Source organism: Leptodactylus fuscus, chromosome 5, assembly GCF_031893055.1.
Source record: "Leptodactylus fuscus isolate aLepFus1 chromosome 5, aLepFus1.hap2, whole genome shotgun sequence".
Lineage (NCBI taxonomy): Eukaryota > Metazoa > Chordata > Amphibia > Anura > Leptodactylidae > Leptodactylus > Leptodactylus fuscus.
In genome coordinates, this window is record NC_134269.1 from 109,125,086 (window position 1) to 109,186,033 (window position 60,948).

Consider the following 60,948-nt stretch of genomic DNA (forward strand, 5'->3'; position numbering starts at 1 on the left):
TGAAACTTTTGGGGTTCATCAACCATGAAGCACTATTTTACTCCTCAGACCCAAGTGTATAATGAAGGGAGGCCCCTTACACCTCTCCTGGGCATCTATAGAGATCCCTATTATCCTATTGAGGGCTTTTCTGGACTCTGTCTGATGTCACACACCCCAGGGTCACGTCTGAGGCCTCTGAATGTGCGGTAAGCTGAGCCTCATTACTTCCTCTGGTCCTGTACAAGTTTAGCTGCTACCTATTGGATTATTCCAACAGGTAGCGGCTGATATTTTACTTACGGATCTGGCTCCTGTCACATCTGGCCTTCACTTCTGTCTCCAGGGCACACACACTGAAAAAATGTTGTAGTGTCCTATGTAGGAAAAAAAGGGGTCCAGACTGGACAGGAGCAGGGATCGGTGAGCAAAATATCAGCAGCTACCTGTTGGAATAATCCAGTAGGTTAAGGCTGATTAAAAGAAAAAATGCCACCCCTCAATTTGTGTCAGGAGAAGCCACCTGTGGCTGTCACCTCAGGTCGCCTCATGGCAGGTGCAACCCTGAGGAGGCTTATGTATGTTAGAAGTAACATGAAGGTAAGCATGAAAGCCACAAACGTGAAAATTCTGACTATGTTGAAATCTTGTGGGTGGTGTTAGGAATGTAACTACTGATAAAATACTTTGCAATATAGTGCAAACCAATGCCTTTTCTTTCTTATTTTAGATGTTTTTTCATATGCTTGATCAGCACTCCGGGATTATTTTGTGGTCCTATCTTCTTTATTTTATTGGATTTAAAAATCAAAAAAACTCAAAATAATTCAGGGGCACAGTGAGAATTAAATGAGGCATGTTATTTAGTGTTTGATACTTACTGACAGTTCTTGGTGAGATATATGAATGCACAGAATAATAGAAATGCGGAGTTGCTTACCAGGGACTAAAAGACGCCCAAACTATTCAAGGGTGTTGTCTAAGTGCCCCCTCTGGTCTGTACAGGTATCTGTAGGTATCTTGGAGTGGTCCCGCAGTTAGTGACAGCTGACTAGACAGGTTAGGGATTACCGTGAAATGTATCAAAGTGACAGACAGAAGCAAAGTCTCCAAGCAGGCCAAGTTTACAGGAAAGGTCAAGTCAGCAATGTGTAAGCAGAATGGCATTATAGTTCAGTAGACAGGTATTGGGACACGGTAAATCAAGCAGTAGAAAACAGGTATATAAATGTAGAACTCCAGAGAACTACGAATCTTCAGGCATGGTGTAACAGGTGAAGTGCATTAATTTCCTCCTTGTGTATATGAATAACTTCTTAGCAACTGGACATGTGTGTCCTAACTAACCATGAATAGTTCTAGATAGATTAAGGTAGTATTGTATAAGGTGCTTGTGGAATGTCTGATTTCCCTTCCTAAATGGCCCCATAAGGCTTCTTTGAACTCAATATTACTTGATAAGGTAAATTGTGTTTCAACATATATATTTGCTTGATATTATAATTAATCTATGTCTCAGTATTGACATATTTAGCAATTTGGTCAGTGGCCTTATATATTTAACAATTCAGCTTTGAGCATTTTCTGTTTAATTATTTTTTTTTTGTTTATTTCCTAATAAATATAATGGAGCAGATATATTTTCTATGGCCAGTTTCTAGCATAAAAAGTCGCAAACCTCGGGTTTATGACTTAAAATGCAAGTTACAACAACAAAAAATGTTGCAACTAGTGCAGATGAGCTGCCACATACTTCAGGGCAGGGGCACGGAGATTGACCTCTTCATAAATCAGGGGTTGACATAAAGATCATTGTATTTCTAGTCTTCATAAATCTCCCCTATTTCTTCTTCATTTATTATTATCATGTTTCCTTGGACTTCTAACACTCAGCAGTTCTTGATTATTGGAATATTATTATTATTATTATTTTTTTTTTTAATTGTTACTGCTTCTTGCATATAGGGAGCTGCTATTATTCAGTTGTCTATCTAACCTTATTGATTTATTTTTTGGTGTGCACAGTAATGGAATCTTATTGGGATATTTATTAATGTCACCAAGTACAACTGACATCATGTTATAGACACCCCTTATCTAATAATGGTAAATAAAAGACAAAGTCAAAAAGACTCCATGAAATGTCACAAGTATAGTGACATATAAAGAGCAGCTATTACAAAATGTCACAGTACCATAGTCTTTGTGCAATGCATTTATCATATAGAAATGTGTCTCTAGACAGACAACAATTTTAACATATTTAGCTTGTTTTGCTCTCTTGTTAATCCCTCACAGCCTGTGAAGTCGTCTCATACAATACATTCTTTTGTCCTGAGCAGATCTGCCCAACCTAAGAATTCAGTAAAACAAGCAAATACATTTTTTGATCAGGTTCACTGTGGTTATTTACTTGTAACACTGGTTCAAAGAATGTATTGACTCTACTACTATATTGGCTAGTCAAAAACGTGACTTAATTAAACGGAAATTCTAGGAACACTAACCCTTTAGGACGCGGGCTATTTTTGCCTTCATGACACAGCCCAGTTTTTTCAGATCAATGTCATATTACATGGTAAAAACTTAACTAAAATGCTTGTACTTGACTGAGATTTTTTTTTGTGCCACATTGGGGTACATTCATTACGACAGGGATTTTCCCATGAAAGCATGTTGTCCACTATCCATTTAAAAAAGGGATGACATGCAATTTGGTGGATGTCTGACAGCTATGTAGCCTCACAACTAGGGCTGAGCGATCGGGATCTTTTCCGGTGGGATCAAGGTCGGAGGTTATTTCCCACAATGCTTGGCTACTGGCCAATCATTGTGGGAAAAGCTATAGTATCAGATGAGCGAGCACGCACCCATAGGAATGAATGTAAGCGGCCGGCACACAGGGGGTTAAGCGACTGGACGCCGGCAAAGTCTGTGTCCATTCATTCCTATGGATTTACCACAGCCTGCCACTCTTCTGCTTCGTCCCTGTTTTACCGTATACTCAACTCTGCTACATCTGAGATGTAGCAGAGCTGAGTATACAGTAAATCAGGGACGAAGCAGAAGAGTAGATAGTATCTATCTACTCGTGAACTTCGCTCAACTTACCTGCACAGAAGTCACTGTCGCTGCCGGTTCCGTTCTTCATTAACTCTTCTGTTAGACATGCTGGGAGAAGGCAGGGCTTGTGGCTTAGGAGAGTGTGGGCGGGTACTGGGAGGGGAGACGTGAGTGATGCACTCACATTTCCCCGCCCACACTCCTAAGCCACAACAAGCCCTGCCTACTCCCATCATCTCTAACAGTAGCTTAGGGAGGTGGGGGCGCACACGGCGCTCTGAAGGCATGTCAATGAGAGAGGACCGGACCGGGAAGAATAGGGAGCGGCAGCGATCTGTGCAGGTAAGTTTTAAAATCCAATCTTCCATTATTAAAAAAAATCCCATTGATTTGCATTGGGATCGGAATTGGGGTTCGAATGGAAAATGATCGGAAATCGGATTTTAAAAACGATCCTGAAATTTCAAGATTGGCTCACCCCTACTCACAACTAATACATGCTCACTGGTGGATAGACCTTGAGTTAAGTAAAGCTGCAGGTGCTGGAACATGTCTGCCGTATTTTGTTGTACCCTTCCCTGTTTTGACTTTTGTCTCCTCGCCCTGCTCTTTTTATTCCATGTAATGTTGTAATTGTTGTTGTTACCTTTTTATTTGAAAGGCGTAAACAAATCCTTAAAAAAAATTTCTTTCTGCATTTTTCTAAGCAGGTTTGGGAAGCAAAGCCTATAGTGAGCGCTAGTATGAACAGAGCCTTAGTCTTTCTATGTGATTGCATTGGACTTTATTGTATCTCATTCTGATTTATTTAAATACTGCTCTCAGTGACGTGACATGTATTGTACTTGTATATCACTGTTTTGGTAACATGAGAATTATCATATAATTTTTATATGTTTATATGTCTCTGACAACAGCTTTGATAAATGCTGTTATAGACCAAAACATCAAACAATTCAGTCACTATTATAGAAACTTATACAGTTATTTAATTATTCAATAAACTACTGTCTTTAAGAGCTGTTTCCACCATCCGAGTTCTGTGGTATTTCTCAACAATAAGAAAATGCTCTGAGCAGAAATTGGAACTTTTTAATGTACTTGGTTTTTAATCCTAACGTGAAGTCTGCTTGGAAATACATGAAGAATTTTGCTGTACACAGGAATGGATTTAGTGCAGGCAATTATCCTAAAAACTAACAAGCCTCTTCCCGATCTTTGCATAAATAGCCGAGTTGACAGGTTTGTAGGCAGCTTTAAGAGTGTTAATACGTTTATCTAAAAGTCCCTTTAGATTTTACAAATGTCCCCTTAGGATCAAAACCAACAAGTGGCGACATTATAGGTTTGGTTGGAATAGAAAACCCCAATGTAACAGGCCGTTCTTGAGCGGCAGGAAAATCAAATTTGCTAAAGCCATTTCCGGAAGAGAAGAGATACAGATATTTTTCGGCCATAAAGGAATCGCCAGAATAAATTTTGTTTTGTGATGATGGATTTTCTAAAGAATTTTTGGGATCAGTAGAAGGGATAGAAAAGCATATGTTAACTCCATATCCCAAATTTGGGAGAAAGCATCTATTTCTAAAAGATAATCTAAGGAATTCAGGGAGAAAAATGATCTTTTTGATTTTGCTGTTTGTGAGAACAGATCTGTAAGAGGAGTGATCCACTGATGAACTAAGACAGGGGTAGGCAACCTTTTTTGTTGAGGTCCTCGGAGTGCTGCGCAATAATTGTAAGGCTGACAAACCCTATACTTCTTATAGCACAAATCATAACATAGGAGTGCTGTCATTCTTTGCTCCCAGCCACATACCCTTCCACTATTTGCCTTGATACACCTGTACCTTTCCATTAGAAGCGATAGAAATACATGTGTAACCCACAAATAGTGGTAAATGTATGTGATTGGAAGCAGAGCGAGGTAACACCTGTAGAGCAGTGACACTCTATGTACCTGGATGCTGCATCCAGTCCCCGGCCGTCGGTAACTTCACTTTTCTGTAAGTAAAACGCAGATTAATTTCACCCACTTTTAATTCCTGACTGTGCGGTAACAGTAAAACCATAGCCAGGGATTAATGCGTGCCACACTTACCCCAAAGTGACAGCACTGGTGCACGGGGACTGGATTTCGCTATGGTTGCACAGTTGGGCATAGTTATAGTTGGGTACACAGTATGTCACCACCCAAAAAGAATCACCCTAAGGCGTTGCAAAAATGCAGCATTTTTTTGTCGTTGCAGATTTTGCTACATTTTTTTTTTTCAGTCAAAGCCAAGAGTTACTACTAAAGGAATGGGAAATATATAGGAATCTCTTGTACTTCTATTCTCTGCTCAATTCACTCCTGTCTAAGGCTTGGTTCACACATGCTTATGTGATCAGTCTGTTTGAATTCAGTTTGAGACTAAAAACGGACTGATGCTAGGTTCACACTAGTGTTCAGCAGTCCGTTCTGTGGTTTCCATCTTCTGCATGCAAGAAGTCGGAAACCACAGACCGGGTCCTGTGTTGAGCATTTTATGCTCTCCGCCACGAAACTATTTTTTTTTTAAAACCGGACACAGAGTACTGCATGTCTGACTCTGTGTCCGGATTTTAAAAAAACGGTTTCGCGGCGGAGAGCATAAAACGCTCACCGCCGCTCATGGCCGGAAAGCTTTCAAACCCATTCAAATGAATGGGTATGAAAGAGTCCTGCAGGTTTCAGTCTCCTGCCTCTGTTTTGTGCAGGAAACGGAAACCTGCAGAACGGAGACAGGGTGCAGATGTGAACGAGCCCTGACGCACATACTGATTGCAAACTGACACCTTTTTATGCTGATAGCAAATACTGTCCGTTTAAAATGTGTCAATTTACTTCAGATATTTTTTTCTTTTAATCTAGGAGAGGACTTGACTAGAGGACAGATAAGGGGATTAAAAGTAGAAAATTGTAAACAGAGTAGAGATAAGAACTAGAGATGAGCGAACAGCATTCGATTGACTAGGTATTCGATCGAATATCAGGCTATTCGAGATATTCGATTCCAATCGAATACCACACGGCAAACGCAGTAAAAATTTGTATCCCCTCCCACCTTCCTTGGTGCTTTTTTGCACCAATAACTATGCAGGGGAGGTGGGACAGGAACTACGACAACGTAGGCATTGAAAAAGAATAGGAAAAAGCCATTGGCTGCCAAAATCAGGTGACCTCGGATTTATAAGAATAGTTTCAGCCATGTTCGTGTCATTTGTGGCTTGGAGAGATAGGGAGAGACATCTGCTGAGGGTCAGATAGAAGTGTAGGCAGGCAGTGTAGTTAGGCAGGAAATCTGAAGAACAACAATAGCTCTTTTCAGAGCTACACTGCAGGAAGAGGAGATATAAAGCTCGGTGTATCCCCCATAGAAACCGAAGTTGTATACAGCAAATCTGTGTATAGTATACATACGCTGAATCCAGCTTTCCTGGTTGTATTCCACTCCCAAACAAGTGGTATACAGAAAAATAGATGCTCAATCCAACTTTCCTGGTTGTATTCCACTCCCAAATAAAAGTGGTATACAGCTAAATATACGCTGAATCCAGCTGTTTATGGGCTGTAGCTGAATGATGGGCCTGACACTGTATACGCTGCTGGGGCAAGTGACAACTCCAAAAGAGGGGTGAAAGAATTAATCCTGGGGTGGCACAGCTGAATTGGCACTAATGGGCACAAAATAACATCTCTGTTTATGGGCTGAAGCAAAAGAATGGAGCATAAACTTAAAATTCAGGGGCCCCAATCTATCTCTAACTCAAGAGAGCATAGACACGCAGATTCTATCATGCAGTTACAAGTAGAAGGGTGGCTCTGCAAGTGACAGTTGGGGTTCATTGTGTACACTCTATGCCACCAAAAAGGCTAACTGCGGGGCGTACTTTCACCCCCTCGCCAAACTCATCCAAACCTCAGCTGGGGAAAGCCTCCACTCACCCCAAGGGCCACAGGTCCAACTTCTACACCCAATACGTGTAAGGCGCAGAGGAATCGGAGAGGACAGGGCTGTGGTTGGCCAGGTACTCACACAACATGTGCCTATACTTTTCCCTCCTGATGACACTAGTCCCCTCAGTGGCGGTAGTTTGGCCGGGGGGGCATTAACGTGTCCCAGACCTTGGAGAGTGTTCCCCTGGTGGTTGTGGACCGGATGGCAGTTGTTAGCCTCTTAGAGGAAATCTCCTCTCTGCCGCCAGCGAGGGTTTACGGAAACATTTCTATCATATTCTGCACCAGTTGCTTGGGGCAATCATTTATGCGATTTTTCCTCTCCCCTACCAGAACGAAGGACGAGATTTTTCTCTTATATCGGGAGTCGAGGATTGCAAAAATCCAGTATTATTTGCTCTCCATGATATGAACTATGCCTTTGTCTCTTGAAAAGCAACCCAACATGAAGTCAGCCATATGTGCCAGAATGTTACTTGGCATGACTTTGCTGCCCCCAACTGTAAGGGTCACTCTCCATTTCCTCCATTTTCCACTCCCCTTCACACCATCCGTGATGAAGCAATGGGATGCACTGAACTTCCCCTCAAGCCTCGTGTGGGACAGTGGTGACATCAAATGCCACTTCATCCCCCTCGTCTTCCTCCGTCAGCCAACGGTTTGAAGATGACAGGAGTGTGCTCTGAATGTTTTCAGCCTAGCAAAGGCTACTTCTCACGAAAATGGCTGCACTTTCACCAGTATATCAGGCACAATGGTGTAGGTTTCAAAGAGCCTTTGCACCAAGTGGGCCATGTGTGGACTGTGTTTGAGTCTGGCAAGCTCCAGATCTGCTACCAGGTTCTGGCCATTAATCACATACGCAAACATGCCTGGGGCCCAGGTGCAGCGGGAAAAACCACATTGCCGTCGCATCGAGGATGGCATCCCTAACCTCGGGGGGAAGTGTATTTTCTGTCAACCAAGCTGATGAGCTTCAGCACGACCTGCTAAAGTCTCCACACCCCAGTGCTGAAGCACTTACAGGTCGCAGGTGTGGTCGAGGTTGCTTCGGAGGAGTAGGCTTTCAGAGAGGCCCTGCCAGGAATTTTGGGCTGGGAGAGGAGATAGGCCACCCCCAGTTTGCATCCCGAGCCCATTCTCAACTACATTCACCCGGCCTGTCATTACAGAGAAGCAGTGTCCCTGACCGCAGGCGCTTGCATTGGTGGTGAAGTGGACCTTACAGCAAAGAGCGGAACTCATGGCCCAACTCATGTTAGGGGACACGTGCTAGCGCAAGGCGGGGACGGCACAACAACAGGGGTAGTGATGGCTAAGAGCATCATAGCGAGGTGCTGCAGCTGCCATCAGGTCACGGAAGGCCTGTGTCTCCACTAGCAGGAAAGTCAACATCTCCAGGGCCAGCAGTTTTGAGATGAGGCCGTTGAAGGATTGGGCATGTGGGTGGGTTGCGCTGTACTTCTTCCTGCAATTAAACGCCTGGGAGATGGGGAGTGGCTGGGAAGAGGCGCATGATGGTGCAGGCGAGAGGAGCAGAGACCGGAGAAGGTGCAGATGAGGGTGAATTCCCCAAAGTGTCAGAGGCAGATGTTGAGGTGTCCAGTCTGGTGGTCTGGACTGTAGCTCCAGCACTGGAAACTGTGGAAGAGTCAGTGTTGGCAACGTCAGCCAACGATTGTCCTGCGTTTGCTCTCTCCTACTGAGCCCAGGACTTGCCTTACAAATGACGGCACATGCTAGAGGTGGTAAGGTTGCTCTTTTCAGAGCCCCTACTCAGTTTAGACTTGCAAAGTGTGCAAACCGCACTAAATTTGTCCTCTGCGTATACATTGAAAAATCTCCATACCATCGAGGAACGTGGCCTCGATGGGAGAATTTCTCCTTGGGTGGCTAGAAGAGGTAACATCTTGGGCCTTGCTCCCTCTGGCCTGGCTTTTGTAAAGCAGCTGTCCTGTGCCTCTTCCTCTAGCCACCTTTTTTGCTGCTGCGCTTGCCTCCACATCTACACTGCGTTCCCCCCCTAGACATCACCCCTGTCCATGCCTCTGCCTCTATCCACCTTTTTTCCTGCTTAGCTTGCCTTGGGCCAGATACACAGCCACAAAAAGAATGGCTGTATATATGGAAATATTGAAACGTATAGGTCTGTACTTTTAACCACAGTTGTGGATGAAAAGTACGGTCATGTGCATTATAGTTTATCAACTCCATGTGCCTCATAGTAATAGCAGTTAACCCCATCATGTCCCTCACATTAACCCATGTGCTTTACATAAGGGTTACCGATAAGTGAGACATATGGAGGTAATAATTAAAGTAAATATGTTCATTATATAAGTCCTTTATTAGTAATCCCATATCTCTCACATGTTATTAACATTTATGTGAAGCACACAGGGGTTAATGTGAGGGACATGATGGGGTTAATTCCTATTAATGTGAGGCACATGGAGTTACTGAAATTAAATTAATAGCCCCAAATGCCTGACATTAATAGCCATAGTAACTCCAGCAGGTACCTGGTGGTGTTTCACTTTCACTTTGCTCAACGGAGCTCCTTTTCTTTGAAGGGATGAATATGGCAGGAGCTCCTCACGTGTAACAGCAGGGTCCAGGCAGCATCCTTGTGCTGTACAGTGAGAGCTCCGCCTCCTAGTCTTTCCTCACCCCTCTCATTGGTGGGCAGCCAGAGAAGGGGGAGTGTCCTTTACCTCAGCTCTAGAAGAGAGCTGAATGGACGCTCCATCTTCATTTAATACACGAAGGTACAGTGCAGGCTGCCGTGCCAGCAAAATATGCCACGCGTGCCAGGGGTTGCCGACCCCTGAACTAAGAAATGGAAGATTTCTTGATTTAGTCACCTCTTGTTTGGGTCTTTCCATTCCTGCTTGTGCAGTCTACAATCCCATTCTCTGACCCTTTTAGGTGAACAGCAGTTAGGACAGATTTTTTTTCTGCCCAAAGGAAGAATGTATGTGAAAGAGACCGCAGTTTCTGAGACCGTGTCTGTGGTTATGTTGTCCAATAATATTTTACATTATGTGGGAATTAACTCTTTAGTAGTTGGCAGAGTCCCTAATGTAGTCAGAGTCAATAATAGAGAAATTAATATTGAAGGTTTTGCCCACTTGTTTATTTTTTAAAACAAAAATATCCAGCCTTTATACTCAGGCATAAAAAAAAAAAAAAGTATACACAAAATAACCCTTGTCTGACTGATCACAAACACAAAATTTTTCTAACTAGAAAAGTGATATACTACTAACTACTCATGCCAATAAACATGAGTTATCTCACGCCTGCAGTGCACACCTTTATATAGCCCAGTACTGAGGTGAGTTCCAACACCTGGACGAGGGGCCTAACTTGCAAATTCTAGACCCCACAGCAAACTTTTTACTTGCGCCCCCTACCCCACTCCCACTGCATAGAACCCCCCTTTCCTGGCCCCCACACAGTATAACACGGTGTATATATATATATATATATATATATATATATATATATATATATATATATATATATATATATATATATACACATACATATACCCACACACTATAATGTCCCATAGTGGACTCCAGGAAATATAATATCCCATAGCTGCCCCTCCACACAGTTTAACCCCTTAATGTCGCAGGGTAGTTTGGGCCTTATTGCTCAGACCCTGGTTTTCAAATAGGACATCTTTTACTTTATGTGAGAATAGGTTCAGAATGCATTTACACAGGTGATGTCAAGATTTGTTTTTTTTTTTGTTTTTTTTTACATATTGGATTTTATGTTGGTAGTAAATTCTGGTCCTTATACTTTTGTGTTTGTTTAAAAAAAAAAACAACAAAAAAAAACAATTACTGAAAACTGAATAAAGATATCAATTTAGAAACGGTTATGGAAAAGACAGTCATATCACACAATTTTTAGCAATTAACATTTACCATATGTCTACTTCATATTGGCATTATTTCTTCAATGTGCTTTTACCTTTCTATGAGGTTAGAAGGTTTATAAATTTAGTAGCAAATTTTTAGATGTTCAAGATTCTGTTTTCTAGGGACCTAGTCAGTTCTGAAGTGACTTTGGATGTTTTCTATCATACAGACTCCTCATAGGGCCCCTTCACATTGAGTGAAGCTCACTGATTCTGAACGTGTAAACGTTCCGAATCAGCAGCGTTTAAAACAGATCCCATTGCTTTCTATGGGAGCCGGCTTAAGTGTGCTCCCCATAGAAATCAATGGGCTGCTTTTTTCCATTCATTTCTAATGGGGAGCGCACATATGCCGGTTCCCATAGAAAGCAATGGGATTTGTTTTAAACGCTGCTGATTTGGAACGTTTACACATTCAGAATCAGCGAGTGTATACTCCGTGTGAAGGGGCCCATAAATGCCCCCATTTTAGAAACTGTACTCCTCAAGTGATATAAAACAGTATATAAGAACTTTGTTAATCCTTTATGTGTTCCACAGGAATTCTAAATGGAGGTGAAATTTCCAAAGGTCATTTTTTTATGCATATTTTTCATTTCAAACCAGATTTTCCTGTAATAAAGATATGTTTAAAAGCAAAACCTACCATAATATTTATTACTCTGATTCTGCATTTTGTAGAAATATCCCCCATATGTGGGGATTTTGGTGCAGTGATTTCTAGTGTTGAGTGAGTAGTATTCGATCGAATACCTCGCCAGCATAGAAATCCGTGTAATCGGCCAAACACCAAGGGGTTAAACGCATCAAATATTCAAAGTGTTTAAACCCTTGGTGTTTGGTCGATTACACGCATTCTTATGCCGGCGAGGTATTCGATCGAATACTACTTGCTCAACACTAGTGATTTCATTAGGATAGTTATTAGACACCATGATGCATTTGCAGAGCCCTAGAGATACCACAAAAGTTCAATGAGGAGCGCAAGCATACATGTATCCTAAAGTAGACCTGCCCATATGCAGTGCATCCAAACCATATTTTTGGCTATCAGTTATACCAACTTACTTTTCCGCAAAATTAGGAGTTGAGATGTTTGCCAGGAAAAAAACCAAAAAAAAAACCAATTCCTGCTCAGACGCAGCCACATCCTTGCCAGTCTTCTTCACTAATACCTTGACTGTTTTCTCAGCTTAACCAGTGGTGAGGCAGTCCACCAGTCTTTAACGGAATAGGCATTTCACAACATTTTATGTGGGTTGAGAGATACCCATTGGTCAAAAATAGCAGGGGACCAAGGGACAACAATCACTATATAAAATATTAGTTTAACTTTCTAAACAAGAAGCAGATGGCTCCAATACTCTCCTATTCATTTGAGTAGCGTTATATTGTGTTGTCTGCTTCTAGCTCTGTACACCATATGATAAGCAGTTGATTGATGCTGGGTGTGGGCGTTGAACCAATCTAAGATTACTGACCTATCCAAAGGATAAGTCTTGGACAACCCCTTGAAATCCCCTACTGTGTCACTAAGAATTCCTGCATTGATAAATGAGCAACTTATTTTTAGGTGAGCATTGTACACATTAAATGGATTAAAATGAGGAAAAACAAACATTGGAATGTAAGAGAGTTAGAATTTTATCAGTAGCCCAGTATGTTCCTAAAATTACTGCATGTAAATTTGGTAGGAATCTTATGTAGCAATTTAAGATCTTGGGTTACTCTCACAAGTACAGTTTTATCAATCTGCTTTGCAAATATTAACAATGTGGTATTACAGCAGCCAGATGTAACAGATGGTCCTATATAGAAGCATCAAAACAGACAACTATAAAAAATGGTGCTTTTAGCCACTATTGTTAAATACCTGTAAGCACAAATAGTAACAAAAATTATGTGACCATACGTCTATGACTTACAACTAGAGATGAGCGAACACTGTTCGGATCACCTGTTCCGAACAGCACGCTCCCATAGAAATGAATGGAAGCAGCTGGCACGTACACTTTGCCGGCGGCTGGTCGCTTAACCCCCCGCGTGCCGGCTACGTCCATTCATTGCTATGGGAGCGTGCTGTTCGGAACGGTTGTGCCGAACAGTGTTCGCTCATCTCTACTTACAACCCAAAACACACCAATAGGGTTTGTCCACAATATTTTACATACAAAGGAATGGTTAAAAAAAAAAAAAACCTGAGATTAGCAGCAGTGGTTATATGTGTAGACATGTGATCAGCTGCATGGAAGTGTTCTATACAAACCTGTGTTATATATGATGTGACAGGACCAGGGGCAAAGTGGTAAAAGGAGTATACATTTCTCCCAGGTTCCTGTCATACACAATCTAGGTGCAGCTGAGCATAGCTGTGCTCCTGGCTGGTGGGTCTTACCAAAACCCTGGAAAAGGTCTGGCTGCTGGAGTAAGAGTATTGGGTGTATCTATACTACACTCAGCCACTCCAGGTTTTGAGATGTGTGGGGTTAATTCCTGTGTTCCTAAAGGTTGTGTATAAAGAGACAAAAAGCCCACAGGTAGATGGCTCTGTGTACTCCTGGGGAAAATACTTGTGAGTACTACTGCTGTTTTTGTGTTTAGGGAGCTGTGCAGAAGGCCCAGCTCTCATAGTTAGGATACCTGCTGTTGAAGGTAGAAGCCAGACGGCTAGGATTTTATTTTGAATTGTTTCTGTTTTGTTTTGCCTGGAAAAATCCTAATAATGCTGGTTGCAGCCAGTTGCACCATACTTGGCTGGATTGGACTTTCATTTTGTGCCAAAAAGTGCTCAAGACAACGATCCCTGAGCTAATCCCGTTACAATGTTTACTGTGCATATTTGATCTGCATTTATATTCGATTTCTAGTAATAATAATCTTTCATGGTAAAGACAAAGTCTATATATATTGTCATATTTCATAGTGACCTGTTCAACAGTCAAAGCACTCCCACCAGCTTACTGAAGAATACAGGAAGGGAGAAGAATATACAGCAGGCAAAGCTGCTGAAAGAGGAAGATGAGAAAACCTATTTAAATATCTTTAAATGCCATTTGAATATTGTAAAAAATATAAAAACAATTGTAAAAGTTGATGACAATTCCAATTTACAATTCTTTATTGCAGTGCTGGCAAAGTTCTCTTAAGCTGGTGAAGATCGTGCAGCATTTCTGTTGGAAATGATACAACTTTACAAATTATTTTCCAATGTGATTTTCCAACATGCAGAATTACCCATAAGAGGTAAAACAAGAAATGAAAAGCAAAAAAAAGTAACAGAAGGAGCATAAATGTGCTTTTTCACCAATTATATTTACAAGTTAAACTAAAACGTGCCAATGAATAAAAGGTTAAAGAAAGCAACTTTTTTGTTTTCCAAAGGAAACAAACGTGTTCCACTCCCACACTGTATTTAAAGCAACCTGGCATAACCATTTGCTTCACGCTTCCACTTCCTTTTTTAATGCGTTGTGTGGCATATGAAGCCAGCAGACTGTTAGGAATTTCTTGCAACTATTGTGCTCTTCCCAGTTTCAGTGGGAGACATTGCTACTTCCTCAATACAACAGTAGGCATTGCTGCTTTTTCACAGCTTAATTTCACCAAAAGAAAATTAATAAATTGAGCAAGTGCCCATTAATTCATAGTACCCTAACCACAAAAAAACCTGGAAAACAAAAAAAATGTAGTTTTCTTTTTCTTTTTTTAAAGAGATTTAGCTCTTTTCCACTTCTAACAATCACCACAACATGGCGTGCATCTTAGTTCATAGTCTTCATTGTATCTCTCTATTGGTGTTTCATCAGCTGCCGATTAAAGTTCTTTGCCTGCTCTGCTCCAGAGACGACTTCTTGTTGATACTGTCCTATTTGCAAATCTTGGAAATAATTTGCAATTCATTAAAACAAATCTTTCTACAATAACTGAGGTGCTTGCTAAGTAATCCAGGTCACTCTTTCCCTGCAGTGTAAGGCCACTGTGATGTCTTATCAGCAAATAGTGCTCACTCTGCGTTTCGATTAAGTCTAGGCTGGAAGCTTCTTCTGATCAGATGAAAGCAGAAGTGGGTCTTCCTGCTTCTCCTTATAGCCAGCTCTGTTCCAGGTTTCTCTCCTGAACACTCACTCTTCTGAACATGCTGCGATGTGCTGCTGATCTGACGCAATATCTGTAGGACTCCACTAGCCATGTTGTCAGATGTAGGGCCCAAAAGAACAAACACTGGATCAACGTCTCCTGTTTAATGTAATGAAATGAACAGAATATATATTTTATGGTAAGCTAGAATCAAAAATATTGTTAACTTTACATACAAATACATTTTTTGTTAAATAAGTTTAAAAAAGTACCCACCAAAGGTTAATTTACTATATTAATCCTAGTTCAGTATATTTTTAGAGACTTTGAGACTACTAAATCACTTATATACTGTTTTGGAGCTGTTCGCTGCATAGGAAAATGTTGGATTTTTGTACTTTTTTTTTTTTTTTTTTTTTTTAGGTACATCATACCTTGGGTATATGCCCGGCCACTAGAAGTCTGACAATAGGTATACAAAAAAAGTCATATTATGGCAACTAAAAAAGTCCAATTTTCTTGTTAATAACCTTAGGGACATAACACCAAGTAATCCAGAGGGGGGCAAGAATCTGCAATAGCAGGAACAATTGAAGAACCTTACAACCCAAACTAGCCACTGAAAAAAGCATAGCAGTGAATGGGCACGCTGAGGTCCAAACAGCAGCAATATCACATGCGAGGGTGTGACAGGGCACAGTACAAGAGAACTGGCAAGAATAGGTCAGGGGCAACAAGAAGGGCAGCTCAGGGGATACCATGCCTTTATATTTACTTGAAGAGATGGGTGTCTCTGTAAAGGAAGAAGAGGGAGTCTCAAACAATAGAAGAGGGTGGGGAAACCACGTTATGACTAAGGAGGATTAGGAGGGCCTTGCCCAACAAAGGAGAAGACCATAGGTTTTGTGAGCTGAGACAAGTTCCAAGTCCTGCACAAATTTTTAGAACAGGCACAGTGGCCCAACCATAGGGCCTCCCCAAACAGGGATACTAAACTGCATTAGATTTTCTTAAGTCAGTAAGAGGCAATGATCTTCCTTCGGGTGGCATTGCTCCTTGCCGGATGATAAGCATGGAGATGGCTGGCTAGAATCACTTTCACAATGGAGGTCCTTAGTTAGTTATTTAGGCCATACCTTGCAAAAAATACTGTGTACAAGGACATACAATGTCTATAAAAAAAATTCAAAAAAATGTGTGGTTCATGGTGCCACTCACCCCAAATGCTCTCCTCAATAAGCTCCATGTGATCTTCAATCAGCCAAGCTAGTACCAAGTTGTTCTGTAGGCCTTCACAAGTGGAACAGTTTACTGCATGTGGCAGAGGCAGAGAACATGCTCGATAGGGCAGACACAGAGAAGCTATATTCACCATACATCATACGCTAGAAGAAGGAATGATCGTGACGTGTTAATAGTCCTCCTGATTAGCGATGAAGTCAACAGACTGAAAGAGTCTTAGAAGCAGCCAGGCCCTTGTGAGATGCCTCAGAGAGAATGAACAAGGTGTCCCAACGATATAAGGGACAGCAAAAAGAGAGAGATACTGAGACGATCCTCGTGTATTACCACTGGGTAGCTATCTGGAAGTAATGGAAGGACGAGTGCCTGCTCACCTGGATGAGTTGTGATGGGGTCACAATATTCCAATATAGCCTTAAGCACAAGTCGATCCTGGATAGGGCAAGGCTAAGTACAGGGCAGCAGCTGGAGGGGCGCTTCAGGAACGTAATGAAGAACAACAGATATTGGGACCGGCCTGATGCAGGAATAGGCCAAAGGACAGCGCTCACCCGGATAATTCCAAAAAAAAAGCTTCTTTAATAGAGATGAGCGAGTACTGTTCGGATCAGCCAATCCGAACAGCACGCTCCATAGAAATGAATGGATGCACCTGGTACTTCCGCTTTGATGGTGGCCGGCCGCTTAACCCCCCGCGTGCCGGCTACGTCCATTCATTTCTATGCGAGCGTGCTGTTTGGATCGGCTGATCCGAACAGTACTCGCTCATCTCTATTCTTTAATGATAATGAACACAGCACAACACGTTTCGAACCCCTGATGGTCCTTTCTCAAGTGCACAATCACTGGCCTGAATGGCTCCAAACAAGTTCTTGAACGATATAAGGGGTCAGTGAGAGACAAATGGACACAGATCAACCGGACCACATCCAGGCAGTGAAGAGGATGGTAAAACAATGTCCTCGATGTGGAAGGAAGAAACCACCCTATGTAAGGAAGGTGGCAGATGAAAGACAACCTTGTCTTTGCGCAGAACAAGAATAGAAGGCTTCCGGGACAGAGCAGCCAGTTCAGAGACCCTGTGGATGGAATGACCACCAGGAAGGCCGAAGACAGGGCTGGAACATAACGCTCCATCTGTAGAAGAGAGTGAGGGAGCTTCTTGCATGGCCACACAGCCCCCCTGATGGTTCAAATAGGTGGTGACCACAGTGAAGTTGTCGGTCTCAGTTCGAATAGACTGATCTGGAGGGAGGTCTTGGCTTCGGACCACAGGCCCTGAACAGACAAGGCACCGAAGAGTGCTTCCCAGCTGGAAATACTGGCATTGGTGGGTGGAGATCACCTGCCAATGAAGGGGAAGAAAGGACTCCTACCCCAAACCCCCTGTCCAATCGGCGGGGAGGACACGCCGAATAGATTCCGGGAGGGTCTTAAGTTGGCTTAAGCAGAAGACAAAGAGAAAAGGGGGGAGGTATAGTCAGGAGCTCCAGAAGGCCCAACGGAGGCCTGAAAATGGTCCCAGAGGCATGGAAAGAGGGTCCCCCAAACAAAGGAGGAGAAACCGGTTGTCCATCCAATGGAGGCCACTTAGTAAATTAGTAACAAGGAGAGGTCAGAATCCCCAAAGAAAAGGGGGCTCCATATCTAAAATTGTGGCCCAGCAAAAAAAAAAAACCGACCCAAAGAGGAGGGAGTTTAGGGAAGTCCATGCGTACTTATCTTATCCTTCATCTTCAGGTGCTGCAAGGTCACCCCTTCAGTGAACCTCACACATGGGAATGGGGTCACCAGCATTTCAGCCACCGATGCGGCAAGTGGGGACTGGGTGACCGTTGAGGTGCCTATTTTTATTTTTTTTTACAGAGCGCTGCGCCCGAAGGTGGTTATGACTAGAGTGTTGTACACTCTGAAGACACCCTGCACCTAAAAAAAAAAAATAAAAACTACGCAAGACAGAAAGACCTTAGTCAGGTCGCATCTGCCTCCTACGGACACTAGGCTAAATCTGGCTAGCATAGCGTTTGTGAAAAGGGTCAGAGGTGGAGGCATCTTTTGTGTGTCAGCCTTCTAGTGGCCAGGTCTATACCACGTTACTGCTCCCACAATGAAATATGCAAGAAATAAAGATTTTATTTTTTTTTATTTTAGTTGCCCAGCACTACCTTCCATTGCTTCTAAAAAAAAAAAAAAAAAAAAAAAAAATTGCTGTAATTTGAAAACGTCAAGTCAATCAACAAAAAAAAATGTTTTCTCCCAATCAGCACATACAGCTAATAATAATGTCATTTATGGAAAGGCATAAGACATTGCTGTGCCCTTCTACGTTTGCTGAAAAGAAGCTTTTATTCTGTATGCAAATGAGTTAAAATGGTGCCAGAGTCACCAGTTTTTTTTTTAACAGTTTTGCTGAGAAAGAAAATATCTCTTCTGATGTGCCAAATAGACATAGCAGGAGCCAAGAATGGGGTTGTTTAGTTGAGCATAAGCCCCTGTTTATTCTCCATAGAGGTTATAGTTATTCAGAAACCTTTGGCATGGTTATGAGATTACAGGCCATGAAAACAGTCAACACAAAGACAAGGAACACTGAAGTGAAGTAGAAGTCAAAGAAAATCTCTAGTTTTTTCCAGAAGGCAGTGACAATATTCAATTAACTGATCTCTATAACCTATCTTCCGACTTGTTGATGGAGTTTCAATCTACCGACCAAAGAAAATTTGGACCTGCAATCTTTTCTCCATTCAGTAAATGGAAAATGATATTCTGATTAAAAAGAACACTTTTAAAACTCAGGCTCACCTGCCACCCGTCTTGAAGATGAGATCCGCATTTGGTGCCCCTTTAGGATGCTGGTACCGAGGTCGGCGGTCCCTGTTCGTATTTGCTGGAGCTGGACGTTGAGCCAGAGATTGAAGCATTTCTGCAAATGAACCAGGGCAGAACCACTCAGTTCCTGTAAACTTCCTTAATTTACACACACGCAGTCAAATTATATATATATAGCCTCTGTAAAAAAAACATGTCTGGAACTAAAAATAATCAGCTGTTTATACAGAATCAAGATATTATCTTTATTTGGCATAAGTTCTATGCTTGCTGATAAAATACCCTCCAGATAGGACTGGACGATTAGGATCTACATCAAAATAATGAATAACGGAACATTTTACCTCAATTGTAATTAATGACAATTTTTTTTTAGGACATTCCACTTTTTACGTTCCATATTCCCTATACATATGTCCTTATATGCTTCAAACAACAGCAATCCAGATTTGATCTAGTACAATTAGTGACATACCCTTTAGTCACTGGCAGTGTAAGGGCTCGTTCACATCTGCGCCTGGCACTCCGTTATGCAGGTTTCCATTTCCTGCATAAAACAGAGCAGGTGACGGAAACCTGCAGGAGTTTCTCACCCATTCATTTGAATGGGTGAGAAAGCTGTCTGGCCGTGAGCGGCGGTGAGCATTTTACGCTCTCCGCCGCAAAACCGGGTTTTTTAATCCGGACAGTCGGACATGCAGTACTCTGTGTCCGGATTTTTTAAAAAAACTGATTTCGCGGCGGAGAGCATAAAACGCTAACCGCCGCACACAGCTGGACCCGGTCTGTGCTTTCCATCTTCTTGCATACAGAAGACGGAAAGCACAGAACGGAGACCAGAACGCAGGTGTGAACCTAGCGTAAGACAAGATGGTCTGGATTTAAAATAACTTAAGTTTTCTACACAGAGCAAATGAAGACTTAAAAGTTTAAAGCACGGATAAATCTTGTGAAAAGAGTTTGATTTTTAAGAAAGAAAGAAGCATTACACATTGCCCTGGTACACAGGAAAGAAGAGAATCTTCTCTTTCATATGACACAAAACGTAAGTTTGTTTTAGAATATCCAAGATATAACTGTTTGAAGTGACCGTCCCCTACCCCCATTTTCTCTACATCTTACACAGCTCATTCTCCATACACAGTAACGTTCAATGAGAGCCAAAAACAGCTCTCAGCACAGAAGCAAGGGAAAGTCAAAAATTAATTTCCCAGCAAAACAAATTATTTGGCACAAGTCTGACGTTACTTATCCTTGTTTTCCCTTATCACAGCAGTCATGAAGGAACAGATGGGAAGCCCCCATACAAATACATGACAGGGGTTCTGCTATACTACCATGACCAGTTATGTATATCTGTACCTTGATAATCCTCCTGCTCTTGACGCTCATTGATGTCTAATGTGAGTTTCTTCATCCTCATTCTCTCTTCTTGTTCTGCTTGCTGCTGATTCCAATGATTTGCAGCTAGTTGTGAAGACATGGGCACATTCAGAATCTTAAACTGTGGAGAAAAATACAAGAGAAACTCAGATTGTTGTATGCAAGTCATGTACCCAGATGAAAATGTCAGAATGCTGCAAAACGCATGCAGTCATGTCTCAGACAGCTATATAAAACAATTACAGGCATAGTCTCAGACTCTGTGTAAACGTGTTTCCTCCACTGTCCTGTCCCTCAGGTAGCATACCTTTTAGTGAGAGATTGCTACCTGCTAGACATGCCTCTACAACACACACTAAGACATTTTTTTCTCAGTTGGTAGGCTTTGAGAGAGACTTTCATTGAACAAAGAAGCAGACTTACCATTTTAAAAAACTGTCCTCCATCTATGCCTTTGTGACCTAACTTTTAGGAGGTGTTGGAAGCAATGTTTACATAAGGGCGCACACACATGGCGAATAGGTTCCGGTTGGACCAGATAGACCAGTAGAATGTTCCGCTGATACACGGGACCCACCAGTGTCTTCTTGTCTTCCACCCAGACACAGGAGACACCTTCCTTAACACCCCTGTCTTTGCCCAAACCATTTCCAGATGTTTAGCAGTAGGAAATTTGATACCACAATCTAATTCATGTTCTACCATTATAAAAAAAACAAAAAACTTGATAGTCTTCAGTAGTTGATTCCTTTTTAATGGCTAACTAATAATGATGACAGGTTACAACGTTTCGGAAATCTTGGCTCCTTTCTCAAGTAAATTTAAAAACCATTTCTGAAGGCTGCATATTTATGTACAAAAGGACACATAGGGATAGAATTCTAGGAGGAAGGGGGTGGGGAAGAGGGTGATTAGTTATTGGTAGAAACAATGTAAACAATTCCAGGTTCTCAGGTTCTTATCAGTTCACAGGGTCTCAGATCAGTGATTTCTGTAGGATGCCATAAATCCATGTGACAGATTTAACCCCTTCTCCAGTGTTTGAAGCAGGGTCATAAGTTTATACTCATAAATCCGTCACTCTATCCTTGATTTAAAATTCCCTCTTAAAACCAAAATTTTCATGTCATTGATGATATTATGATCCTTGTTACAGAAATGTTTTGACACTGGAAGGTCCATTCTTCGTTCTCTAATTGTATGGCAATGTGACAGAAGAGGTGCAAAACATGCCCCCACATACTGACCACCGACAAGATAGAGATACCAAACTCTAACAGGTAATATCAAATCTGAGGTATGTTCACCAGTAACACACCTAATGTAGTGTATTTAATAATGTGCACCAAATGTCCCACTGAAAATCTGTATGTTGGCGAGACTGGACAGCAGCTTAGAATGAGTATGAATTCACATTGCCATATAATTAGAGAACGAAGAATGGACCTTCCCGTGTCAAAACATTTCTGTTTGAGGATCATAATATCACCAATGACATGAAAATTTTAGTTTTAAGAGGGAATTTTAAATCAAGGAAAGAGCGACAGATTTAAGCGTATAAACTTATGACCCTGCTTCAAACACTGGAGAAGGGGTTAAATCTGTCACATGGATTTATGGCATCCTACAGAAATCACTGACCTGAGACCCTGTGAACTGATAAAAACCTGAGAACCTGGAATTGTTTACATTGTTTCTACCAATAACCCTCTTCCCCACCCCCTTCCTCCTAGAATTCTATCCCTATGTGTCCTTTTGTACATAAATATGCAGCCTTCAGAAATGGTTTTTAAATTTACTTGAGAAAGGAGCCGAGAGTTCTGAAACGTCGTAATCTGTCATCATTATTAGTTAGCCATTAAAAGGGTATCAACTACTGAAGACTATCAAGTTTTTTTGTTTTTTTTTTATATTTCCTACCCACTGGCTAACACGGTACGAGAACAAACATTTTGCTTATATGTTCTACCATTGACAGCCAGACACTATCCCCTTCCTCTGAAGGTGTTGCGGACAAGAAACTTGGATTGCTACTGACTGGAACGGTGCTATCTGAAACAACAAATCCAGGTTGTGTTTGGGATCAAACGATGGTTTGGTTGGAGCATGGCTGCCTTATGTTGAGCTTTTCAATCTGTTTTTCTATTGTTGAAGGCATTCTTACTTTGCAGCATTCCCCCTCCCCCCCGGTCTAAAACATTTGCACTATAAAGTTTAATAAGATTTCAACAACTTTTTGGTGCATTATTTTTTTTTGTGCCAATGAGTGCATATAAAAGACCATAAATGCAACTATTGCCTTTGATGCGACAGCCCATGTAACATCCTTTATCCTAGAGGGTTACAACAACCAATCAATCAACAGACAGAAAGGGGATTCATTCTACTTCTTACATCACTGTTCAGCCCAAGTAAGAAGAACTAATACAAGAGTTAGCTTGCAAATCACATTTTAATCATATAATTCTAAAGCATTGTGATTTTCCAGGTATAATCCCTTCCATTGACTTTGCTATTCGAGTTATATGAAGGAGTTTCCTTTTTCCAAAGTATATTAGCCAGTGCTAGGAATTTAGTGACTGGGTATACGGCTCATGATCCTTATACACCACTGTGCAGGATTCATATACTTGGTTACATATATATGTGTTCTTGAGTTTGGAACATCTAGTGAGGTCCCCTGAAGATTGGTGACAACACATCGTGAAATGCGTAGGGACCAATAGGGACATCTTTTGTTTAAGGTCAAAGCAAACTTGGGGACACAGGGATAGAGTCTGAGGGTGATCTAGGGACTACTCTGTGTCCAGCTCCAGCATACTGTGAGAATCTTGCAACTGTGATTGTGGATGAGATCTATCCAGTTATTCTTTAATCTATGTGGTTACTATGGTTGTGCATTGTGATATCCCAAGTGTAAACCATGTGGATCCTATATATGGTGGTCCACTATTGTATGCCTTGTGGACATTGATATGTGCTGTACACCTTGATTTTGGTATGTGTTGATTGGTATTTTAATTGGTCCCAAGACAATTTCTTTGGACTTTTTAGGGGTTTAGAATAAACGTTATGTTTATAATTTGTGCATCACTGCTGAATATACGGTGATAATTTTCTGATGTAGTAAGAAGTGTGTTCTATGCTACAATAGAGCTATTCTTGGAGAGCCTGTGCTGTTTTGTGGAGTTTCCTTTTTAGTAAATAATACTTGATGGAAGAGATAATCCTTCATGTGCAGAGCCTTTATTTGCCAGGACTGAAGATACAGAGAAAGCAACAGCAATCCAGTAACACCATACTGTGAAATTCTTTCCAGCACTGTATCACAAGTAAGGAAATTAAGCTCTCTCTCTAGACTTCATTCTGATTTTCTGAACAACGTAAGTTCAGTAATTGAATCGCAAATGAACTCAAGTTTACAAGTCGTTTTGGACAAAATGATGGCTTCAGTATTATTTCCATTAAATTTTAGCAAGTTACACAGCCTATAAAAAGGAGCTGTATAGATGAAACAATAAAATTTCCAAGTTGTGTATAGCAATGAAATGACCATTTGCTTTACAGTAATCACTAGTATGTGTGACCACTGGAGGAAACAGGAGACTGGACAAGTTAAAAATCCAATATGTTGTACCCTTGTTTATATTAATAGCAAAAAAATTTTTTGGCAATCAAAATGGCTATGGACAGCTTCAGTCTAGCCAACTTATTATATACTTCCACCAAGGCCAAATTTACATGTGACAAGCTTCTTTCCTTATGGATTTTACCATAAATCCAGTTCAAAACCTGCACGTGTTAAAGACTGCGGCATGATCATAGTTACGTGCAGGGCCTTATTGCTAAGGGTGAATGGGTTTATAAATTTCCATTGTTTAGGTTAACCATTATGACACTGGATTTAACACTTACCTGCTGCTTGTTGCCTCTTCTTGTCAACATTACAAATGGCATTGTATCTCCACACTCTGTCTCTCCTTCCCCAATTCCCAATGTTGGTCCTTTCTTTAGCTGACTTTTCAGATGTAGGGGTATTGCAACGTCTAATTGATGAACTTTCACAGACTCTCCACTACGCTGCTGAAATTAAACAGACCAAAAACAAACCATATTTTAAACCCAGAACAGGGCTATCCATTTCAATTAGTTAAAGGAGTTTGTCCGCTAATGCAACTTATCCCAACCCACAACATAGCTGCAGATACGGTGGGCCTAAATACTGAGACCCCCATTGTCCACAAGAGCAGGTATACTTTGCACATGAGTCTGAATGCCCCAGTGGCAGGGCAGACATGCTGGCACTCTACTCATTTTTACAGTACTGCCAGAGAAGGCATAGTGCTGCACTTTCTCCATGTGAGGTGCAACATACAACTATTCTGATCATTGGTGGGGTCCCAGCAGCCTGACCCCACCTGATCTGCAACTTAGTCCTCTATCCAATTTGCATTGGTGGGCAATTATATTTAGTCATTTTATGTTTTTGGATTTCATTGTTAAATACAGGAGATACATTCCTTTTAAAGATACAATTAGTCAAACTATATTTCCTTTACAGTTTCTCGACACCTATTAGTGGGAAAGATCTGCCATGTTATAAAGGATTTGTGATCGAAAGTCCAGAAAACGGTCTTCCCGATGATAAACTACCTTATTTGATATACCATTTCTACTGAAAACCTACAAAAGCTTTCATACTGTATAATGTATAACTGACAGAAACCGCTCTTAAGCTAACCTTATATGAGCAAAAGGAATTTATAGGACAGACAATGGTCATGGACAAGAGTGGCAAGATTTCTTGGTTTAAAGAATAAATTTAAAAAAAAATGAAAAAGTCACTCATTTCTCTCTTACAAAGACAAAATAGTTCAATCTAAAAACTCAATGACTCAAGAACGATCACCATAAAAAAAATGATATTCACCTATGCAAACATTCCTCTAATATTTTTGAAACATCAAAGCCAACAGATAAAATGTTTGGTTTCATAAAATGGCCCAAGATGCTGAAAATATCTGGCACACAGCCACATACCTGAAGATTTTCCAGCATCATTTTATCAAGAGCCTGAATAAAGTCTTCATCCTCTGCACAAGGTACATGTTTGATCCCACCTCCTTTAATCATCACCTCCTGTAAAATGAAGCAAATCTCAATAACCAAAGAAAGATTGGAATTTACAGGAAACATTTTGAGCTGAGACAGAATTTCAGCTGGGAAAAATCCAATGTATCTGCCCAACATCTCTAGCATCAAAATCTGCACCAAATTGGACATAATTGCTGTGGATTTGCAACAGGTTTAACCCTATGCATTGCACAGTGTAAAATGCAAAGTGAAATTTTACAGCATACATTGGCTGCTGTGAACAAAATCTGCAATGCAGGTCAATTTTTACTCTAGAAATATGACTGAACCAAGCCTGCATGTGTATGGAAGGATTGTCAGGAATAGCGGTCAGCTGGAAAAAAAAACTTTGGTTGACATTACTGCCAGAGGGGAGAATTCTAGACTCAAAATTTGGCATGATTTTAAATAACATAAGTATTTCCTGAACAATAGGCACAGCAGGGATAGCATGGTTACATACATTGTTTTCTTCATCAGTCTCATTTTCCTTGTTAGAGTCAGTCATATAATCTGTATTTTCCTCCTCTTCTTCCTCCCTTTCTTCTTCCTCATTTTCTGAAGCATCCTAAAATGTAGATTATAAATGTTACTTGTGTTTTGAACTTGAATAAATAATTACATTACAAAATAACACATTACAGAATGACCCATTATGGTGGTCCCAGATCCATTGTAAACTTTAACCTGGAAATATTACATATGTCAACTTTGATTTCAGCTCTTTGCTAAAAGAAATGTTGAGACCAGCTGTAAAAAGTAGGAGGGCATGCATAGCTTTATTGTAATGCTGGACAATAGCTGTATACTCCATAAACAAACACTCTGATCTTCCAAATCTCTGTGTTTATTCTATTAGATTGCAATAAGATTAATTCTACTTCATAATGTTACCATTTAATATTGCATATTATGCACTAAGAAGCTGAAGTTAGAATAAAATATGCTACTGCAGCATTTTCTTGCAGATTTTCAATTCTACAATGTTCACTGTGCGATGATAAAAAAACAAAAAACAAACAAAACAAAAAAACTTTACAGAAACTCCAGAGAGCCCACCACTCAGCTGAGAGAAGATGAGCAGAGGACTGAAATGTATCCTGAGCCTGGGGAAGGGGACCAGGGAATAGTCAAAAATAAAGTTAGGTGTATAAGCTCACCGGATCCACGATCTAGTTTTCCTGGACTTAAGGAAAAGGGAAATTCCGTAGACACTTGTAAAGAGGTGAGATCCGCAGCTCTTGCTCGTGGTAAAAATTAACTTTTATTTTTTCATGTTAAAAATGGTAAAGACACCATAACATACAGGTGAAAATAAGAAAAACATGAAAGTGAAATAAAAAGCGCAGTGACTACATATTAGGCTGACTGACGCGTTTCAAGACACAAAAGAAGTCTCGATGGCATTCACAAGACTATGATTAAGAGACTTCTTTTGTGTCTCCAAACGCGTCAGTCAGCCTAATATGTAGTCACTGCGCTTTTTATTTAACTTTCATGTTTTTCTTACTTATTTTCACCTGTATGTTATGGTGTCTTTACCATTTTTAACATGAAAAAATAAAAGTTAATTTTTACCACGAGCAAGAGCTGCGGATCTCACCTCTTTACAAGTGACCAGGGAATAGACCTCAACCAGAAAGAAGGCATAGGGTGTCCCACAAGGTTAGCCTGACCACAAAGAGCTGGGACGGGAGGGGACAATAGTACTGACCTAGTAGGAGAAGGTAGGTAAGGAAAAAGAACACTGCAAGGCGGCCATAGGGAGTTCCCACCGTGAGAGCTCGATGAGGGGCAAATAAGCAGCTCAGTTGTTCAGAAGAACCATGTAGCTTGAGAGGACAGCCAGCTGCTGAGTAATGAGAGACTGCAGTCCAACAAGAAAGCAGGACTAGTCTGTAGGACCCACCACAGAACAAAATAAATTCCATAGGAGAAAATGAGGAGGAGAGGCCAGGCCTGTGGGTCCAGCCACAGCCAACTGAGTATGAAGGTCCGCTGTCCACGACTGAGTGATCCAGTGTGGCCAAGAGGGAGGCAAATGGGACTCTAGTAGAGAACCGTATCCAGCCAATCCAGTGTCTTCTGAGACATGGGATGCCAGAGAAGCAGCCCCACAGCTTCATGTAAAAGAAGAAATGAATGGACGTAGCCGGCACGCGGGGGGTTACGCGGCCGGCTGCTGTCAAAGCGGAAGTACCAGGTGCATCCATTCATTTCTATGGAGCGTGCTGTTCGGATCGGCTGATCTGAACAGTACTCGCTCATCTCTACTAGGAGCCCATCACTGCATACCATGGTGTCTGGGGCTGAACAACATTATTGCCCTGAGAGAGGGGCTATGTAGGCTAAGGTGCTAGGCCAGAATCACACCTGTAGTGGGGAAGAAACCTTGATCTGAACTAACCCCAGTAACCCCCAAATCCCTGGATTAGAGTGAGGTGCATAGCATGGAGGCTGCTCCCCAGTTCTGGGCACCAATGAGGAGATTGTCACTCAACTGCTGAGCCTAGTACAAGACTGAATATGGTACATAGGACTGATGTATTGGGTCTGGAGTAAGAGACTTAAGCCAACATTAGCCTGTGGCAGAGGGAGAAGGGGCCACTGTAGCAAGTAAAAGGCTTGTACTGGGAATACAGATGGGTGGAACACCATCCGTTATATCAATCCCTATTTAAAGGCAGAACACCACCCTGAGCAGGAGGGCCCCCCTCAAAAGCCTGAAGCCCCCTTAAACACCTTAAATGTGTTAATAAAGTATATTACAAAATTATTAACAAAAATACTGCCAGAAAATCAAAAGCTGTTGAAAGTTTAGTTGGACCACCACAGATCTGAGATTGATGAACATACTAAGGATAATTATAATGGACACAAACAAACGGTGAAATATACTAACATCTTCTTCAGGATCGTTCATTTCACTTTCATTTCCAGATTGCTCCTCTGTCTCTGCTCCAGCTTCCTCCTCCTCTTCATCATCCTCATACTCTAGAGCTTCACCTTCAGCAATAGAATGTTTTGAATCTTTGTCATTTACCAGACCTTAAAGATGACAAAATGCAAACAGTTGTAAGAAGAGATATCCATGCTTGCATAGGAATAAATATAGAATAAATATGGGACAGAGGTTGAAATAAGAACTGGGTAAAGCCTTCAAACATGCAGCACTTTTAATCCTGCCTTGGATCAGAAGTTTTTCACAGCATCCAGACGCATACATTTAAAGGGGTTGTCCCATCACAAGGATCCTATCTATACTGCTGGTTAATGTGGATGTAAGACTTTTCCTAAATACATTGCTTCAGCAAAACTGCTTTGTTTGTCCACTATCTTACTTTATTCATTTTTTTGTGGCCAAAGCCCTGACCTAGCTGCTCATGAGTCAAATGATGTATCTGCCTGCTCTCAGGGGGGAGGGAGGAGGGGCTAAGTGCAGGGAGCGAGCCTGTGTATCTAGCTAATCCTGTGTCTACACCATGTGACCTAGGTCCTGCACTCAGATAGAGGAGCTGCTTTCATTTCTTCTGTTCTCCCAGTTATCAGGCTAGCTCATTCAATTGTGTTCATTATGGCAGAGACAGGCAGTCTCTGTATGTAACACAGAATGGAGTTGCTGCTGCCTGTACTTCATAGTCCAATGTGGGTGGGCGGAGCTACACGTGAATTTGGGGGCGGAGCTAAACGGCAGGTTGCCTGTGAAACCCCGCCCACCAAATGATGCAAGAAACCAGGAAGAAAGAAGATTTTACAAGAGTGAAGACTGCTGAGTATGTGAGGTGGGAATACCCCTTTAAACAACATTTGTAAAAAGTATAAGGCTCTGCAAGACATACAGTATATAGAGTCCGTCTTGAACCTAGGCCACCAGCTGTAACTGACAAATGGAGCAAGATAGATAAAGCTTTTTTTCAGTTAGCTTAAGTTACAAGTTTAAGTATGATGGCAAAAAGGAATACCCCTTTAACATGCAGTGTTACTGTAGCTTATAATCTAGAATCTTTAAAAGAAGCTTAAAGCTAATAAAATATAAAGGAGTTATCTAACGCAAATGTCCTTTCATTAGGATAGGCTGCTAATGTTAGATAAGTGTGAGTACAACTCAGCACTCCGGCTGCTTCTACGTGTCAGAGTGTTCCAGCAATCAAGGCATCCCCTTCATTGTTTACCAGGCAGAACCTGTACTTTTAGCAGGGACTGTGCCTGATTTTGCAGTTCAGTCCCATTTATGGGATAAAGTAGTAGTAAACTGAAATGGCAGACACTGTTGCTACTAGAAGTGCAGTACTTAATAAATAATAAATGGGATGTGTTACACCCCTTCAAACAGGTGACCGGTGGCCAATCCACAATTATAGCGAAAGGAAGAAATACAGAATAATATCTCTTAATTTCACACATGGTAATGGCAAAAAACACTGTATATGACAATCCAGAAAACAAGCATAAACAGAGCAATCACACGGAATCGTGGGAAAGAAGCTAGAAGCAAACCTCAAACAATCATTATTGCAAAAGAAACCTCCAAGTAATTAGCTGTGTAAAAATCAGGAAAGTGTTTACTTTTATTTCTTATAAAATATATAAAATCAATATAGGCAATATAAAATCAAGACATTTGAACACAGGACCAGAAACATCTACTGTAAAGTTCAGAATCTGAAACTAAAAAATAAAATAAATAAATAAATAAATAAATAAATAATCAGTAGCCTCAGTGGTCACATGCAGTGCACGACTTCTGGAAGAGAAGGTCGCATGCCTGAATGGGCGAGTCGCAGGACAGGAGAGTAGGATTTCTTTAAGGAGGACCTTTCAGGTCCACCTGCACATGCGGTTTTATATAAAGCTAGAAAGAAAACAGTGTGCTGAATTCAGCGCACTGTCAGCTTTCCCGTTATGTGCCCCGGGCTAGAGATAATGGTGACATTAGTTTCGGCACTGATTTCTGCCCACCGTCAGAAGGGCACGCTCCTGACAATCTAGCTGGGCTGTGAGGAACATCCCTCCTGACAGCATTCGTCCTTAGATTTGTACTGGGGAAGGGGGGGGGGGGGGGGCATTCCTTACAGCTCAGAGTCATCACTAAGGGTTAAGGAATGCCCCTCTGAAAGTACAGGGCAGTGGATGAGTACTGTCAGGAGGAGCGTTCCTCACAGCCCAGCTAGACTGTCAGGAACGTCCTTCTGACTGTGGGCAGAGATCGGTGCCAAAACTAACTATACACTTTTCCCAATACTAAAAGCAGTTGGTTGCTTATCTGTAGACAGGAAGAGAAAACCTATAGTATTTCTATAGCGTTTTTTCTACATTTTACTGCCAGCTAAGAAACGTCAGTAGGCTCCATCAACATGTTAGAAAACAGACTCTAAACCTCTCACCTAGTTTTACCAGAAATTCTCGCTCCAGATCTTGAACTTGTCGGACAGCTTCATTTAAGGAGTTGCACAGTTTCATCTTTGGTCTCAGCAGCTCCAGGGTATCACTTATCATATAATCAATGTCTATAGGAAATGGATGGTCTTTTGTCCATACATCCAGACTTTTTTTCCACCAGACGTAGCGCTACAAATGAATATAGAATAGATAAAGTTAAACATGGTAATTGCTCCCAATCTGTAAATTTGTACAGTACAAAATAGCAAGTAGAAGTTCTGCACATCATGCCATACATTTATGACATGAATACATTGCAAAATCACTAGCTAAGACAGCAAGATTGGCAACAGGTGTCAGTGGTAACATACAGATGACACCCTGCTGCAAAACTCTAGATGACACTAATCACTGGTGTCTAAGCCCTCAAATGCTGCAGTCAACAGCTGCTCTGACATCCAAGGGGTTCCCATCACTTTCTTTGTATTGTTACAACAAGTGATCAATGCTTCCCTCACATCCATCATTAACCCTCTAATAAGTGCTACCGGAGGGCCTCATGCAGCTAGTGTTGTACATACTGGGCAGCAGATCATGTAGTACAAGGAGCTGATATTTGTTAGGTTATCACTCACATAGTAATTAACAACTGCACTGATTTATACCACTAGTTGGGCTTAAATGTAGCTATAAATAGAGGCAATGTCTATGAGATGAATCATGGGAACTGTAGTCATTTACATATTACTCTCACTGTCCTGAACACTTGGGAGCATTAAAATGGAGGTGACATGCGGAACTGAACACAATTGTAAAAACAAGTAGCATCAATCGAAAAGCGTTTACACACGTTTTTCAGCTTGGCAAACCCTTTAACAAAAGATTTGTTTTTATATCACTGTGCTATAAAAAAAAATCTTAGTAGAGCAAAAAAGTCTCATACCTGGAAGTAAACAAGAAAACAATCAAGCTTGCGTTTGCTAGATCCTCTGTCAAAATACTGTCCACAGGTATCAAGAATGGTGCAAACTAATCTGATACGAAACAAATGCTCTGGTGGATCAAGAAGACTGGAGGTGCCGTCAGAGTTAATACCAAAGGATATAAAGGAATAAAGTGTACGGAATATAACTGCAGATTCCACCATTCTGTAGTTGTACAGCTCTCCAAGAAACTTAGCGCTGCTTATGCGACGTTGGTTAAACTTTGGCTGATTAACCTAAACAACAACACAAAAAAAAACTTTTAGCAACTTTTAGTAAATTAAAAGTTGAATAATTCTCAACATCACTTTATTAATTATTTTATAGTTTATCCAGTGCTGTCAGCATGTACTATTTATTACCTCCATTCCTAGACGAATGTCTTCCAATACACCATCAACCACATGAATTCCAACATCCTCTTGATAAAGTACCAGGCCAGCTAGTAGGTTGGCTACACAGTGGATACTGTTGTACTTCACATTCCAAATGTTGATCATGCAGCAAATTACATATTCTTTCACCTCTGAATCTTGCCATGGCAATTTCCTCATCTGCCGCAAAACCTGAAAGGAACACACGTTTTGAGCATAAATAACCAATTTTACTTTCAAGACAGTATTGCCTCTTTACCACAGAAGTGCTTTGAAGAAAAGCTTTGTTTACATCCAAAAAGTTGTTCTTTTTTAATTAAGTAAATACTTTCTGCTTTAAGATCCATCAAAATCTGCTCGCATCCTCGTAGCTGTTCCGCACTACAAGATTCTTTGACCCTTTGTTCTGCTTATCAGCAAGGATCACAGGTGCCAGACCCCAGCTATATTGAGAACCTATGCTAAGCACGTTATTCAGGATAAATTTCAGAAGACCCCTTTAGGCTAGCTTCACATGGTCCATTAAATACAGACAATATGTTGGCCATATTTCCAAGTCCAAACACCAAGCAGGGACAAAGCATAATAGACTATGATTCTAGGAGTCCCTGCTCCCCCATGAAACTACAATCCCATACTGTAATCATGTTTTCAGTACAAGACAGCAGTTCTGAAGGGAAAGAAGGACTTCTAGCATCATAAATAACAATGATGGTTGAAGTCTGGGCACCTGTGTGAAGCGGGCCTTAAAGTAAGGACACATTCATGATTTGTTGACACAATTTTTGAAGACAAATCTTTTATAGATTTTTATCCTTTATAATCCACATATGGTGTTCTGTGTAATAGCAGGGCCAATATCGAAACGGTATAGACTGAAATTCAAATCTCAGTGAATAATATCTGACCTTTTCTGTTGTAACTTTGGAAAGATCTTTATACAGTAGTTTCCTAATATACTCTTGCAGAGGTGGCCTCTTCTTTTTCACAGTCTTTTCAGCTGGAGGTGGATTGCAATAATAGTAGGCATTCTCCACCATAGTTACATATCGGGCATCCAAATGCATGGCTTGTTTCTTGCGCATCATTTGTTCCTAAAGAATGCAAAATAAAAGTAAAAAATATTTAATTTATAATTGTCTATAAAACAAAATATGTTAACACTTAAAAGAGTACGTGTCACTTCAGATGACTTTTCCCAAAATAAGCTGTCAATATTGAAAGATGCACATCAGGAAAAAACTGACCACTACACAACTGCACTTTCCACCAGATTTCCCCTTCTGTAGGATCTATTTCTAGCTAATCAACTACTCCTGATACTAGCTGCCATGTTGTCTCACCATACACAGAGGAGATCCTACTACCCCATCTTCTTACCTTCAGAAGCAGTATGGATGACATTATACATTAGTACTGAGTAGTTTAGTTGTGCCCCGAGCAGTAGGGTTAGACAGTACACACTTACTAACTAGCTGTGCTTGGATTAGTGTCTCCAGCATTTCATGCTCCTACTTCCCCTCTCCATAGAATTCTATAGGATGTAGATATAACCAGACCCTTCAGTGATCTGTTCACTGAAGATGCACTTGAGCAGTGAAAGAAGCCTGATCAGTGTCAGAGACAAGGAAAGTGGGAGAGGAGGCTGAAAAGTGGAGAAAGGCAGGTTTCTATAATATAATGTACCAGATTACTACATATTGCTTGAATTATAGATTCATGAAAGCAAAAAAAAAAAAAAAAAACATTTAAGCTTGAAAATCTGCACATTTTTCTATTATGGCAGAGTATTGTAATACGGCATACTTATGCTAGGTTCACACCTGCATTCGAGTTTCCATTCAGGTGGTCCATTTGGGGACTCCCGATTGGAAACCTAATCCACTTTTTAAAAAAAAGGTTACCCTCTATAATGGAGTCCGCCAGGATTCTGACCGAAAAGGTTGAAAAATGTGGAAGAAAAAAAAAAAAAAAAAAAAGTGCTGCTTGCAAGACTTTTCTCTCCGCATTTTGTAAGCGCGTTCAGGTATGGAAACCCCAAATGGATTTCAAGCGCTGCTGTGATCCCAGCCTTATTAATATAGTAACTGGAAAAGTGCTTGACAAGAGATGCCATGCATCAGGGATATTTGGTTAAGACTTTTTTTTTTCTTGACTGAAAGACATTAAGCTTAGAAAGGGTTAGAAATACTGAACTGTACAAAGTTCTTTGCAAACAGAAACACAGAATTGAAGCTCCATACTTTCTTGAAGAAGGTATATTTTAGTCAGCCTTGTAAACATTCTGACTTTTCTAAGTTCTGACAGGTGTTTATAAGAAAGATAAGAATTCCAGTTAAGCAATATTATATGTTTATTGCACAGATTCTTAACCCCATGAACAACTGACAAGTGAATTCCTCAGCAAAAGGAATGAAGTAGAAGATCAAATCTACACACACAAATATTTCATAAACATGTAATATGTGTCATCTGGTTAAAGCAGACACAATGAAATCCTCACGTATTGTAGAAACCAAAGTTTTACTATGAAAAGATGTAGGCTTCAGAGAAAACAGTCACTAGAAAAACAAAACCTCTCTGAAATAGTTTTATGCATTCCATTTTATTATTTATTCAACAAAATGAAGCTCTATGGAAAAGTCATGTATGAAAAACTAAGAATCAACAGATTGTAGAACCACCTTTAGCTTGAAATAACTTGAAGTAATGTTTCTATAAGATGATCAGTCTGTTACAACATTCTGGAGGAACTCTAGCTTACTCTTCTGTACAACATTGCTTCAGTTCATTGAGGTTTGTGGGTTTTCTTTTATGCAGAGCTCTCTTAAGATCCCACCAAAGCACTTCAATTACATTGACATCTGGGCGGCACTAAATGGATTGATTCTTTTCTTTATCAGCCATTCTGCTGTAGATTTACTGGTATGCCTGGAATCACTGTCCCATTAAATGGCCATGTTTCAGCCAAGCTTTAGCTGTTGAATATACAGCCTCACAGTTGTCTCTGGAATACTTTGAATCAATCCATGAACTCCTCAATACAAACCGATAGGCCTCCTCAATAGCAGCCAGAACCATGGGAGCCTGGGAAGAAGGCAGACCCAGCAACGACCCTCGGGGAAGACAAAGTGTTCAGACGATGAAAAGAGTCGGAGAGAGACAATAGACCAATATGCCTATCCAAGCAGGGAAGAGAAAATTCACATGGATACCTGACATCTGGACAGAAAGATGGAAAGCTATGCTCCAGAGATGCAAAAAGAAAGAAACCACCTGGCAGAAGGAGAAAGAAGGACAACCTTGCCCCTGTGGAGACCTGAAAGGGAGGCTGCTGAACAGAACAACCAGCTAGGAGACCCTGGAGACCAGGACAAAATGCAAAGGGGGATTATTCTGCAGGAGCCGGAAGAGGTGTGTGTGTGGGGGGGGGGGGACCAGAACCACCTCAAGGATGAGGTAAAGATCCCACGGGTCCACAGTAGGGGGAACAGGAGGCAAGGTATGCCAATGCCCGAAGGAAAGGCGTAACCTAAGGCAGGAAAGCCAGGGACCTCTGTAAGGAACGGAGAGGACAGAAACCTGGCCATCAAGAGAAGTAAGACCAGGACCATGGACCAACCTGTACTGGAGAAAAAAAACAAGATCCCAGAAAGGAAAAAAGAAAAAAAAAAAAAAAAAAAAAAAAAAAAAAGGTGCACGGATGACACCCAGGACTCAGAGAATACAGCACACAGAGAATACAGCTGAAGCAAGGAGGAGTGGAACAGCGGTTCGTAATACAGAAGGTCAACCTGTGGAGGAGGGGGCCAAGAGGCATCTTCCGGCAGGAACAAGAGATCCGTGTACCAAGCCTGAGACATCAGGATGGTGCAACCACCTCGGCCCTGATGGTGCAACCACCTCGGCACAAGACGCTCCACCCACCCAAGAGTGTGGGAAGTACCTAGAAGGCTGCACAGAGTCCTAATGGGAAGGGGAAAGGAATTTCCATGAGGGAGTCCTGGAGCAGGGAGCCCATCAGGAAACTTTGGCGAACCCGGGGAAGCAGAAAGGACGGGCAGTCCAGCTGTATACAGACAAGTCTGAGTGGCCCAGAAAAATCAAGTGCAAGGGCTCAGGATGAACTGAACCAAGGAAAGAGAACCACTAAGGACAAGAGTACCATGCCCAGACACAAAGGAAAACCTCCTAAGGCAGGACACACCAGCCTGGGGGGAGGGGGGGCAGAATCATCATGAGAAAAGAAACCTGACGAGACGCATAGAGAGGGACATGCTAAGAAATGCCATAAGTAAAGAAGGCATGAGGCAGGGCCCTTCCTTGCTGAAGATCCAGTGAAACGGGTCTAGGGTAATCAACAGCTGTCAGAGTAACCATCCTGGAGAGAGCTTGCACCCAGAGGGCATCCAGGTGTATAATCATGACAACTTCTCTGCAACAGAGGATGGCAGAAGAGACACCATCATCCGGAGGAAAAACTCAGGGAGGGGAACGCCATGGCAAACGATGGGCGACAGGAAGTCAGGGTGCCACCAATGACCGCAGGGCTACTAGTGGAACCTGCAGAAATGGACAAGCCTTATGAAGACTAGTTAAGCCTTTACCGGTCCTGGAAGTGGGAGCTGTCCTTCCAGGAACAAGGATAGCTCGCCAGAACAGAGCAGAGGTGACCTGGAGAAAAAAACAACTTCCAACTGTAGTGGAGGAAAACTCTGTGAAGAAAAACTTGTGAGGCTCAGAACAAGATTGCCAGGGAACCTGGACTAGAATCGAGGACTACTCACAGCGTGAGACACTGGAAGACTGACCTTTACAACAAAAAAGAGGAGCTGCGCTAGGGCACCTTTGGAGGAGAATAGAGCTAATTCCTCCAATAGCCAAAGTGATGAACCGTCAGGGGCTAGTAGGATAGTAGCCTGGGAGAGCTGAGGTATCGTGGGGATCACCACGGGAGGCTCCAACCACCTTGGGTCCATCCTCAGTCTGGGAAAAAGACGTCTGACCACCAGAGGAAGGACAATCAGAGTGAGGCCAGAATTCCAGCAAGATATGGTCCACAACACAAGTTTGGAGGAGGCCAGTGACAGTGATGAGAGATGTTTTTCTAGATCTGGAGAGCCTCTCTGACTGTTTGGCTGAGCACCTTCATGGTAGCGGATACAGATGTGCCTAGCTGATAATCTGGGACAGAGTCAGAGGCATCCCCAGTAGAAACAGACCATACAGGATGAGACAGGGTTCCCTTGTGGAAGTGGAGCCATGGGCTGAGACCCTATCAGGGCCGTAGAATGAATTCCTGGTCCTTATGCGAGGACGGCTCCTGGGAAAGGAACGATGAGGAAACCCAGGGAGGGGACTGGAGGCTGCTGACTGAGCAGTAATTTGGGTAGGCAGCCGTTACAAAGTTTCCATCTCAGACTGGATACGTCCAGTGGGAAAGCCGTGGGGGGGAGGGGGGTGTCACCAGAATATCCGGCCGCCGATGCGGCGAGTGAGGAGAGGGGACTGGGTGACCAGCAAAGCGCTCTTTTGAAGGGGGGTGCAACTAGTGTGGCTTACGCGCTGAAGAGAAGATATTATAGAGAAGTATGGAAACAAGTGAATAAAGCATGTGGGGCGAGATAAAACCCTATTTAGTTGCAATCTCTTCTGTGCCCAGTCTCTCTTCAATCAGCTCCTGCTTACTTCTTCCCGCTCTCCTTCCACAGACTTCTACCGTAAGTTATAGTAACACCCCTATGGCCTTCTGTCTGTCTTGCTTGTGAGCAGGAAAAGAGCCAGATAAGTGAAGACAGACATTATACTCTAATAAATTAACACAGATTCTTATATTGGTTAGTGCTATTGATTTATGCAGTTTATAGAGAAGTTAGTGACCATTTAAGTCTTGGTTATAAATTTTTTATCTGACCATACATGCAGGGAATTTGGCCAGAAAACATAAATAACCAATTATTGACAAAGATTATTCTTACCAAGAGTACACTTGTTCTTAAGTGAGAATCTGGAGATCGGAATAAAAACCTTCCACAGGTTTCAAGAAGTGTGCAAGCCATTTCAATGTGATGATGTGAGAAGTCCGACAGCAGCATCTGTGAACATGAATTGTACGTATCAGAAGAAAAATAGAGGGTTCTTAATGTACTCAATATATACTTAAAAAGTACTGAACTACAAAAAAGTTTCATACAAGGAAACCCACCAGGCTCTAAACAAAAAAGGAAGTACTGCCAATTCTTGTCAAGTGTAGAAATGTAAACTGCTGCTGTTTTCCTGTATCCACAAATGAGAATTACCCTTCAACTGATATATGAAGATCTTCTACTCTAAATGAATGTAAAGTAAAGGCTAATTTTCTTGATGGAACAATGGTGTAGTCAGACAACCCAGAATGGCACTATATGGTGGACACAATGCATTTATCAGAACTGGGTTATTCTAACTACAGCAGCTACCTGCAGGTACACTTCCTATAGGACCATTGCTTCCAAATAACAGAGCTACCAATACAAAGTACAGAATCATAAGGTTCTATTTTTGGCTCTACATTCTCACTATTGGAAATGGGAAGAAACAAATTCATTGTAAAGCAGTATCAATACAATCAATCTAATAAAGAGACCCAGTGTTTATAGCAAACCTTTAAACAGTGGAGGGTGTCTGTTCTGCTAAACATTTTAAACTTGGCCAGTTCACCGATGAACCTCACAGTCTTGTTCTTGGTTTCAATATTGATCTGATCCTTCTTTCTTACCTAAATTATTAAAATAGCTATGTTAGTTTCTTTTACATAATTTCATACAGTATATGAAACATTTACTTAAAGCCTAACTAAACATTCACAAAAAAAAATAAACTTCTGTTATTTCATTTTATGGGAAAACATTACTCTCTGTATATTTTTTTAAATTTAATTTAAAAGCACCTTTGTTGCATTTCTTACCTGTGCAACAGTCCATGTCTTTTCTCTCACAATTCTCTCAGTTTCTAGGGGTGCATGGCAATATTTCAACATGCTCATAGGAAATTGAATAACTTCGCTCGCTCTGCTTGCCCCATGACAGCAATCAAGAGGGTGTGTGCATTATACATGTGCACATGCCCACCTTTTACACCTTACCCACCCAAACACACCACCAGCCAATACACTGACTCATACTCTACGAGTTTATAAATGGAACACGGATCTGTCAGCCACTGAAAGAAGTGCCACAGTTAGAAACAAAGGCATAAAGGACCAGCTTTAGACAAAATTTTATACCAGAAGGAGGCCAATTTCATTAATGCAATAATTTACAAACTTTATTAACTTCCCAGATGCTGCAAGAAAATTAAAAGTACCGTATATACTTGAGTATAAGCTGACCCGAATATAAGCCGAGACCCCTAATTTTACCACAAAAAAATTGGGAAAACTTATTGACTCGAGTCAATGGGGGGGGGGGGGGGGGGTACCACCATTGCAGATAAAAAGTCTGTTCATGTGCATTGCAGCTTAGTAACTCCATGGGGATCATAGTAATAGCAGTTAACCCCATCATGTCCCTCACATTAACCCCCTGTGTGCATCACATAAGAGTTACTGATATGTGGGACATATGGAAGTAATAATTAGGTATCTTCATAATTAAGGTCATTCATTAGTACCCTCATGTGTCTCACATATTAGTAACCCTTATATGGGGCACACAGGGGCTAATATGAGGGACATGATGGGATTAAATGTTATTAATGTGAGGCCCATTGAGTTACTGAAACTAAATTAATAACCCCAAATGCCTGATATTAATAGGCAGAGTAACTAAAGGAAGGTCCCTGTGTGTGTCACTTTACTGTAGCTTCCTCTCCTCCATACAACAGACATCTTCCTTAAGACGCAATGAATCCTGGCCACTCATCTGCCGGGTAGATGCTAAATCCTAGTGTGCTAAAGGACCTCTGATGACATCATGACCATGTGATCGGACTCTGGTGTGGGCGGAGCTACTAGGATTTAGACTCAACCTTATCTGCAGATGTTACATACCAGTGCTACAGAACCTTTGATATCCATCACAGTCACGTGACCTCATGACAAGCCAATCACAGAGCAGTAGCACTAAAGGACCTCCCCCTTCCAGTTTTCTGCGCTCCGTGGACACTGACTCGTGTATAAGCCGAGGAGAGCTTTTTCAGCATGAAAAATATGCTGAAAAATTCGGCTTATACTCGAGTATATACGGTAATTTAAAAATGTAGTTACACTTTAAACAAAACAAACACTCAGATAGAAATATCATATCAGTCTAAAACCCAACATATAGTTATGTAACAGGCAGTATCTGATAAGGGTCTTGCCACAAAAAGGTGAAAAAGTGCTTCATGTGCTGCCCTATAAAAAGACTATATTTGAGTAAAATACCTAGAGAGATCAATGACTGCTAAATATGCCTCTGTGACATATTCAAAGACATTTTGGCTAGCTGGCAAACTTTGAGAGGGGGTGCAATGGACAGAGAGGAAAGACAGTCCTTTCTTCGAACTGCCCATTGTTATTATTATTTAATTGTATAGTGTCAACTATGTATAGTGTCACTATTGTATAGCGTCAACTATATTAATTGTATATTTAATTGTATTAATTAATTTTAATTCTATAGTATCAACTTATTTAATTGTATAGTGTCAACAACTGCAACATCTGTTGGCAAATGTACCACAGGATACCACACAGAACCAGTAAGTCTACATGTTCTACTATATCTTATATCCTGGCCATCAGTGGCCCAAACCAGTACTAGAGCCTCCTTTCAATTGTACAGTTTTTACTGAACAAACATCCTTTTGCTCTAATATTGTAATAAGCAAAAGGATGCATATAAAGTCTCAATTGATTTCAACAACTCCTTCTTGGTGCATTATTTTTTTTTTTGCCAATATATCTAACACTTACATGGAATCTAAAATCCCCTTTTAGCATGGAACAAAGATCTTCTGCAACATCTGACATACAGGGGTGCAAGGTAGCAACCAATCTTGCGTAAAATGGCAACAAATCCAGTCTGAAAACAGAAACGTAAAGTTACACAGAAAATCAAGAAGAAATAGGTAGCTGCACACATCTTCTGTAATCGACAACAAGAACAGTTTATATAGAAAAAAACTAAACAAAAAGACGAGGGTGACAACAACAGATCATCACTGCTAATATAGAAATAGTCTGGTTTTATTTTTACTACAGAATATAAGTATTCCCCTTTATCATCATTCTGTTATTCTTCTTATAAAAAAAATAAAATAAAATAAGTCAGAGATTACCCACTAGTTACACTTGCCATGCAGAGCACAGGAGAAAAATTTCAAAACATTGTCCTGGCGGTACAGTTGCCCAAACGTACTTAACACGATATAACCTGGGGTGTTGGATTGGTGTTGGGGTTGAAAGAGAAGTTCCCTTCTGCACATCTGGTGGGATTGTGTGGGGATAGGACCATTTAAGAAATCTGTATTTGACCTATATATAAAGGTTAAAGGGTTTTCCCCATCTCCTTGTTTCAGCTTTTCCTTCTGTGTCTGCTTCTCACTTTCTGTATTTCTCTCAATATATTTAGGAAAAGTCTTCAATTTACATAATCTACCAGTATAGATAGGATCCTTGAGATGGGTCAACCCCTTTAATGGTCGTGCTTTTGCACCTTCCACCGGGGCTGGCCGTTCTCTGCCGAATTTCAGGTAAATTCTTTAAGGTAAAGGGCGACTTCCTGCAACATTTCCTCACAGTGGCCAGAGCTGTCATCCCCAGACACTGGGCTAGTCCAGCTTCCCCCTCCTTGCAGGAATGGGTCCAGGAGTTCCTATATACAAGGCGGATGGAGACCCTGGTCGCGGCTGACTCAGCTGAAACCACCAAGTTTAATGCACTCTGGCAGCCATGGGTGGAGTTCCAGGAGTCAGCTAACTTTCTCATTTCATTCTCGTGACCTGATATCTCATATTCTAGGCATGACTACGCTTTGCACTGCTTATTTGACACTCCCCCCTTCACCTATTGTCTCCTTCCCCTTGTCTTTCCTAGTTTTTTGTTTTTTTTACTCTAGATTACTTATCATTGTTACCTCCTGTGGGAATGGGCACTTCTGTGCAGCCATACATATCTTGTACTAGGGACTGTCCCCCAACTTGCTACCCTGCTGTTGACCCGGTGTCAGACTGATCTGCTTTCTTTACGTCCACTATAGGGACCAATACACAGACCAATTCAAGAGACAAGTGCTTATAGAAATGCTGATTTCTGACAAGTGGCCTGTAAAAATGGCCCAACAATCACCTTGTATGTTGGCCGACTGCATCATTTATGCAGTATAAAAGATGCAAGATTATGGCCAGTATATTGCCCTGTGTATATAGGGATGTGCTGCTGATAATCAATAAAACTGTATAGGGAAACACAATAGCAGCAGCCAAAGGAATCCTTCTTCCTCCACTTACTGTACACTGACCAGAGATGAAAATACTGGGGTACAGTATTTATTGTTTTCAGAAATTGCCCTGCCTCAACATGAAGCTGCATAAAAAGAACTTTATGAGTCTCCGTACATCAAGGTATACAAATGTCACTCTAAAACTCTTTCCTAATAGACACCATCATACACATTAGATTTCTCTAGAATTACCTTTGTCTAGGAACAATAAAAAGTGCTCTGACCAGTTTCCTTCTATTTGCTTTTGTATTCATATTCATGCAGAAATCCATTGCAGCCTAAAAATTCAGACAAAATAAGACAACGCAATATCAGGTATTTATTGTAATATAAACTGTATATATAAATATACTTCATACTGATGATCTAGTATGTGTTCTTTTAGGGTCTAACAACCACTGGTCAGCTGTTTTAGTGGCCTTTGTATGCCAAAAGTTGTTAGTGGATTGTGAGCGTGTGCAGGACTGCTTCTATTCAAGTAAACCCTGTCCACTGCATAGTGGTGGCTCTGGGGAATAGCAAAGTTGTATCTATTACTTGAATAGGAGAGGTGCTGCATACACATCCTGTATGCCAGTAGCTTTCGACATCCGAAGGATGCTGGAATAGCTGATCTGTTTGGATTCTGGGTGCCAAGTCCTCTGATAGATCACTTACTGCTGAACTATTATACGAGGGTTAAGCGGCCGGCTGCGTTCTGGCTTCATCCATTCGTTCCTATGGGAGCGTGCTATTCGAAACGGCCGTTTCGAATAGTATTCGCTCATCTCTAATGATGAACGCTGATGAGATGGCAACTGCTTTATAATATTTAGCTACATTGCGACACCTAGTGTAAGATTCAATTTAGATTTTGCTTTATTGTTTTTGCCCAGTTAAAAATATTAGTAAAATACCTTGTCAATAAGGTCACGGTTGACACAATTTGGCAATTGCTGGATAAAAGCATCAACTATAAGCTTAAGATGAGACCCAGTGCTCGCTTCTTCATCTTCTTGTTCTGTAAAAAGAGAAGGAATAAATAAAATCTTAATACACAAACTTTATTTATTTTTAGAATAGTAAGTGGAACATCTTTGTAACTCTTCTGATTCTCTTTTATGCATATTAGTCTACTAACACTTTCCTTTCTGGCTGCTTAAGGCACAGCCCCATTATCCTCGGCATTAGTTAGCACCAATGGCAAAATCATGTTGCTGTAAAATTCCAACTAAGTTTTGAGCACCACATGTCATAATAAATCACTCAGCAATGTTGTTGTAAAATTATGACTAAGTTTTGAGCACCTTATGACACTTTCCCTTAGGGGAATGTGGGGCGGTCCATCAGCCATGTCAGATTTAATGAATGAACTGGCAATGACTAATGAGGAGCAAACTGCTGAAGAAGGGGTTATTAACCCCTTCCCGACATGCGCCGTAATAGTACGGCGCGTCGGGTCTGTAACTATGGCGACCGCCCGGGATCCGGGCGGCCGTCATAGCCGCCGGGTGTCTACTGCTTTAGGCAGTAGACAACCGGCTCTAATGTCTCCGATCGGTCCCCGGACCGATCGGAGGCATTAACCCCTCCGGTGCTGCTGTCAAAGGCGCCGGAGGCGCCATTTTCCCGGCGGCGCATAGGCGCCGCCATTTTGGCAGGGATCGCCGGCTCCTGGAGCATGCTCCAGGGCCGACGTCACGTTCCCATGACAGCCGGGAGCCTTGTTAAAGGCTCCCAGCCGGTCTGCAAATGATGATTTTTTGCAATGCATTGCAATGCATTAGCATTGTAATGCATTGCATTAGTGATCAGACCCCCTGGGGTTCAACACCCCTAGGGGGTCTAATAAATGCAAAAAAAAAAATAAAAAAAAAAAAGTAAAAAAAAATATAAAAAAAATATAAAAAAGTATTAAAAGTTCAAATCACCCCCCCTTTCCCTAGAACAAATATAAAAGTAGTTAAAAACTGTGAAACATATACATGATAGGTATCCCCGCGTCCGAAATCGCCCGCTCTACAAATCTATAAAAATATTTTTCCTGTTCGGTAAACACCGTAGCAGGAAAAATAGTCAAAAGTGCCAAACCGCCGTTTTTTCACTGTTTTAATTCTGATAAAAATTTGAATAAAAAGTGATCAAAGCAATAACATTTCCCGAAAATGGTAGAACTAAAAAGTACACCCGGCCCCGCAAAAAAAGACGCCCTATGCATCCCCGTACACCTATGTATAAAAAAGTTACGGCCGTCGGAATATGGCGACTTTTAGAAAAAAAAAATTTTAACACCGTTTTGGAATTTTTTTTAGGGGTCAAAATGTAAATAAAACCATATAAATTTGGTATCCCTGGAACCGTACCGAAACACAGAATATAGGGGACATGTCATTTTGGCTGCACAGTGAACGCCGTAAAACCAAAGCCCGTAAGAAAGTCGCAGAAATGCATTTTTTCTTCAAATCCACCCCATTCTAAATTTTTTTCCTGCTTCCCAGTACATTATATAGAATAATTAATGGTGGCATCATGAAGAAAAAATTGTCCCGCAAAAATTAAGACCTCATATGGCTCTGGGAGAGGAGAAATAAAACAGTTATGGGGTTTAGAAGGAGGGGAGTCAAAAACGAAAAACGAAAATCAAAAAATGCCATCGGCGGGAAGGGGTTAAAAGTACTGGCCTGTATATATTAGGCCATGACACGAAGAAGCTCATATTTTCTAGATAGGCAAGAATAAGAAGCCCTTTCATACAAAGTAAGGGTTTGCTTTAGATCTGTATTCATTCCAGAAAATAACATTTATTTTGTAAGATGAGGGAGCACTACATTTTGAGATTTTATTTCATGAGTTGCAGCAGGAACAGCCTAGAGGATTCTATGATGTTTACTACACTCACCACAGCCAACTAATATTTTTTTTACCTTGCTCATCAAGCAGTTTTTTTGTAAGGTCTTCTGCTTCCTCTACTCCTTCTAGCTCCATGGTATCATCATTTATGTCTAGATTTTCTAATTCCAACTCTAGTTCTTCTGTTGTAGAGACATCTCTTTCTTTACAGTCTTTCGATTCTAATAAAATTAATTGTACAGATTAACAAAAATAAAAAATAATTTGTAGAATTTGGGGCACAAAACTACCCACAGATTCTTATAGACCAGGGGTTTAGTGCTCCAAATTGCCCCGTTATAAAGGCATCTGTTCCCACAGATGTGCCCGCAAAAACACCCCCCCCCCAAAAAAAAAAAAAAAAAAAAAAAAAAACAACTTATACTTTGCTTACCCAGAGAAGAGTCCAATGAACCTCATCGGATTCCTCTCTGGTGCTACGGACGCCTGCGCAGTTCTTCAGTGAAGCTGAAGACGTACACCCTGGCTTCACTGCACAAATATAGGGCATTGCAGCTCTGCCTCATTTACTTAAATGGGACTGAGCTACAGATGTACCCAGTGACTAACGAACATAATATCATCATCAAGTTGAAGAGACTCCGGAGCCTTTAAAACAGCTGAACGTCAGAGTTCCCAGGAATCTGACCCCACTGATCACATATCAATCAGTCCTTGAAAACCCCCTTGTTCATCTTGCTTCCTCCAAAAATAGCAATGAAAAGTGATCAAAAAGTCATACACACTGCAAATTAATAAATAAAAATTTACAACTTGCAAATAAAGAACCCGACATATCACCATCAAAACAGTAAAAAAAAATATATATTTTTTTTTTAAAAAAAAATTTGGCATCAGAATATGTTGACCAAAGGAAAATTTGCTAATTTTTCAAATGTGACATTTCATTTGTAAAAGTAATAGAAAAATGGCATAGCCATAATCATAATGACCATCCAAAGTTGTCATGTCTTTTTTTTTTTTTTTCTTTTTAAATACAGAATGAACCCTTTAAAAACAAATATGAAAAAAAATTATAATAGAATTGTGGATTAAACACAGACAGACTAATTCACAGATATCCTGCTGCATTAGCACCACAGTGGTAAATGTTCAAGCCTTCACTATTGTAATGGCAGGAGTCCTCTATCGCTTCATATGTACAACACTTGATTTATCTCAAATCTAGATTCCTCAAATGCCCACCAAAAAGGAAGAGGGATAACAAACATTACATTTTAGGGACATGCAGGTCACGTGCAGTTATAGCAGTCTGTACTATACGCTTGCAGTGCACAAACTGGTTGTGCCCAAGTCTAGTGGTGCTGCTGTCATTCTGGTTTACCTTTTAAATCATCCTTGCCACTGTCCTTGGCTTGGGTACTTTTTTCATTATCCTTAAACAAAATAGCAGGGACAAAAGCCTTCAGATCAATCAAGTTTTCATAGAAGTTCCGAGCATCTTCATCTTCCCAGATGCCACCTTCTAAATCATAATCACCAGGCTTCCCAGGTGTAAATATATCAATTCCAGGGCCGTGTTCTGAAAGTCAAAGCATTAATATTACAAACAAAACCAAAACATAACAGTGGCCAGGCAGACCACATAATATGCCATTCATCAACTGTCAAGGCTCAGTATTAAACACAAACAATCATGTTGGTGTGAACTGAGCCCGAGTAAAAAGAAAGTGTCCACAATATCACTGTGTCTAACCTTCCAATTGACTGCAGCAAACAATATAACCCCCCCCCCCCATTCTGTCAAGAGATGTCAAGCCTAGGGGATTCCCATGAGATCAACCTTCAAGATGAGCATCTTCTGCTGTCCGCAGCAAAACAGTTTTTTTTTTTTTAACCATACACAAAGTCGGACATGCAAGACTGTGTGTACAGCTAATAAAAAAAAAACGGTTTTCGCCGGTTTTAGTTTTGCTGGAAGTCCCCGACGCATGTGAGGCCAATAAGCAACCTAAGGGGGCATTCACACTACCATTGGTCACAGTCATTAGTGTCCTTGCAAGATTATAGCAAAGGCCACTAGCTGAGCTGTCACAAATCCGTTATAATTTCCATCAATTTAAATGGAATTTTAAATCCATCACATGTCCGTCTTTCTTTTGCAGACAAAAGAATCCTGCATGTAGGACTTTTGTGTCCGAAAAAAATAAATAAATTCATGTAGCATGTCAGGCATCAGTTATTTTTAACATTTAAGTCTATGGGTAACGGACAGTAGGGGGCGTTCACACTACCGTCATTGTCTGACAGCTAGTGTCCGCTGCTAATGTCCGTTCAAAATCTTGCACGGACATTAGCAGCAGACACTAGCTGTGTCCGTGACATTTTTCATTCATTTAAATGGTGCGTTGTTTTACACTCCGTGCCTGTCCTTAAGTGTCCGTTCCTAAAGATGTCTGGCTTTTCAAGCGGACAGAAAAACCCGACATGTAGGTTTCTTCTGTCCGCTTGAAAAGTCGGACATCTTTACGAACGAACACTTAAGGACAAGCACGGAGTGCAAAACAATGCACCTGACCGCCATTTAAATGAATGAAAAATGTCACGGACACAGCTAGTGTCCGCTGCTAATGTCCGTGCAAGATTTTGAACGGAAATTAGCAGCGGACACTATCTGTCGGACAATGACGGTAGTGTGAACGCCCCCTAACTGATAGCCATCAGTTACTGTCCGTTATTTTGTGTCTGTTTCTGCGCATGCTCAGAAAGCAAAAGAAAAAAAACAAAAACCAGATCGATGCATTAAATGAATCAGTTAAAAAAAAAACGGATACATTAACATCAGTTATTAGTGTCCATTATGTCTGTTATGAAAGGTGTCTTTTTTTTTTCTCCCCAGACACAAAAGTCCTACATGTACACGGTCTCCTTCATAACGGAATCCAACGGTAGTGTGAACCCTGCTTGAGTAAAGAAACTGGGACGTCACTTGTAAATGTCACTTGTGACATTTCATGTCCTTTCCTTTGGCAGGAGAGATCTATTCTACTGTGCAAAACATTTTTGGAAATAACATTTTTGTATGCTTGATTGAATACCTTCAGGCACAGGTTTGTCTTGAGGAAGTTCAGGCATATTTTCATCCAGGAGATCAGCCAGAGACTGTGAGTTGGCCAATAATTTCTGATAAGATGTTGCAAATTCCTCATATTGCTTGTGCCTGTCTTCACTCAATTCTCCTTTCGTGTGAAGGATGCGCCTACCAAAGAAAACCAAACAAACCTGTATTATTAATGATCTTCATTAGAGACAGACTGATACGGCATTGCTGAATCTCAAAACATTTCTGTGGAATATTCTATACTTGAAGACCTACCAGCTCTCCTGTTTGCATCATTTTTGCTACCTGTGTGTGTGTGCCATTCCGGTTATAAATAAATAAATATATATTCTCCTTGTCAAAGAGGTCTGTTCCTGCCCAATCTGGGTCTTGCAACACCTACTAGACAATGTCAACATGTAGGGACACATCACCCAATTTATTAATTAATTTCTCGGAGGAGTAAGAGGAAACGCACAAGTGTACAGGGATTGTTGCATGCTCACATGCTCATTAACTTTATATTTACCAGAACCAGTTTAGTCTAAGTCATGCTCCTCTAACCTTGCCCCTTGCCTATTAATTCAACACAATCTGAAGGAATTTTCTAAGGTTTTATATTGTGACCTATCTTTACACTAGGCAGTCATAGTGTGACTAAGGGAGGTCCCCTCCACAGGACGCTAAACAACTAGCAGTACGAAAGAGTAGAAGGAGAGAAAAAATACTAAGGGGACGTTCACACTTGCGCCCCTGTACGCTCTGTCTCCCCATCTCACCTGTTCTGTCGTTCTATGTTCTGCAGCTCTCGGTGGTCCCTCTTTAGATGCTTTGTTAGAGATGTGAAGTATTCCTTCAACAAGTTCTGAAATGGCTGCTGTTTCTCTGGGCTAATAATCTCACTAGGTGGGAAGTTTAGATTAAATTTTTCAGCTGCACATTTAACTTTTCTTGGAACCAAGCCAGCAATATCATCACCACAGTGACGACAAAAGCTTATAACTACAGAAACATGAGTGTGGGACTCACGATCAGCATTTATGATGTTCTTCAGTTGTTCATAGATCAATGAGAGACCTTCTTTGTCAGTGAAAATGCCAATTATAGTTAGCTCGGCAATGAAGCGCAAATCTGTTCTCAGTTTAGTAATATTTGGGGTTTTGTCTTCTTTTCGGGCTTCAAAGTGCTTCTTCCAAACCTGAAGCAGAGACTGGGCAAAATCAGCATATCGCAGGTGGAAGAGAGAACACAAGTGTACCGCACAGTTGACATCAGAGATTTTTAATTTGGCTTCTACTATTGAAGCTGCAGCTTCTGCAATGTACTTGCTTAGGTTAAGGCCATTAAAATCATGTGACAAAGAATCTCTCTGCTGCTCTGTTATGGTCTTAAGTTTCTTCACAAAGGCAGTGTTTTTCTTGAGACTAGAATCCAGCCTGCTGAAAAAGTGTTCTTCAGGACGATGCTCAGAAGCATTTTGATTTTTACTCCGGAGCTCTTTTCTGGCCTGATGTCTCTCCCAGGCTTCCTGATGCAGTTGATGTGCTTCTTCTTTCTCCCTGTACCAGATTAAAAAGTACATTAAAAAAAAGGTAATACATTGGTTTTAAAAGTGATCAAGGGATATGTGCCTACAGGTGAGGAAAAAAAAAACAAAAAACATCAAATCTTGTAACAAATTGAGAATTTATGAAAAAGGCCTCCCCCACATGACAAACATTTACTATAAAATACTTAAAGGGGTTATCCAGCTTCCAAAAATCATCTGGAAATACATCCACAGTAGTGCTAAATACTCACTGTTCCCTTGTGCAGCCTTTTCGTGGCTTTATATTACTTAAGACTCCAAGTATCCCTGTTTACATACTATTTGTAAAGTGCTGCAGAATATGTTGGAGCAACATAAATAATATGTATTATTATGCAGTGAGATTGTGGATAAACATAAATTTCCCATCATGCTTCTCCCTGCTCTCACTCTCAGTGTTTGCTGCTTACAGGGATGGGGGAAGGAATGAGCTTGAAAATAAAACATCACAGCATCATGTGACCTCTGATGGGAATGATTTATCACCTGTGATTTCATTGGAGGGGAGAACAAGTTGAGACGTATCATGGGAAATGTAGTCGGTTTTTTGTTTTTACACAGACTGTATGTAAATAACAGTGATACAAGGAGTCTCAAATAAACAAAAAAGCCAAGAAAAGTCTGCAGAAGGAAACAGTGAGTATTTAGAATTATGGTGGATGTATTTGCAGATAATTTCTGGAAGCTGGATAACCCCTTTAAAGTTAGGTCTGGAGGATTAGGACCTAAAAATGGTAATTAAATCAGACCTTTTACCTTGATTACGATTAATGGCAATTATTTAGTTCATTGTCCTTTCAAACCACGCCCTCTTTATAAAGTTGGGCTACCTCGTGAGATTTGTCTTGCCAGGTTCATTCGGCACTTTCATTGGGACTGCACTCTCCAGACCCCAGAATTTAATAAGCAAAAGCCCTGAAGGGGAGAGCAAACCTAAAAAACTGTGTTACTTGACCCCCCCCCCCCCCTCTTCTGATCGACATCAGGGACCGCTGAAGTCTGTGGTTGGGTCTCAGTGTTACATGGCATTGTAACGCATACACGAAAACATTGCAACATCAAGTACCTCGAGGCCCAATCACAGGCCTCCGCAGTCTTTGACTACAGGCAGAAATGCTGAAGACAGCAGGGAGACGTGCCAGAGCCCAGGGGAGGTGTGTAACACTGTTTTTTATGATTGATCACCACCCTGGCCCTCTGCAGAGTACAATAATAGCAGTTTTTACTCGGACGTATTCCATCCTAGCGAAACTGTAAAAACCAAACAAATAAGTTGTACCTCCTTTGTAAGAAATCTTGCTTAAGAAATCTGTTTCTCCACTTATTAGGCTGTTCTCTTCCTCCTTATTTACACTCAGACTGCTTACAAAGAATATGCTTCCCTATCTAGCTCACACACAGGAATCTATGGAGAAGGGAATAGGAGATTGCTACCTTACTCTGAAAAGCAGTAGAGTCTGTACAAGCAACTTTCTCCTACCCCCCTCCATAGGCTTCTACATGAAATTTAAGTCAACCTGATAAGTGGAGAAGGAGGCATACTTCTTAAATTATATATATTATTACAAAAGTTCTTAAGTTAACCAATACTAATCATTTTTAAAATGCTGTTTTATAACAGGAGGTACACTTTGATACTTTGATAAACCATAAAATAAAAGTAACGTTCTTACTTTACAAGTGCAGCAGCCTCCTCTTGATGACTGAGCTCTTCTTCCCTCTTTTTTCTCTCCTCCTCCATGGATCGTTTTTCTTCCTCTACAGTTTTCCCTGAATCCTCCTCCTTCTTCCTACTATCCTTGTCCTCCTTTTTGCGTTTTTCATCATCTGTTTTTTTCTTCTTCTCTTCTGTGACCCTTGGTGGGTCCTTCTTGCTCCCAGACTTTATATCATCTTTAGCTCTCTCTCTGCCACCTGCTGCCCGTTTCTCAGAGCAGTCTTTTGAAATACCAGCAGAATCCTTCTCTTCCATGTTGGAGGGAGTTTTACGTTCTGCTGGCATTCTCTATCAGAGAACCTTTTAACAAAAAGCAAAAAAATAAATAAATAAAAGAAAAATAAAACAAATTTGCCTTTGAATGTTAACAAAACAAACATACCTGCAAAAATTGACACAACTTTATATAAGTATATGTGTTAAAAGTAAGCATAATAATGCTACGAGATCACTATTTAGGCAGGGAAACCATTAGTTTCATGTATAAATAGTGAATTTAAGAGTTTGTTTCTATGATGGTAAGGAGGTGAGGCGATTAGAATTTTTATATCAAGACTTTTTTTAAAAAAATTCTTTAACATTTTATTAAGCCTCCACTCATTGCATTTAAAATGTATTGCAGCTTATTAGTGCTGCCTGCAGGCAAGCCTCAGTAGTTACTTTCCTATGATAGGTTTGGAAGCCTTCACAACATACACCTGCAAAACCTAGTGAGGCTGGGTGTTCACATCTGCGTTCTGTGAACGCTCGGGGACTCCATCCCCAATACTGCTTGATATATTTTTTGAGCGGAAACCAGGCAGACCCAATGTAGTCTATAGGCTATAGTCTGTAGTCACTTTTTACCTGGCTAGAGATCAAACCCAGCCTAACAAACTTACTATAACCAACACAAGAATGAAGTCCCTGGTGGCACAAGGTGTGCTGCAATTATTGTGAATGGCATACAGAACGCCATCCCTGATAAATCCCACACTCCATTGTCTTTAATATCATTTTGACATTTCACATACTTGAAGTATAGTAGTGAGTCTAATGGACCTAAGGCTGGTTTTACACGACCGTATTGAGCGTACGGTCCGCAAGTTACTGAACAGCAACACTAGTTGCTGATCAGCAACAGACTCCGCAGATGTCCGTGTCCTGCCGCACTTGCCCATAGAGTTCTATGGGCGAATCCGTGCAGTGCCGCAATTCACGGCCATTACGGACATGTTCTATAAATAGCGGACCACGGTTGCGGCTCGGCCACACCACGGATAAAATATCCGGTGGTGTTAGAGGCCACATTGAATATAATGTGTCCGCAATTGAAAACCTTCAATTGTGGACCATTTGCGGACTTACATTACAGCTGTGTAAGACCAGCCTAAGGGTATGTTCACACATCAGTATGCCATCCGTCCGTTTGAATTCAGTTTGACACTTCAAAACGGACTGATGCACATACTGATTGTATACTGACACCTTTTTATGCTGATAGTCCTTCCCCTAGAGGACAGATAAGGGGATAAAAAGTAGAAATTGTAAACAGAGAAGAGATAAGGAGGACATAAGGACATTTATTATATCTTCTTATCTCTACTCTGTTTAGAATTGCTCCTTTTAATCCCCTTATCTGTCCTCTAGGGGAAGGACTATCAGCATAAAAAGGTGTCAGTATACAATCAGTATGTGCATCAGTCCGTTTTGAAGTGTCAAACTGAATTCAAACGGACAGATGGCATACTGATGTGTGAACACAGCATAAGAGAGAGAAGATGCGCTAGGATTAAAGGGATATTCCAGGTAGACCAAATAACTTGCCTATTGATGGGTGTTCCACCCTGGGACTCCCACCAATCCCTAGGACTAGGGTGTTTTGCACTCCAGTTTTGAATATCGTACAGCATAAGAAGTTCTATTAATCTGAATGGCGACCACCGTATATTGCATACAGGAATACAATCTATACAAACTACCGACAAGTGTCTTATTCTTGTTGTCATATTGACAGAAACCTGAATGAATGCCCTGGCAAACTATTATAAGTCATTGGGATCTGCTGTGTGCCACTCAGATCTGCTGGATAGTTAAAGTTCTGTTCAGAGAGGTTTTGATCGATGGTAAATTCCATTTTCTAGAACCTGTACAATTGATTTTACATTGTTGCAAATGTGTATTACACAAAGAAAATGCAATATTGTTTACTGGATTTACACACAAACATTCCCATTTATGGGGTCCATAGACTGTAATAGAAAAGGTGGAAAAATGCATTTTGTTTGGGGACGAAACCCTGACCGGAGAATAAGTGCTAGTGTGAACCTAGCCTTACATGCTCCTGTACAGATATGCTTTTGTTTCTGGCAAAAACAAAACTCATTTTATTATAACCTGTTGAATATTTTATGCCCATATTTCCATGAAGAAAAAGTTTGCTATTAATTGCTTTGTCTCTCTTTATTCAAAGGACATGTTCACATGATGCAGATTTGCTCACAGAAAATAAACAGCATGATACAGGTCCAGGCAAGAGGCTGATATTTTAAGAAAGCTCATATCACATAAGCTCTGATATCTCTACACAAAAACAGCAATTGCAGGTCAATGCTGTCAGCAGATTTTTTTACTCAGATTTTAGAAGTCCACAACTAAACCTGACAATTTTTTCAGTGGGTTTACCACAAATTTTTCACAGATTCAGAGATGTTAGAAAGTACAGAAATAAAAAAAAAAAGTTGTAAAACCGCTCAACCACGGACAGTACCAGAAATGAAACGAGTAGAATTGTCTTCTGTCCATGATTAAAGCAAAGGCTACATGGCATATCCAGCTGTGTGACAAAAGCTCCGCGTGCCTCCTTGTGAACTCCATTACTAATATAAGTGAAGGCAAACGCATTTTCACTTCTATAATATAATAAATAGTCCCACCAGAGATAATTTCTTTGTTGCGTGAATACTTTAATATTTGGAGATATGAACAAGGTTTTGGTGAAAACAATATATAAACGTTTTCGGCCCAGACGGCCTTCTTCAGACTCTACAAACAGGAAAGTACAAGACAAAATAACAAGTGAGCATTCCACCAAAACTTCTCGTCATGTAATATATACAAGAGAAAATTTAACCATAACCAACTGTGCAAGATATACATAATGTACAAAACATATATAATCGTCACTTAAGATGGAGTAACACGAAAATCTCGAAAAACAAGCAAGCAGATATACCAGGAGATTCTCCCAGAAGGCATAGAACACGTGGAAACAACATCACTATTTCATGAAAATAGTGATGTTGTTTCCACGTGTTCTATGCCTTCTGGGAGAATCTCCTGGTATATCTGCTTGCTTGTTTTTCGAGATTTTCGTGTTACTCCATCTTAAGTGACGATTATATATGTTTTGTACATTATGTATATCTTGCACAGTTGGTTATGGTTAAATTTTCTCTTGTATATATTACATGACGAGAAGTTTTGGTGGAATGCTCACTTGTTATTTTGTCTTGTACTTTCCTGTTTGTAGAGTCTGAAGAAGGCCGTCTGGGCCGAAAACGTTTATATATTGTTTTCACCAAAACCTTGTTCATATCTCCAAATATTAAAGTATTCACGCAACAAAGAAATTATCTCTGGTGGGACTATTTATTATATTACGTACGGATTGGGACCCTTACCCACCTCTCATCCAGTATCTTCCATTATACTTATTATATGGCATTTTCACTTCTAGTCACAAAAAAAAAAAAAAAATCCAGCAGTGCTGAATCATTTTGTGACTGGAAGTCCCAGTCGCAGCACCCCTGATGAAGGAGTTGTCATGTAGCCATAGACTTACATGAGCACCACATATCCGTATACAACGAGCTGCCCGCCTGATGTTCAGAGCAATTACTGGGAACAAGTATTTCTAGGCTCATTCCAAACAAGTGCCCCGTCTGATGGTGATGCCATACTATGGGGCAGATCTGTAAAGCTGTGTGTGAGAAAAACTGTCTTGGTTGCCCATAGCAACCAATCTCAGGGCAACTTTCATTTTACAGGAGCAGAATATAAATTGAAAGCTGTATGGAGACAGGTTTTGAAAATCTGCCTGTCTGCTGCAATACTGTAGCCACACTTCAGGCAGACTCAGGGGCGTAACTTGAGGGAGTGCAGAGGGTTCAGTCACACCGGCGCCCAGGATCCTTAGGGGACCCAGAAGCACTTACATCAGTATTGAGATTGTAGATCCCATCTGGCCCATAAACCAAGGAGACCCACAGATTACCCTAACCACACTAAGGCTGATTAAACTCCTTAGCTCCTGTAACCATCACTATCAAGATTTTGCTGTAGGGATGAGGTATGGGGCCCCGGACAAAAGACTGCACCCTTGGGGTACTCCCAGGGTGCTCTGTGAGCCTGATTTACATATAAAATTTCTTCGTTTTTGCAACAACAAAAAAATGTAGGGTTATAAGCATCTGTTTAGCTGAAAATGCGTATGTTTAGTATATTATTTAGCAGAATATTTTAATATATTATACTTAGTATATTTAGCATATGTTTAGCTAAAGATGCGTTTTCTGAATGATAGAATCCCTTTAAGCTTTGTGTATCCTCCAGACATCAAAGAAATGTCTCATACCTGTCACACCTCTGGGCACGTAGACGTAAATGGGCATTCACACTACCGTTGGTGTGCGACAGCAGTGTCCGTAGCTACTGACAGTTCAAGATTTTAGCAACGGACACTAGCTGTGTCCGTTAAAATTTCCATTCATTTCAACGGGATTTTATCTGTTGTCCTTAAAGGGGTATTCCCATGTTATTATTATTTATTTATATAGCACCATTAATTAATTCCATGGTGCTTTACATTTGGGGGTTACATACAGTACACGAAATATACAGGTAGATATAATACTAACAATGACTGACTGGCACAGTGGGGTAGAGGGCCCTGCCCACGAGGGCTTACAATCTATAAGGGAAGAGGGGTAGAGACAGAAGGAGAGGGGGAGACTGTACAGATGGGGGTGCGGTGATAGTGTTATTGGAGGTTGTAGGCCTTCCTGAATAGGTGAGTCTTCAGGGCCTTCTTGAAGCCTGTGATTGTGGGGGTCAGTCTTATGTGTCTTTGTAAGGAGTTCCAGAGTATGGGGGATGCACGGGAGAAATCTTGGAGGCGGTTGTGTGAGGAGCGGATGAGAGCAGAGCGGAGTAGGAGGTCATTGGAGGATCTGAGGTTACGTGTGGGCAGGTAGCGGGAGATTAGTTCAGAGATATATGGAGGGGACAGGTTGTGGATGGCTTTGTATGTTAGTGTTAGTAGCTTGAACTCAATTCGCTGGGCAATAGGTAGCCAGTGGAGGGACTGGCAGAGGGGAGCAGCAGCTGAAGATCGGGGCGTGAGGTGGATTAAGCGAGCAGCGCAGTTTAAGGTGGACTGGAGGGGGGCGAGGGTGTTTGCTGGGAGTCCATGGAGAAGGGTGTTGTAGTAGTCTAAATGGGAGATTACGAGGGCCTGGACGAGCATCTTGGTAGTTTCCTGGGTGAGGAAGGAGCGCATTTGATGGATGTTCTTGAGCTGGAAGCGGCAGGAGGTGTTGAGGGTTTGAATGTGTGACTTGAAGGATAGGTCGGAGTCCAGGGTAACCCCAAGACATCGGGCCTGTGGGACAGGGGTAAGTGGGGTTCCGTTAACTTTGATAGATGGGTCAGGTGGATGGGCCACACAGGGTGGGGTGAAAATGATGAACTCCGTTTTCTCCATGTTCAGTTTGAGAAAGCGGGAGGAGAGGAAGGAGGCTACGGCCGCTAAGCAGTCTGGAACTCTGGCCAGCAGGGAGGTAATGTCTGGTCCAGAGATGTATATTTGGGTGTCAACGGCATAGCAGTGGTACTGAAAGCCATGAGATTCTATGAGTTGGCCCAGGCCAAGGGTGTAGATGGAGAACAGGAGGGGACAGAGCCTTGGGGGACACCTACAGAGAGAGGGCGTGGTGAGGAGGTGGTGTACATAATCATATCTATATTTGTAGATAATTAAAAGTTAACCATTTTTGCAAATACAAGTAATTAAAAATTCTGCAATGTTTTAAAGATTTTCTCTAATTTTCTTAGTGGTAACAGTCAGTTGTCTTGATCGGTTGCCAATGGTTATGACCACTAATGCAGAAACTTTCTATGGTCTGGGACTTGTCAGGAACCCAGCTATGATTTTCTTATTGTAGCTGGGTTATCAGGCAGGGACACTACATGTATCAGAAGATATTCCGGCCACAAAGAAGAAATGATGGCTGAGTTTCTGACCTTAGAAAGTTCCTGCATTCATGGTCGTATCCATTGGCAACAGACTTTAACCACAAGATATTTAGAGAAAATCTTTAAAACTCTTCAAAATGTTTAATTACTTGTATTTGCAAAAATGTTAAACTTTTAATTATCTACAAATTAAAAAAAAAAAACAACTACATACATAGGAATACCCATTTAAGTGTCCGTTTACAACCATGTCCATTTTTTCAAGCGGACAAAAAAAATCCTACATGCAGGACTTTTCTGTCCGTTTAAAAAAAAAAAAAAAAAAACGGACAGCAATTGTTTGTTTTTTTATTTAACATTGAGGTCTATGGGCAACGGACAGCAACTGATAGCCATCAGTTATGATAGGTGTCTGTTTTTTTGTTTTTTAAACGGACACCATCGGTAGTGTGAACCCTACCTAACCCATGTGCAGCCCAGGATGTGACAATAACAAAGTAACGCAAAACAGACAGCTGCTTGCAGAACCATCTAAATGATAATCCCCAGTACTGACAGGGAACCAGGAAAAAACCCAGGATGACCAGTAATAGCGATATCACCAAGTATACGCTATCCAATCAGGATTGCCAATTTGCGAATAAACAAACCCAAAGTTCTCTGGCATATTAAGACGGCTGTGACTTATAAAAAGGGGAAGGTCCTAAAACAGTCAGTAATCATAGTTGAGATAAAACGTTCAATTAATCGAGTTTTGATTTGGATCATAATCGCCCAGCACTATACTGGCGTTCATTTCTCACATCAAATAAGCCAAATTTGTGGCCAAATGTTAATAAATCTTGTGGTACAAATGGCCCCTCCGCTCCATGCCCCCTTTTCAGGAAAACGATTTGAACAAAAAACTGCAATCTTTCAGGCCTTGTAAGCCAGCGAACTGGTATACAAGACAATAAATCTGTCCTGAAGACCAATAATGGTGACAGCAGGGAGAAGACGGGCGCCGAGCCGTTTACCTTTGAATTTGTAAACACTCCGTTTCTAGCACTCCAGCACTAGAACCCCGCCAATAAGCTGCCTTAGAAGGCACTGGTCGGCAGCCAGTACACCAACACGGAAGTCTCAAAAAATATAACCAGCTGGGATACGTATGTCAGCAGGACAGATGCTGACTTGTCCTATACTTGTTAATTTGGATGGCCACACAGACTGCTTCATTTTCTGCTAACTGAAAAGTTCATCTAGTGCACAAACGAAGCATCCTGCACCATCTTTGAGTGGAATCCTTTTGAATCACCTACGTAAGTGAATGGGAGTAAATAATGTATCTGCTGCCATGGCAGGTCCTACCGCAAAATCTGCTTTGTCAACTTACCCATAGAAGCCAATAGGGCAATTTTTAACTGCAGTCATTCGGATGGCAAAATGATCTTCTGGCCAATGAGAACATACAGATACAAGTTTTTCAAATATGAAAAACATAACATTCAAGTGAAAAAGGCCCAAGTGAAATTACATGTCTCATTACTTGCTGTATGGTAACTGCCATAGCCACACAACTACTAATGAGAAAAACCCAATAATCAGTATTTGAGTTACGTGTAACCACTGATGGCGGATTTCATCACCTGTAAGATCTGTCTATTTGATCAGAAACATGTAAGTGTGTGTATATAGATAGATTGAGCCAGTTTTAACCTCACATACAGCTCCAGTGTATCAGGTGTCCTCTCTAGATGACATTGAGCTCATCTCTAGTGTCCTGTGACCAGCAGGACTAGGAGCCCTAACTACACCGGTGATCGGTGTCAGTAGCAATGCATACACACAACCTCACACCCATCACTGGCAGCCATAGCCCTCCTGTATGTACACAGTCACAAATCAGCTGGGTGCCCCTGGCACTCACCCCCCATCTGGGCATAGGCTATGACTAACTGCCATCCTCCATACACAGGTAGAAGCTACGCGTCTCTTCCAGACATCAGAGAAATGTCTCATACCTGTCACACCCCCGGGCACGTAGAAGTAGCCCATGTGCGGCCCAGGATGTGACTAGAGCGAAAGTAACATAAGAGACAGCTGCCCGCAGAACCGCCTAAATACTAAACCCTGGCACTGACAGGGAACCGAGAGAGAAGCGGTAAGACCGATATGGTGACAGCAGGGAAAAGACGAGCGGGCGCCGAGCCGTTTACCTTTGAATTTGTAAACACTCCGTTCCTAGCACGACTCCAGCACTAGGACCCCGCCAATAAGCTGCCCTAGGAGGCGCCGGTCGGCAGCCAGTACACCAACACGGAAGTCTCAAAAAATATAACCAGCTGGGATACGTATGCTGCACTAAAGCAGTGCAGTGTTATGTGTAGGCATCTCTAGGAAAAGGTATATAGCCTTATCATTTGAATGGTCGTATACAGGCAGTAGGTTAGGCAACTACTATAAGGGCCCCTTTTTTTCTGGTCTGCATGTAAGCAGCAGAATGGCGGAGGTGGCGATGTGCACGGTTGTGCTGTCAGGGCCGGTTCTGGACGTCTCTTCTCCCCTTAGCAACTCTTTAGTCATCTAGTCCGTGGCACACAGATTTCAGTGACTTTATGGAGGAGTCTGTCCTAAAGTTGGCCTCAAGAAGGAGCCAATGCCCAAAGGTGTCCTTGCACAA

General features: G+C 41.2%; 1 protein-coding gene across 5 annotated transcripts; it reads right to left on the reverse strand.

Moving 5' to 3' along the window:
• Positions 1-14,055: 14,055 nt before the first annotated feature.
• Positions 14,056-60,537, reverse strand: UPF2 (UPF2 regulator of nonsense mediated mRNA decay). 5 transcript variants are annotated; one of them, XM_075273976.1, is made up of 22 exons: positions 60,485-60,537; positions 52,009-52,352; positions 49,527-50,306; positions 48,746-48,906; positions 47,032-47,229; positions 45,722-45,868; positions 43,715-43,818; positions 43,011-43,096; positions 41,291-41,399; positions 38,999-39,112; positions 38,334-38,450; positions 33,264-33,449; positions 32,344-32,547; positions 31,942-32,217; positions 31,004-31,187; positions 28,522-28,667; positions 26,083-26,187; positions 25,527-25,625; positions 24,402-24,566; positions 20,466-20,607; positions 19,077-19,197; positions 14,056-15,191 (listed from the first exon to the last, which is right to left on the reverse strand). In XM_075273976.1, exons 2-22 carry the CDS (start codon positions 52,335-52,337, stop codon positions 15,182-15,184), a joined length of 3,783 nt encoding a protein of 1,260 aa, XP_075130077.1. In that variant the 5' UTR covers positions 52,338-52,352; positions 60,485-60,537; the 3' UTR covers positions 14,056-15,181. The 5 variants fall into 5 exon arrangements, with proteins under 5 accessions (XP_075130077.1, XP_075130075.1, XP_075130076.1 ...); XM_075273974.1 differs by having other exon boundaries at positions 24,402-24,569; XM_075273975.1 differs by lacking the exon at positions 60,485-60,537 and adding an exon at positions 59,303-59,325 and having other exon boundaries at positions 24,402-24,569.
• Positions 60,538-60,948: the final 411 nt, after the last annotated feature.

Bases quoted from the DNA above. Each gene is read 5' to 3' on its own strand.
- UPF2 (XM_075273974.1), bottom strand. From the start codon at position 52,337: ATGCCAGCAGAACGTAAAACTCCCTCCAACATGGAAGAGAAGGATTCT. The intron at 43,097-43,714 runs GTATTTTACTAA...CTGAATTTTTAG, and splicing joins ACCGTGACCTTATTGACAAG to GCTGCAATGGATTTCTGCAT. The intron at 24,570-25,526 runs GTATGTGGCTGT...GTTTAATTTCAG, and splicing joins TGATGCTGGAAAATCTTCAG to CAGCGTAGTGGAGAGTCTGT.